General features: G+C 54.7%; 2 protein-coding genes across 4 annotated transcripts; one reads left to right on the plus strand and one right to left on the minus strand.

Annotated features, from left to right (window-relative positions):
- Window positions 1–1741: 1741 nt before the first annotated feature.
- Window positions 1742–13871, minus strand: MMAB (metabolism of cobalamin associated B). Its single transcript, XM_065890334.1, has 9 exons — window positions 13727–13871; window positions 12320–12381; window positions 10813–10906; window positions 8091–8148; window positions 6075–6147; window positions 5726–5823; window positions 5326–5390; window positions 3493–3552; window positions 1742–2065 (listed from the first exon to the last, which is right to left on the minus strand). The coding sequence occupies exons 1-9, from the start codon at window positions 13840–13842 to the stop codon at window positions 1966–1968; spliced, it is 726 nt and encodes a 241-aa protein (XP_065746406.1). The 5' UTR covers window positions 13843–13871; the 3' UTR covers window positions 1742–1965.
- A 1275-nt stretch (window positions 13872–15146) lies between these two features.
- MVK (mevalonate kinase) lies at window positions 15147–33906 on the plus strand. 3 transcript variants are annotated; one of them, XM_065889872.1, is made up of 11 exons: window positions 15147–15224; window positions 16105–16252; window positions 18916–19060; window positions 20867–21022; window positions 24132–24235; window positions 24814–24859; window positions 25276–25365; window positions 28794–28884; window positions 29260–29376; window positions 32570–32723; window positions 33755–33906. In XM_065889872.1, the coding sequence occupies exons 1-11, from the start codon at window positions 15147–15149 to the stop codon at window positions 33904–33906; spliced, it is 1281 nt and encodes a 426-aa protein (XP_065745944.1). The 3 variants fall into 3 exon arrangements, with proteins under 3 accessions (XP_065745944.1, XP_065745945.1, XP_065745946.1); XM_065889873.1 differs by lacking the exon at window positions 25276–25365; XM_065889874.1 differs by lacking the exons at window positions 20867–21022; window positions 25276–25365.
- The last annotated feature ends 35491 nt before the right edge of the window (window positions 33907–69397 follow it).

The raw sequence follows: 69397 nt of genomic DNA on the forward strand, positions 1-69397 counted from the left end.
AGTCATGTGTTTCGATCATGGAGTTTTCATTAACTTTTCCCACTGGGTTCGAGACCGAGGAGGATGTTTTGCTAAGTGTACGGGGGTGAACACATTTTTCCTTTTGCTTCCAGCTCCCACATGGCTATGTAAGGTACAGCAGAGGAGCGAAAGTTTCAAACTGACCCGTCCCCTGGGCGAGCTCTTCCCCAGCAGGCCGCCTCAGTTCTTCCCAGGTCAGTGGCACAGGACATGCCTGCACCTGCATGTTTCTCAGGGGTGTTTGTTTCTCGGGGATGTTTGCTGGTGGAAGGGAATGATGCAGGGGGCGTGGGACCTGGGAACCCAGAGTTACCATCTGGCCTGCGACAGCCCCTCCCAGCAAGGGCTGCTGGGGAGGGGATATGGCTACAGGAAAAGGCCTTGTTTCAGAGATCATCCCACGAGGACGCTGTATCTACTCAAAGAACTCCTCTTGTCCTTTGCAGATGTTTCACTACAGTGGGGAATGTGGGACTTTTTATTATGTACGTCCTGCTCCTTCCAGGAAGATGCTAAGGTGTGGGCAGGACGTAGTCACTTGATGGATTTGCTGTGAGCTCTTGGAACATAACCCTCCCCGGTCCAGCCTGAGTGCCTGCCCGACAGTGAACCACCTTTAGCCTGTTCTGTAATGTTCTCAGTTCTGTTCACACAGGCCGAGTGCCCACCATGCACCAGACCTGGCGCCAACTGCTGGCCGGGGCCAAAAGCCGGGGAGGGTTTTCACTTTCACTCACGGTCACCTGCACCTCAGCCACTTTGCTCAAGTCCAGGAACGAAAGGACCCAGAAGGGACGAGATAATGATGTTCCTCCAGCAAAATGAGCAGGTAAGGTGGTTAAGAACGAAAGCAAAGCTAGCACAAAACTCATCATTTTAATGTTTCCTAACTGCTGGCAAGGATGGCTGGAGGGACCAGACTTCCGAGCTTCAGGCTAATAAATGATGGCTGGATGGAGTTCACTGGGCGTTTCCGCCCTGACAGTTAGTGAGAGCCTGCCCTTCCCAAGTTGTTTCCTGCAATTAGTGGCGTGGAGTCTTCAGGTTCTCAGGGCTGCCTCCTCACCCTTCATAAATATCCCCCTTCCCAAGGACACACCTGGCACTGGCAGGGTCACTTCCTAGCGGGCGGGAGCAGCAGTGACAACTGAAATAAAATACAGCTGTGGCCCGGATCTCAGAGGCATAAACCAGCCAAGTGCAACATCAGAGAAGTAGGTCTGGTCTGCATCAGCCTCGCTGGAAACATAAGAGCTTATAGTCTGAAGCTGAACGCAGTTCACCTCTGACCCTGGACGCCACCTGCCCGGGCAGGACATGCCCTCATTAAAGTGGTGGTGTTCTTCTCCCCGGGATGTCCGTCCCTCGATGGAGGAAGGCTCCCCTTTAGAGAAGATTCTCCAGGCTGCACCCTCGCCACACATGCACTTCAGTCCAAGTGTTTCCGAGGCCTCGCCTGTCAGTCTGCAGCCGTCCTTCCCCCTTGATGAGTGGCTCAGAGGTGACTAAACTCCAAATCCTGTCTGCCTTACTCTTTATAAATGTGACATTTTAAAGCCCCTTTGGCACAGGTAAATCACAATTACATTTCCAAGGGCCTCTGGTACCATTCCAAATGAGCTGCCAGTGGAGGGCATCTGTCTCTCTCTCTCTCTCTCTCACCCCCACACACACACCCCCACACACACACCCTCAAGCCTTTCCCACTTTTATTCTTTTTTGGAAGGCTGAGGAGAGCCCAGGGGAGGGGGCTAGAATTCACCGGCCTCAGCTCCTGAAGGAAGTGGGGGGCCCTGAGAGGAAGCGGAGTCTGGACAAAAGACCAGCTTCTGGCCCCTCTGGGTGAGATCTTCAGGAATCAGGACACGAGGGCAAAGTCTTCCTTTCCCGTTGTCACTGTAGAGGAGTCTGCAAAGCTCCCTTTTTCCATTATTTCCAAGCGCCTCAGGCATGGACCGACAAGTCATTTTTCTTGTATATTTTTTCTGGATTCCCCTCCTTCATGGCTGTGTATCTGGCTAACGTGAAGAGATAGTCACTGAGTCTGGAGGGGCAGAAGAAGGCAAATGGAATGATCTGAAATGAGAGATCAATGCTAACAGGGTCCTCCCTATATTAGCCTTCTAGGAGGAAATATCAGTCACGTGCCCCAGGAGCATCGGGTGGGACAGCGGGTGCTCAGCCAACCTGGGCTTGATGGATGGCGCTCCAGGCCAGCTTCCTGAGAGCCCAGCGCCCGACTCTGGCGTCAGGGCTGGGGTGGTTCCTGCAAGATGAGGCCACTACCCTGTCTGACCTCACAGGGCTGGTGACTTTGGACCACTCCCTGGTTTCTGCACCTTCCAGTGAACAGGACTGGTGCCTCCCAAACTGGGGTGTGCACACAAGTCAACTGGGGATCCTGGTGACATGCAGACCAGATTCTGATTCGGGAGGACTGGCTGGGCCAGGCCCAGGATTTGGCAGGTCTAAACTGTGCCCAGGTGATTCTGGTGCTGCTGGTCTACTCTTTGAGTAGAGGGAGCCTAGAGCAGGCTTCTCAACCTCGGCACTAGTGACATTCGGGATCATTCCTTGTGGCTGGGTGATTCTTCGTGGCAGGAAGAGGGAGCTGTTGTGTGCATTGTAGGACACTGGGCAGCACCCCAGCCCCCAACCACTTGTCTCCAGACATTGCCAGACATCCTGGTTGAGAAGCACTGGCCTGGAATGTTCTAGTGGGCTAGACCCTAGTGCCCCCCTCCCTTTTTTCTTTGACCCGGCGGTGATGGGGCCTCTGGGCAGGGCTGGGTGGGGAGGGAAACAGGAGAGGCAGCAGCGAGCCTGCCCCTCAGCAGCTGGCAGTTAGCTTGCGAAGCTGCCCTGTGCTCTCCCTTGTTTCCGGGCCGCACTGACCCCACCCTCCTCTTCTCTCCCTGCCCCAACCCTACCCCGAGGCCAGCTCCATGGCAGGTCCTGCTGGAACCTTCCCTGACCCGTGCCGCTCCTGGAACCATGCCCCCCTCCTCCTGATGCCTGGCTGTCTCTCTGGGAGTGTGGTGGGGGACTGGGCAGTGGAAGAGACTCCGCTCTGGGTGATCGCCCCCGCCGCAGAGCTGTCATATGCTGGTTCCTCATCTGTGCGGTGATGCCTTCCTTGCTAAGAGAACGAACTGGCTCAGCCCACACAACCTACATGGCTGGAAGGCTCCCCAGGATCCTACTGTGACATGAACAGAACGGTCCTCACTCCCCTCCCAGGAGGAAAGGAGCTGGTCAGGACCATCAAAGCCCAGGCCATGTCCTGGGGGAGGAGTGACCACATCAAGGGGCCAGACCCTGGCTGTGAGGTCACTTTCTGGACCCCAGGCAGCTCCTGGGGTCCCTCAGCTCTCAGCCCTGGCCTGGCCCACGCTGGAGCCGCACGAGCCAGGGCTGGAGCCACGAAGTGCCTACTTTTTCAGAAAGACTCTCCAGATCCCATCTGAGTACCTGTTTAAGAACTTGGCCACGTCTGCATCCGTCTCACCGGACTGGACAAGAGGCACCACGCTAGAAGGGGAGGAAACACAGCATCACACTACGTTATAGGCTCAACACGCTTGGGGGCAGGAGCTGCGTCCTGAGTCAGCATTTCACTCCCGCTGCAGCCTCGCCAGCCTGTGCAGACACGCTAGATGGTGCTGTCTGCTGAGTGCTAGTGAGCTGGCAGCCCCTCCACGCGCGTCGCCTCTGCTACGTAACTCCTGCTGGGAGGTGCTCGCCCCAAACCGAGGCCCCAGGTTTGTGTCTCCTGCCCCAGGGGCTTTGTCACCTGGGCACGGGTTTGGTGTCCTCAGGACCGCCCCCCTCCGACCCCTGCTCGGCCATTCCCTGATGTTGGGCCTTTGGGTTGTTTCCAGTGTTTTGCTACTATGAGCACTGCTGATGTGGACAGCTTTGTACAAATGACTTTTTTCCTTTTGAAGCTGAAGCTCTTTTGTGACTCGGCATCACTTTAGGAACCACTTGGCCCCAAGGGCCTTTCATGAAAAGTGAAATCTTTATGACACGGGGCTATGGACAGAGCTCAGGTATGGAGCAGACACACCTGGGCTCAAATCCAGACTCTGCCATGGACCACCCAGGTGACCCTGGCCACGGTGTCACCTCTGAGCCCCAGCGTCCTGACTCCAGTAGAGTGGGGGCTGCCACCACCTCTCTCCCAAGGTTACCACAAGGAATCAATGAAATAATGGACACAAAGTGCCCAGCACGGTCCTGCCGGTTATATAAAGCAGGGCTTTATTCCCATTTCTCTGTAAAGCCGGCTGGCAGCCTGGCCTATGAGTGGTGTAAATGGAGATGTTGCAATTACTCTTTTTTTTTTTTTAATTTATTATTTATTTTTTTGCGGTATGCGGGCCTCTCACTGTTGTGGCCTCTCCCGTTGCAGAGCACAGGCTCGGGATGTGCAGGCTCAGTGGCCATGGCTCACGGGCCCAGCCGCTCCGCAGCATGTGGGATCTTCCCGGACCGGGGCACGAACCCGTGTCCCCTGCATCGGCAGGCGGACACTCAACCACTGCGCCACCAGGGAAGCCCCGCAATTACTCTTTTAAAGTTTCCTTGAAAAGGCAGTCAGGAGCTTCTGGCGGGGGGCGGGGGGGGGTCCCTCCTCTCCTGACTCTGAGTTGGGGGATTGGGGTGGCAGGTGGCTGGTCTGGGCCCTTCTTCACCCAGCAGCCAGCATGTCATCTCATGGCCTAAAACCCATCACTGGCTCGCAGGATAAATGCAGAGCTCTCGGGGCACATGAGGCCCTGCCCAGCCTGGCCTCAGCTCAGCCTCTAGCCTCGTCATGCCTCACGCCCCTCACTCTGGACCAGACACTCGGCATCCTTTGTGTGTGTTCCATGCAGACTGCCGCCTCTGCCCTTGCTGTCCCCTCACCCTGGGCACTCTGTCCACTGTGCCCCCAGTACCCCCCATGCCCAGTCCCAGGCTGGGTCACTCTGGTGCCAAGTACCCTCCCTCATAGCTCTTATCATGGTGTGGAGCTTTTCAATCCTTTCTGCTCAGCTGAGACCACCCCCACCATTTAGATTAACCCCAGGAACAGGGAGTCCTCACTGAATACGCACCTGAATTTCATACCGCGTGAGTGTTATTATAATTACAAATAATCACCTAGACCCGCTGGGCCTCCCCCTCCCCTTTCCTGGAGCTGCCTGCTTCTGCACAAGCTCTGATCCCGACGTGCTGTTCCGCCCCCACCCCACCACCCCCGTCAGGATCACTGTCTCTCTGCCCAGGCCGCGCTCCCTCGGCCCCGCACCCCAGTACCGTCTCTCAGCTCGGCGGCACACGGCCCGACAGAGATGCAGTGCGGAGCTGCTCTTGCCTCCGGACTGAAAGGAGAAAGCAGGTGTTGGCTGGAAGGGCAGGGGGAGGGTGCCCACTACAGGCAGGGAGCCTGGATGGATGGAGGGACACACAGGCCCCGCCCACAACAGGCAGTGTTCTGTCTCCAGGGGCCCTGCCAGGGCACACCCACTGGGTACCCCTCTCCAAAGCAGGCAGGACTGGGGAGGGAGCCGTGACGGTCTGGAGGGGACTTGGGGGCTGGGGGAAAGCTTCTGTCGCTGTTAAAAATTAAAAGTGGGGAGGCTGAATCCCTGCCTGTGTGTTTTGGTCAACACACTGGCCCGCAGCCACCCCCAGGTTGAGGCAGCCCAGTACCTACAGGCAGGATGAAAGCCGTGAGCGGGGGCAGCTGGCTGGAGTATCTGTCGATCCACTGCTCCAGCTCCAGGATGGGCCCTGCCTCGAACGTGGCATGTTCTGTGGAGCCAAGGAGAAGGACATGGCCGTGAGGCCACTGCCCCAGGATCACAAGGAGCCCACCCCGTCCCTTCTGCCTGGGTGCCCGCCAACCATTCCCCTGGCTCAGAGGGACCCTCCGTCTCAGGCTGCACAGGCCAGGTTGACAGGGGTCCCAGACAACACCCAGGACAGAATCACTCCCCCAGCCCACGGGCCCAGGCCCCCCGCGGCCCTCTGAGCACACACAGTGGGTTCAGGGAGGGAATTACTTAAGTGAGCCTCCCTGGCTGAGGAGCGCGGTGTTGCCAGTGCAGAGCCGACGTCCTGCAGGGAGCATTGGATCTGGGAAGGAATGGGAGGCGTGGGTGAAGACCCTGTCACGCAGGCCAAGCGGGGCTCTCGTGCGTCCACGTGCAGGGCTGGGCCTGCGGGGAGCTGTCAGGCCTCTAAGGAGCCGGCATTTACAAAGGCTAATCAGCAAACTCTGTGTGAACCTGCAGCGCAGCACGTCGGCCCTGTTGGGAGGGGCCCTGGCTCCCTTGGAACGCCTGGGTGACGCAGACGGGGAGTGTCAAGCACCCAGGGATAGTCGGGAGGAGTCTTCTCACCCCGACCCTCCTCTCCCATGTGCCGGGCCCTTCGAGGGCTTTTTCTTTTCTCTAAACTGACGGCCTTGGTTTTCTAACCTATAACACTTGGGCGGAGAGACCCAAATTGACAGTGCTTTTTAAACTGTACAGGACAGGGCTGTGCCCTCTGATGAGACAGCCACCGTGGCAGTGTGCCGGGAGCAGGACACGGTCGGTGAGAGTAGACGGTGCCCACCCGGGAGTGGACTGGAGCCCTGTTGAGCCGCCGAGCAAGCAGACTCTGGGTAAGTTCCCTGACCTCGTGGTGTCTCTGCGGCTTCCAATGGAAAGGGGCGTCACAGTACTACTCCGCCAGCGGCCACCTGCAGCGTTTACCCCGGGGGCTGGAGAGAGGTGGCCCCAGTCTGGGAATCCGATCCCAGCCCCGCTGATTCCTGGCTGTGCGGCCTTGGGCTGAGCCTCAGTTTTGTCCTCTGTAAAACGTGAGGGCTGGCCTCCACCTCATGGGCTTCCGCAGGGAGAGCCGGGAACAGGCTGCCTGGCCTGCCATAGGCCCGGAGCAGCTCCCAGGGGACAGGCGGGGAACCCAGCCGAGCAAGTCACAGTCTGCACCCTTGGGGCGCCCAGGCCACACTCCTGGTGATGCTTGCCTTTAGAGGCAGAAGCACAGGAGCTGCGGAAGCCTGCGAGAGGCACCAGCTGGAGGCAGGGGTGGCCAGGGAAGGCCCCGAAGGAGGTGATGTTGAAACTGTTACCCAAAGGACGTGGTCTAAAGCAAGGGAGGGGCTCATCACACCACTGACCCCCTCTTCCCTCTGCAAACCCCACTCAGAGGTGAGCACGGCAGACAGAAACGACCACTGTAGACGCCAGCAATTCCTCATTCTGAGGCTGAAGACCAGTCTCCCTCATACAGGAGGTGCCTCATTCATAGAATGTTCCAGCAGTTTAGGCCTCCCATCTTTCTGCAGCCCCTCACTACCCTGTGTCTGCTCCCAGGGGCCCCAGTGGGCTCCAGCCTGGCCTGGAGGACTGAAGCAGGCCGAGCGCTGACCCTCCAGGGAGCAGCTGACTCAGGTCAGCACGCAGACTAAAACCCCAGGTACATTCTCCATGTTCTGGGGGTGGTGACCCTGCCTCTATTTCTGAAGTCCTCTCTGTGGGGCAGAGCCCCCGCTGCCTCTTAAGGAACAGAACAGTAATTCTAAGAACCCTACCATCCCCCCCGCCGAGGGCTAACCACAGCTGGGCCTTTCAAGTCTCTCAACCTCAGGGCCACTGACATTTTGGCCCAGGTCATCCTCTGTCACGGGGCCCGTCCTGTGCGTTGTAGGACGTTTAGCCGCATCCCTGCCTCTACGCACTAGATCCCAGTAGCACCTCCACCTCCAATGTGACAACTTAAAACATCTCCAGACATTGCCCTGTGTCCCCTGAGGGGCAGAACTGCCCTGGGCTGAGACCACTGCCCTTCACATTTCCCTCTCTGAGGCCAAACCTCACCACTCGCCTGTGAGGGAGGGTCATCTCTGTGTGTCCCCATCTTACAGATGAAGAAACTGAGGCTCACAGAGGGTAAGTGGACTAGTCCCAGGTGACACAGAAAGGAACTGATGGTCAGTTGGCAAATCCAGTTATGGCCACCAGGCCTCGGGGTTGGAAAATCCCAGCTCAGGGTGAGACAATGTTACTCACTTTCTGAAGCTCTTCCACAAACGGGTGGCCCTTTTCTGCAATTAATTCCATAGCAAACCTGTGAGGAAGAAGGAAGAATTTGCCTCAAATATAACATCCCCAGGCTCTGTCTTGCTGGAAGGCAATACATTCTCAGGGGATTGGCCATTTTGCTAATTGAGCTGTCACAGGAAGGCCGTTGTTTTCTTGCTGACATTGAGAACATCGTAACCTTCCATGTGGTTGGAGGTATTTGTTTTTCGCCGCTCATCCAGCCAACAACTCCTCTTTCAGTGCCTACTCTGGCCAGGTCCAGGTGATTCAGTATGAACAGAGGTGACACAGGCCCCGTTAGGCAGGACAGGGAGATGTGAATCAGATGTCACACGACTGACAGTGAAGTTGCAAACTGAGGTCAGTGCTCTGAAGGAAAGGGTGAGAGTCCTGGGATATTTGGCCTTGATTAGGGTTCAGGGAGGGCTTCCTGGAGGAAGCGATGCTGGAGGTGGGACTCTGAAGGCTGAATAGGAGTTCGCTGGTAAGGCTGGGTGGGGCAGGAAAATCAAAGTGCCCCCGATGCAGGTCAGGACTGTGGCCCTGGCCTCCCTCAGAACACTGCACCCTCTTCTGTACCAGTCAGGGTCCTGGCCGGGCAGTGGTGTGTTTGAAGGGTTCCTGGAGAAAAGCTTCACGAAGGGACTGCTGACAGAGTGGGAAGGCTTATGGGAACTGCGGATGGATGGCAGAGATGAGCAAAAGCAAGAGCCTGAAGGGGCAAGGGAGGGTCAAAGGTGCTACCAACCCTGGAGAGAGCTGCATTCTGGGCAGAGGCCATCGCCAGGAGCTGGGCAGCTGGGAGAAAGCAGTGGAAAGCCCCACAACTGCCAGAGCCGCACAGGGCTGGGGGTGGGGTCACACATACCCCTACCCCTCTCACCCTCGTCTGATCTCCTGCTGGTGCTGCCCATTGGTTGGACCAACTCTAAAGCCAGAGGACAAGGGAATCGGGGTGAGACCATCTCCAGGCCAGCCTCCCAGGCACAGGAGAATGGCTTTGAAAGGACAAAAGAAGAACGACTGTGCATCTTCTAGCCCATCTTAAAATCAGAACTAAATAAGCACACACGTAAGCTGTCCCGCGTTGGTCTTCCCCTCTGGATGGTGAGGCGGGGGCGTATGCCTCAGGCCTGGCACATTGGAGATGCTCGGGAATATCTGCTCACTGAGGATGTTCCCACGACAGAGGCCAGCGGGAGGCCCCTCCCCATGCTCGCTCCATCCCCGCTCCCACCACTTGTGGCTGCCCCTCCAGCGTCTGTCTGCTCCGCCCCGCCCGCTGCACCGCACCCCGCAGACCGCAGGCTCCATGAAGGCAGGGCTGAGGCTCCCCACTCAGCAGAGCCTGGCACACGCAGATGCTCCACCAACATCTGAGGACGGAAGAATCCACAACTGAGCTGTGGCCAGTCCCCTGCACCACATCACCTGAGGGATGATGGCTTGCTGATTTGCTAATTCTAAACAGCCGATGCTAGAACCCGCCTTCCCGCCCCTCTGCCCACTTCATCTTCTATGCACTTCCCCCTCACCACACCCCTCTCACACACACCAAGGGGTCTGCCCTCTCTCCTCTGCTGGCAGACTAGCTACATTATCTTTCCTGAGAACCTCACTTAGGCTCATCACTGAGAAATGGCCACCATGAACAGGTAAGTTTTAATAAAATTATGATGATAATAATAGCTAGCATTATGATTGGTGCTAGGTACTGTCCTAAGGGGGAAACATGGAGTTCTCTCATTACATCCTCACAAGAACCCAATGAGATTGGATACTATTACTAGGATCACTTGACAGAATAGGAAACTGAGGCTCAGAGAGGCCAGGTGATTTGCCTGAAGTCACACAGCCAGTCAGCAGTGGGAGAGAATTTGAACCCAGGTCTGTCTGATTACCATGATCTTCACCCACAAGGCCGAGTCGGAACTTGTGAACTAGTACTTATAATAACTGCAGCTCATGCTGCCAACGGCTTGCTGAGCATGGTGGCCTGAACTTTGTTCTCAATTATTTGCGGCCCCTCCCACCCCTGCTGCTGTCACATGTGTCCACGTCCCTGGCTCTGGCCAATGAAATGTGAGCAGAGGTGGCGTGTCACTTCGTGGAAGCTTTAAGAGCCAGCATGGGCATCACCGTGATCTTTCTTCCCTCTGCCACAATTACTGGTGTTGTTCTAGACAGAGGCTGTCCCACCAGCCCGGGTCCCAGAGTGAAGGCCAGGCAGAGAAGAAACATACCCAACCCACGATGGGCTTGAAGTGAGAGGATGAAATACGCCTTTGGTGGTTTAAGCCACGAAATGTGGGGGTTGTTTGTTACACCGGCATGGCCCGGCCGATCCTGACTACTTCTCCGAGTCCACCTTCTAAACTCTAGCTGTGTATATGCTTAAAAAATAAGCCTCCCGAAAGGGATCATGTCTGATGCCCTGTGTACTGTGCTCGACTCACCTGTCACTTTGCACATGCACCTCAACGGCACACACATACGAGCAGAATGAGGGAGCAGGGATGGAGGGGCGAGGCAGCATCACGCGGTGAGGGACAGAAGCCACAGGCCAAGGAAGGTTCATCGAGGGCTGGCAGCCTCTGGGACTGGCGGACACTCTGGAGAGCTGCACATCAGTCATGCCCTCTAACAACCAACTCAAGCCCGACCTCAAGGCCAATCCCGTCCCCCTTACCCAATGGCTGAACTTAATTCATCTGTTGTTCCCACGGCTTCAAACACCTGGTCGTCTTTCGGTCTCCTTTCTCCGGTGAAGGTGCTGGAAAACCCTGTGAAAATGTTTTGCTGCCCAAATTAAAGAGTTTTTTTTCCTGATAAGCTCTTTCAAAGCATTTTTCCACTTGAAGGATAACATACACAGAAAAGTGCTCAAATCATAAGTGTACAAGTTGATGAACTGTTACTAACTGATATAGACCTCTGTGATCAGCATCTAGATCAAGAAATAAAATAGGAGCCTCACCCTAGAAGCCCCCGTGTCCCCACTTTCAGTCACTGCCCCCCTCCCCAGGGGTAACCACTGTCCTCACTTATGTCCTGATATACTTTATTTATTTATTTATTTATTCTTGGCTGTGCTGCTTGGCTTGTGGGATTTTAGTTCCCCGACCAGGGACTGAACCCAGGTCCTTGGCAGTGAGAGCGTGGAGTCCTAACCACTGGACCGCCAGGGAATTCCGTCCCTGGAGTCTTTGGCTGGAGGGCATCAACACTGTCATCCCTTTGCATCTCTTCTTTTCTTATTATGATAACATAAACATAATGTAAAATTGGCCATTTTAACCATTTTTAAGTGTACAATGGCATTAAGTACATCTATGAATGTTTTTATCTTCTTACTACATAAATATACCTCCAAAGCAATAAATACTGGTAATCTGCGTGTTTTTTTTTGGGGGGGGGGCCATGCCACGCAGCATGAGGGATCTTAGTTCCCCAACCAGGGATCAAACCCGCGCCCCCTGCAGTGGAAGCGCCAAGTTCAAACCACTGGACCGCGAGGGAAGTCCATGCGTGGTTTAAAACTTTAGAAAACGGTATCATACTGATATGTTCTTCTGCACCTTTTTTTTTCTGTACATTATGTTCTGGTATTTTTTTAAATTATCGAAGCAATATATGCTCATTACAAAATAAATAATAGAATAAAAGTATGTACAGGAAACAATGAAAGCCCGTCTATTCATTCCCCTCTCCCACAATTCAATCTCTCTCCCAGGTAACAGTCCAAGGTATAACCTTTCACAATGTTCTATGCACACCTGAACACACATATAAATACACACACACACTTTTATCGAGTGGATTCCAACTATTTGGATGTTCTGCAACTTGCTTTTATCACCTAATATATCTTGGGCATCTTTCATTTCACATCACATTTGGGTGATGCCTGTTGAGATCTGTCACATACTTTTAATGTCTGTAAAGAATTTGAAAGAACTTTAAAAAAATATTTTAAAGCTATTATTTAATTCTCATTCCAGAATTTTCCATCAATTTCTAGTGCCGCGTGGCATACAGGATCTTAGTTCCCTGACCAAGGATCGAACCCATGCCCCCTGCAGTAGAAGCGTGGAGTCTTAACCACTGGACTGCCAGGGAAGTCCTAGAATTTGGAAGAACTTTAAGATGGAATCTGCCATGTCTTTCTTTGCATTTTTCACCTGTCCCCACCCTACCTTTGTCTCCTGTTTTGGTGTAGATCTTGGGGAGCTTGGGTGTCTTTGAGGAAGGCTGTGGCCTAAGGAGAAATAAACATCAAGAGATGATGAGTGAGGATGGCATATATAATGGGGCACGTCCTTCAGTGGGTCACAGTTTGCTACCCATATCCTCAGAGGCAGCACTTACCCCCTTCTGCTTGGATCTCTTGAAATCTTTCCCCTCCGTTCCTCTTAGTTTTAAGCCCTTTGTGGGCAAGTTCTGTGTCTTGCCACACCCTTATCTGCAGAATAGCTGATGTAGTGCATTGCTCAATGCAGACGCTCTATAAATGTTGGCTGAAAGAATTTATCGATCACTTCCATAGTCTCTGCACTATGCTAAGTGAATTACAGGCATTATCTCCTTGAATTATCCCTGGAATCTTCCCAAGCACTACCTATGATGTTCATTTTTTTTTTTTTTTTGCCGTATGCGGGCCTCTCACTGTTGTGGCCTCTCCCGTTGCAGAGCACAGGCTCCGGACGCGCAGGCTCAGCGGCCATGGCTCACGGGCCCATCCTCTCCGCGGCATGTGGGATCTTCCCGGACCGGGGCACGAACCCGCGTCCCCTACATCGGCAGGCGGACTCTCAACCACTGCGCCACCAGGGAAGCCCATTCATTTTGTTTTTGAGGAATCGGTAGCTGACGGGATGAGACTCACCCTCCTAGGTCACCACGGGAAGAAGCAGTAGGGCTGGGATTCTTGCCCAAGACTATCTTATTCGACACCCCAAAATTGTTACCTCTGCTCTACCAAGCCAGGGACTCTTGGAGGGAAAAATCCCTGGGCCATTACCATACTGTAAAGCTTCAAGTATACTCCGAAATGGAGAATTGCCAAAACAGGGTTCGAAAACTGGCATTTTCAAATAGCAACACCTTTAATAAAGACTTCAACATTAAAATGTGACATTAGAAGGTTATTCAAAGGTTAAATTACTGGATCTGTGAAATAGATTAATCCATTATTATATCAGGTTCTAAGGTCCGGGAACGGGGTGCAAGTTTCAAGGCATATAATGACAGTCCTCTTAAGACCGCGCTGGTGTATCTCTGTGCCTTAAAGTATAAACTGCTTTGGAGATAGGTTAATTTCCGAATTGAGGCCCCTCCTGATTGTGGGGCCAGGCAAGATGACCCTCTTGGCTCACATGGGATATGCCCTGTCCTGATGGATGCTGGGCTTCGATTGGACTTGTCTTGTGCCAAGAAACCTCGGTCTCTGGCTTCCACGGAGCCCACGTTGCCACGGTGACGTCACGACTAAAGAGGACGTCACCTGGCGATTGCTGCGGTGACCTCCCAGCGGTTTGACGTAACCACGGCGACAACATAACTCAGGGCAGATGCCTGAGTTACCCTCCCAGCCAGGTACTCACCTGTCCCCGTCTTCCACGCCCTGGGGGCCGCGGCTCTGGAAACGGGGACACAATAGCTTGCGGGCGCCGAAGCACCCGCGCAAGCCAAGGCGAACTCCCAGACCCCACACAGCCATGCTCCAGGGCTCTGGTAGGGGACTGACCCTGCCAGGCTCCCGTCCAGATCCCGGGGTGACTCCACCTACCTCCGGCCGCACCACCCATCAGCCGCCATCTTCCATTGGTCCGTGGCTCTCTCCCCAGGGCGGGACACTCCCAGAGACTTGTTTCTCATTGGTTCACGGAAGGAGATGGGCGGGGAAACCCGTGAGGACTTAGTTAGCAACAGCTATTGGCCAACTCTCAAGCCAATTGGTAAAGGGGCTCTCGGTTCGCGTGCTCTGATTGGCTGAGCGAAGGAAGAGGCCTCTTCCCCCCGCCGCCCGCGAGCTTGGGGATGAAGTCCCGGAGCGGCTCGAGCTCGGAAGCAGAGGCCCTGTGGCTACAGGTGAGAGGTCGGGGTCCCGGGACAGGGTGGCGCGAAGTCCGAGGCCGAGACCCAGGACGACCCTGGACCGGGCTCCCGGCTTCTCTGGCTTAGTTTCCCCAACTCTGAGAATCCGTCCTGAAGAGCCGGCAACCTGGAATCTGACAGACCGGATTTGGAGTTTCGGACAAGCAATAGGTCCCCCCACTCCGAGCCTGAGTTTACCCCCGAAGAAACAGGGATCACTGTAGTATATACTTAGCGCATAGTGCGGTTCTGGTCTCACGCTATTGAGGTAAAGCCTTAAATGGATGGTAGTTTTGCATTATTTATAAAAATCTAAAACGCGCACACGTACGCCCAGCAAGTCACTTTCTAGGACTCTGTCTTGTAGAGATCCTGACTTAAATGTGCAAAAAAAAGGTATAACAGCTGTTTTCTGCAGCCTGTTTGTAATTGTGAAACGTTAGAAACAGCCTAAATGTCCAGGAAAAGGTTCCTTCTGGTTCATGATTTCATTTAAATTTCTGTCTTTAATAGTAGTAATAATAAAAGCTGGAACCAAGAACAGAGCCATTAATAAGTAACCATGAGTATTTGAGTGATTATGGTGTGCCAGACCATAAGTGTTTCCCTTGCATTATTTAATTTAACCTTCTCAAAACCCGTTGAGCTAAGTACAGTTATTGTCCCCGTGAAACTTTTGAGGTTCATAGCTATTTGAGTGAGTTAGCTAAGATGATATCACTGGGGAGTGGAAGAGCTGGATTTGAACCCAGATCTATTTGATGTGTCTAGCTGACTGCTACCCTGCACTGCTTTATTTGGGCACATAGCAAATGCTGATGGTAGCTGCCTTTTTTATTATAATGGTGAGCTTGAACTAGGCATTCTCTAAGTTCTGGGGACCTTCCATCCGCTTTCTGGCTTTCCTTTTCAGGACTCCCAGGAGCCATGTTGTCAGAAGTCCTGCTAGTGTCTGCTCCAGGGAAAGTCATCCTTCATGGAGAGCACGCCGTGGTCCATGGCAAGGTACAAGGCCCCCTGAGCCTTTGAGGATTAGGAACTGCTTCTCCCTGATGCTAACCTTAAAAGAAGCTGAAAGGAAGCCTTGAGGCATAGCTTGGGAGTACATCAGAGAGGAGGTCAGTTTGTCCCCAGCTGGGCAAAGAAAAGACAGGTCTTAGACCCTCTGAAGGGCTTCTCTGGCCCACCCAGTAAGAGAGGAAAAAGATGACCTGGAAAGCCCCGTGGGTGGAATGAGGCCACTTAGGAAGTGAGCTTCGGTGGAGAAGAGTTTTAAGGACTAAACTCTGGGGAAAACGAATAGGATTCTGCAAAGGAGCCTGAGACATGCATTGTCTCATTTACCTCTTACAACTACTCTCTGCTGTTAAACTTTTATTATCCTATTTTGCAGACGTGGAAGCTGGGACTTAGGAGGGGATCGGTAACTTGATCAAGGTCCCGTACACCTCGGTAGAGCTAGGAGTGAACCTAAGTCTGCTTGAACCCAAAAGCCATGCTTTTTCCACTCTTACAAGCTGTCGTTTTTCATATTTTTAACTTATATTTATCTTTGAAAGCATGGTGATTATGGGGAAGCCATTCCTTGGTGTTGAGAATGTGTGAACTTTTACGTGGGGAGGGCAAATATAAATAGGTATTAACTCCTAATTGATTGGTAGTGGCTGTGCCTAGGCATGTGGGAGAGGGTGCCAACGTTTGATTAGGAGAGGGTGCCAAGGTTGATTAGCAGTGTCTGCCAAGGGCATATAGGTGAGAGTAGCCTGTGTGCTAGTATTTGCCCTCTCTTCTTGGCTCATTGACAAGGGCCCCTTTTTCGTAAGACAGGAGCCATGCTTGTTGCCAACCACCCTCAGGCTAACTGCTTGTGCCCTTCATTCTGTAGGTAGCACTGGCTGTGGCCTTGAACTTGAGAACATTCCTCCGGCTTCAGCCCCACAGCAATGGGAAAGTGGACCTCAACTTACCCAACATTGGCATCCAGCGGGCCTGGGATGTGGCCAAGCTTCAGATGCTGGACACCAGCTTTCTGAGTAAGTGCAGGGAGCAGGAACCAGGTGCGGGAAGAGCCTGGGCCCCGAAAAGAGGGGGAAGGAGGACAGCTGGGCTGTCAGCCCAGGCTGTCCCCAAAGGACCAAAAGCCAGCCACTCTGGGGGTGTTTTCTCTCCTGTCCCCACAAAAATAGCTTCACTTATTTATTAATATTTTTTAAATTTAAAAGCATAAAATGATGCACTGGGTCTATGTGAGCCGTTGGGACAGGTCATCAGGGCCTACTGTTGAGTGAAAAAACACAAGATGCAAAACAACACGTATAGATTAAGTATCAGTGGGTATGTAAATGCAGAGAAGAGGCCTGGGAAGATATATATCTGCTGACAATGGTGATTAGTTATGTCTTGGAGGGTACTTCGGTCGGGGAGTGGACAAAGGGAGCCTCCCTTCTACAATGTTGTTTTAACAAAGAGAATGTTTTGGTGTTTTGTGTGATTGAAGATCGTTAAAAATAAAAGTAACTTATGTTACTGGAAAATACGGTCAATGCTGAGATGTTGCCAGGAAAAAAAATCCCCAATTATCACTGCCTCCCACTCCACCGCCCCAGGACAACGCTAAGCATTTTGGTGTTCGTCCTTCTGGGTAATTTCCTGTAGACCAGTAGTTAGATTGATTGATTGAGATAGGGAGAGAGCTTGTTTTTTACCCAAAATTGGATCAAGCCACATAAACTTTTTTTTTCTTTTCTCTCTTTTTTTCCTTCTTTTTCTTTTTGTTTCCTTCTTTTTCTGTTTTCTTTTTCTTCTTTTTTTTTTTTCCATATAAACTTCTTAGAAGCGTGTGGGATTTTTGCCTTCTTCGATATATTGGGGCTCTCTTCCCATACCAATAAATAAAGGCCTCCGTGCTCATTTTTGCTAGTGTTGGGACTGTTTTGTCCACTCCTGAGCAGACACAGTTCGTTCATCAGCGGAGTGACTGTCTGCAGCAAAGCTGCGGTGTGTTCTTTGCTCTCAGTGCCTCCTGTCTGGGCTGACGCCTCATCCTTTGGAACAGTGTCTCCCAGCCAGGGTGGGGCAAGTGAGACTCCTCCAGGGGCCTTTCTTTTTTAAAAAATAATTAATTAATTATATTTGGCTGCGTTGGGTCTTCGTTGCTGTGCGCGGGCTTTCTCTAGTTGCGGCGAGCGGGGGCTGCTCCTGATTGCGGCGCGCGGGCTTATTGCGGTGGCTTCTCTTGTTGCAGAGCACGGGCTCTAGGCACTCCGGCTTCAGTAGTTGTGGCTCGCGGGCTCTAGAGCGCAGGCTCAGTAGTTGTGGCGCACGGGCTTACTTGCTCCGCAGCATGTGGGATCCTCCCAGACCAGGGCTCGAACCCGTGTCCCCTGCGTTGGCAGGTGGATTCTTAACCACTGTGCCACCAGGGAAGCCCTAGGAGCCTTTTCCAGACGGTTCCCTGTCCCCCATGAGAATCAGTCCACAGCTAGTCACTCAGCCACTCCCAAACCCTGCAGGGAGATGAAAGAAGAGTTGAAAACCCACAATTTCAAGCAAGCCTCAGTTCTGCCTTGAGATCCCCGGGAGAGGTTTTTGTCGTTGTTGTTTTAACAGTACAGATGGCTTCCTGGCCCTGCCCCTCTCCTATTGAGAATCGGTGGTGGTGGTAGGTGACCCGGCGTGTGTATTTGGGTGATTGCAGGGACAGCCTCAATTCAGAGTCACTACTTTGGAGCAACCTGGCCCTTGCTTTCCGTGCTACCCCAGGCCACTCAGCCTGGCCGGAAACGTTCCATGAGAACTGGCTGCTACTTTTGTATGTCAGTAGCACGGATTGAGCAGCCAGGTATAGTGGCACACATCTCAGACCACCTGTCTGAGACTCCCTGTGTGAGCCTGGGAGGGTCACTTACCTCTTTGAGCCCCTGTGAGCAGAGTCATGATGCCTGGGAGGGTTGCTATTGATGATCCCACAGGGTGGGAGGTGGGTGGAGGCTGTGATATGGAGTATAGTCATTCGCAAGGGCTCGTTAGACTACTTCTCCAAGGAGACAAAGGGGATCTGAACTTTTTGGTGTCAAGTTTTCTACTAGGTTGCCAGGGTCTGCCACATTTTTCTTCCAGTGTTTTTTGTTCCCTCCTAATAGTCCTAAACATAGTGAACATTTGGGCATTTATGTGTCCTGGTTTTATGTGTGTGTCCTGTTCTCACTAATTATGCTTTGGGAGAGGGAAATAATACTGCCTTTGGTTTTGATTTTGTACCGTGGAGTTCAGTCCTAGGCCTTTGATTGTGTGTGCGTGTGTGTGTGTGTGCTTGTGTGTATTTGAAAACTACTAGCAATTAAGCCCTTAACTATATGCCAGGAGCAGTGCTAAGGATACTCTGTACCTTATTTAAACAACCCTGGGAGGATGTACTGCTGTTATCTCTGTTTACCAAGGAGGGAAACTGAGGTGCAAATAGATTAAGTCACCTACTCAAGGTCACAGTAACTGGCACAATCAGGGCCCAAACGCAAGTCTGCCTGCCTCCCAAGCCTGCAGTCCCCTGACACCCTCAGCTGTGGTGCTCGGACCCTGAGTCCATGTCCATCCAGATGCTGACTCCCGTGATTGCTCGGCCTTTTGTATTCTGGTGTCTATAAAAGCCCCGAGGCCCTCTCACCCACCCGCTTGCACTTGTTTGCCCATGTGACAGAGCAAGGTGACGTCACAGCACTCACCCCGGAGCAAATGGAGAAGCTGAAGGAGGTGGCGGGCTTCCCCGAGGACTGTGCCGACCACGAGCACCTGGCTGTGCTGTCCTTCCTTTACTTGTACCTGTCCATCTGCCAGAGTCAGAGGTGTGTGCGCGGTCGGGGCAGGGAGTCCGGGTGCAGCCTGCCCCGGAAACTGAGCCAGGGTGGAGGTAGTTTTGGCTGCTGGACGATGCACGGGCTCCTTCCCAGGCTCTGAATAACAGCAGCTGTCCTCGCCGCGTGCCAGGAGCCGTGCTAGACCCTATATGTATGGTCTGCTTTCAGTATTCATGGCAACCCCACGAGAAGGACACTCTCCTCATTTTGCACAGGGAGAAACTGGGACCCAGAGAGATAGAGACATTCAGGGCCACACAGCTACTTAGTGAGTGGTGAGAGCTGGGAAATCAACTTAGTTCCCTTCAGTGTCGGCGCCTGCCTTTTTAACCCCACACTGCCTCCTCTGGCCTCTTCGATTCAACCAAAGCCAGATTCCATTCTCAGATCCACGGTGTGTCTTCTTCAAGCCATGCCCAGAGAGGCACCCTTGTTCCACATCCCACAGGCTCCAGGGGAACTCCGTGATTAGCAGAGTGAAGCCTGTGTTACGATAAGATGTGGGTTGTCTCCTCTCTCGGGAAAGCCGGCTCCTAGAGGGGGACATTCCTGCTGAGGTGGTATCACAGGGTGACAGAGGGCACGGGCTGAGTGTCAGACGGCGTTGGTTCACACCCCAGCGCGACCATTTACTAGCTTTTGTGAGGTTCTTACCCTTCCTGAGCCTCAGTTTCCTCATCTGTAAGATGGGGGTGGTAATAGCACCTACCTCGTAGGGTTCCTGTGAAGTTAGGTGAGTTCATTTACTTAAAGTGTTTGATTCAGAGCCTGGCACGTAGCTTGATAAATGTTAGCTATTATTATTATCACCTTCCTCAGAAAAGCTATCAGAGGATTAGAAACATTATAGATGAAATGGGCCTAGCACTGTAACTGGCACACAGTGCGTGTTCACTGTGATTTGTGGGCCAGAACCGGAAGGGAAAGCCTCAAGGCGCAGCCCTTCACTTGTGCAGCAGACGCTGGCTAAGCGGCCACTGGCCCGGGCGCTGCGGACACATTCAATCGCGTCTTGACACTTTTAGTCCAGTGCCGGGGTTTTCACCTTGAGAGGGGCGTGTCCCCTTCCGGGGTGAGGGCGGGGGACACATTCCAGAATCTGATGTGGGTGGGGTGGGCACGTGCAGTTTGAAAAGGCAGATTCAGTCTTATAATGTTATATTTGGAAAACGGGAAGAGTGCTTAATGGAAATGATAGAACCTGACGTCTGACCGTTCTCGCTGGGGGGAAGTAGAGGTAAGATGCAGCGATTGGGAACTCTCTGCTGATCCAGAGCAGGCCTGTGTTACACGCGGTTGGGAAACGCTGTCCAGCAGGAGAGGCATCCCGTGAACACAGTATCAGCGCCCAGGGGGATCATTTGAGGACGGTCTTGCAGGATGGGTAGGAATTCCCCTGAGGGAGAAAGGGGTGCAGAGCTGTCCTGGGCAGAGGGACCAGCCTATGCTGAGGGCAGGGCATTGAAAGAGCCTTGCTTCTGTGGGGAGCAGGAAGGAGTTTACAGGAATGGTCGGTGGATCGCGAGGCACTTTTAGGAAGAACTCCGGTTGGACAACAACATAGTGACTTAAACGATCCTCTCCCTATTTTCAAGTTGTCTGATTCACCATGAGTTCCTGGCATCCAACAGGGGTGCCTTTGGGGTTGGGAGATCTCCCCGAGGTCAGAAAACTGGGCCAGACTATTAGGGTGAGGCCCTGCCCGTGTCCAGTCCTGGGTCTGGGCCGCCGGTTCAGCGCGGGCCCCTCGCGGCCCTCCAGGAGAGCCACGCTCTGCTGCCTGCTGTGTTTCAGGGCCCTGCCCAGCCTGGACGTTGCCGTGTGGTCGGAGCTGCCCACTGGGGCCGGCCTCGGCTCCAGTGCCGCCTACTCCGTGTGTTTGGCGGCTGCCCTCCTGACTGCGTGCAAGGAGATCCCAAACCCACTGAAGGATGGTGAGGCCGCCAGCAGGTAATCAGGCCCTTGCCTCGCTCCTTGTCCTTCCTGGGCTCCGCACCCTGCACCAAGAGGAGAGAGGTGTCCCTTGGCCACGTTACAGCTGAGGACGCTGGGGGACAGGGCAGCCACACAGCTAGTGATGGCAGAGCTAGATCTGGACCCGGCGGTCTGAATCCAGAGCCTGAGCTCTTTGCCCCCAACCCGCCACCCCTCCTTGCCTCCTTTGGGTTCAGGTGCCCGTGATTTGGTAGAAAGAGCCTGAGCCCGGATGTAGAGGGCAATGGATCAGAGGAGCCATCGGGCCGCCCCTGCCATCGACTCGCTGAGGGACCTTGGCCAGCCTGCTGCCCCCCCACCTCACCCTGGGAGCCTCACTCAGTGAGGCTGTAAATGTCGATACGGATACCCGGCGGGTGTTGCCAGCTGGTACCAAATGGTTATGAAAAGCAGTGTAACGTGCTGAGAAATAAACAGGAGCATCCGTCAGGTCAGGGCGTCTCCCCTCCCGCGGGTCCTCGACCCACAAGGTCGCAGCGTCTCCTCCGCGGCTTATTGTAAGTCACTGAGGCTTGTCCAGACAGGTGTGCCGGTGGACTGTTTCTGTTACTTGGGGAAACTTGAGAAACCGGCCCTAGCGCAGATAATGCAGTTTGCCCTGGGAGTTGGGGATGAGGCCCCAGGATCCAGCCTGGCAGCTTCTTGGTGACACCTGCCCTGGGCCCTCATGGCTCCAGGGAGCCCTCCCGCTGGGGGGCCTTATGTACCAGCCACGTGGGCCCAGCTGTGCTGTCGGGGGCTCTGCTGGCTAAGCCTGGAGGTCGCTTTGGTCCCCGTGGCCACAGCAGGTGTGTGGGTCTGTTGATGTGATTCCCGGTCCAAATTCCCCAGGGCTGCTCTGAAGGGCGTGTGCTGGAGAGAGGCTGGGGCGGGGCTGGGGGGGGAGGGGCCCGCGGAGGTGGCCGTGGGAAGCATTAGGCAGGTAATGAGCCCGTAATGATTGCACCTGCGGGGGATGCGCGGCAGCTATTCTCCGGAATGGTTTTCAGGAATCTCAGGTTTGCCGGTTAACTGGCTACTCTCTGGGGCTCCATTTCCTCATCTGAAAGTGAGGGGCAGCACCTATGATCCCTTGGGTGGGGGGAGCTTCCAGTTTTGACATGTGCTGATCCTGAGATAAGATGGTGACTCAGGAAGGAGGCTTCAAGACAGCCGCTCATTACTGTGTGCTGATCACTGCTTCTAGCCCAGAGCAGTGAAGGCCGTGTTGCCCTGGGTGTCCCACATAGACACCTGCCCACAGACCAGCCAACTGGCTCTGCCTTTCAAAGGATATGGGTGGTTTTGTGTGCGTGCGTGCATGTACACACTTGTGGGTGAGCCAGTGTCCAATGTGCATGTGGGTATGGTCTTTCTCATGCTGCTTCCTTCCACCCAGTTCTCCCACCTCCCCTGAAGACCCATCATTCCTTCTCAGAAGCTGTGAAGAGAGCAGACCCACCCGCCCTGCCCCCCAGCGTTTCCCAATCGGAAAGAAGGCTCGAGTTTGCAGAGTGGGCCAGGCCCTGGGCTATGTTCAGCTACCCCTTCCCCACTTGCTGGCTTGCTCGCTCACTTTTCGGTCCTGGAAAGGGCCAGTTCTTGTCCAGTTCCAGGAGTAACACAGGCTGCACAGCCTCGGGCTGGACTGCTCTCCCGCTATGTCTTGCCTCACTGACCCACCTTGTCCCTCAGCCCCTCCATTCAGAACAGGGTGTACCCCGTGCAGCCAGCATCGCACTTCCCAGAGGCTGTAGTTAAGTTCTGGTGGCTTCCTGACATCTGCTCTGTATTAGACTCCAAGCTGCAAGCAGTTAAGGACACGTCTGTGTGGGCTTAGTCACAGGTACATAGTAGATGCTCAATAAATATTGGACAAGTGAGTGAGTCTCGTCGGCACCAAAAAGGTCAGTAGTTAACGAGCTCAGGCAGTGAGTGGTACTGTGGTCTGAATCTCGGTGTCCTCTGCTGTAAGAAAGGGGATGGTAATTGTGCCTTCCCTTTTGAGTTATTGTGATTGTGAGGATTACAGATCGTCCATCAGAGAAAGCCTTTAGCGCAGTGCTTGGCCCTGGGTAATCAGTAGCTTTGAGCAGTGTTAACTCACTATGAATCATAGCCTCACAACCACCATGTGAGTCTCAGGTCCCTAAAATCCTCATCTGACAGATGAGGAAAGAGACTCAGAGGGGGTGATTGACTTGCCCAAGGCTCCACAGCAAAGGAGTGGGTGGACCAGGCTTGGAGTGACTCCAGGTGCCGTGATCCCAGGTGGCCTCTTTTTCCAGAGCACATACTCTCCCCTGGGCGTTTTACAAAGCACCTGTGTTTTTTCCATCCCACAAAATCCTCTGTGAGGTGGACATCTTTATCCTTATTCCCCAGATGAGGACACTGAGGGTCGGAGGTGACGCAGCTGCTCAGGGACGCCCAGTGAGTCAGCGGCGGGATGGGGTTCACCCCAGCTCCCTGCTTGATTCCCAGCTCAGCTGCACAAGCCCCAGTGGCTTCTGCCATTTCACGGGACAGGGGCTCGACAGAAAGGAAACAAGAGCTGAGAGGGAAGGTGGGGCAGTGGGGCTGAGCACTTGCCCTCGTTTGATACTCGCATGTTTTGGGTCTGTTCACTTAAACCGTCATTGAGTCCGCATCCCTTCTGGGGAGGCACTGTGGCCACGGGCTGGGGAGGGATCCAGAGATGACCCACATTCCACACCCCTGCGCTGAGCCTGTGAGGAGGGAGGAGTTACCATCCTACAGAGAAGAGTGAGGCTCAGAGAGGGCAGGCAAGGGGCCCAGGGTCACTCAGCTCGTAAGAGGCAAAAAGCAGGATCCCGTGAACTCAAAGCCTTGGCTCTTTTCGCTGTACCAGGCGAAAAGGCATGCTTTAGGGCGTGCTCTTTAGCCGGAGAGGTTCAGAATTGTTTATTTTTCTCTTCTTTCTGAGTTCGGGGCCCAAGCCCCTTTGCCTTTTTGGTCTCCAGCAAGCCCAGCCTGTGACCCCTGCCCTCTGCTTCCCTCGGTGACCCCCAGCCCCCTCTTCACCACCATGGACAGTAAAGACAAATCTCTGTGTCTCCTCCAGGTGGACTGAGGAGAGCTTGGAACTAATTAACAAGTGGGCCTTCCAGGGGGAGAGGGTGATTCATGGGAACCCCTCCGGAGTGGACAACGCTGTCAGCACCTGGGGTAGGTGCTGCCTCGGGCCTGTGTTCTTTATTTTTAGTCTTTTAGAAATTCTTATGACAAGCGTAGCTGCCCAGGCTCTGTGGGTTTGGGATGAGCAGCATCAGTGGATTCTGACGAAGATGGCATTTTCCTGGTGGGAGGGGAACGGGGGACGTCTCAGGGCCTCACATGTCCTGGATCCAAATCTTGGGAGGTGGGCCGGGGCCTGGGCAGCTACGGTTTCAGTGGGACCCCCAGCCCCAGGGGTCCAGATGGTGAAGCTGTGGAACCATTGCTGTGGGGTCTGCAGACCACACCAGCTGGGCTCCCCTCCAGTGAGAACGCCTGCTGTAGTCCCACCTCCACCCCATCACCGTGCAGCCCATCGGAGGGAAGCTGGATGCCTGGATGTAAGGGAGGGACCCCAAGTCCTGGGTGCAGAGCGCCTTCGCGCCCTCCTGGGCCTTTGCTGCCTGAAGCTGAGATGCCTAGTTATGGGGTTGAGTCTGGTTACGGTGACCCCAAACCCAGCCCCTTTCCCGAGAGGCACAGGTACGGAGCTTTTCCTACGACTCTGACCCACTCTTTCTTCTCTTTAGGAGGAGCGCTCCGATACCAGCAAGGGAAGATTTCATCCTTAAAGAGGTAATTCTGGGGGAGCCGCAGCTTCTGCGTCTGGCAGGGAAGGGGGGAGCCCCATTTCTTTGGGAAGGAGTGAGGGGCATGTGCCCCTGGGCATCCCCTCCCCTGTGTGGTCCCACAGGGCGTGGGCCGCAAGGAAGCCTGCTCTTTCCTCTCCACTTTAGCTCTTTTTTTTTTTGGCTGCGCCGCGTGGCTTGTGGGATCTTAGTTCCCTGACCAGGGAGGATTGAACCATGGCCCTCAGCAGCGAGAGTGCAGAGTCCTAACCACCGGACCGCCAGAGAATTCCCCACTTTAGCTCTTAAATTGCCGAGAGATCAGAGGGGGCGGTCATGCAAGGCTGCGCCATTCCACTTCCAGGAAGTGGCTGTTTCCCCAGACCTTCATTCAGTTACCTGTTCATCCGTCCATTTGTTCAGTAAACAAGAACTGATACCTTCCTGTGTTCCAGATGACACTGCATTAGGGCTTAGGGGTATAAAGATGAATCTCGGACATAGTCCTGGGCGGTTAGGGACAGACATACACACACAAGCCACCAGAAGACAACGTGGGAGTTGCTATAGTGATGGCACCGTGGCCGAGCACGACTCGAGCCCGCAGCAGGCTCGTGGGAGTCCGAGTGGAAGGGACATTTAGCAACTTTCAGCTTGTTTTATATTTCCTTCCGCCTTCCCGCCGGAAGCCTTGGAATTACAGACATGCGTATTAAATTCCGACACCCTCTGTTCTGTTTGCACTCTGTGTGGAAACGTCAGCGGCAGGAGTGAAGCTCATGGCCAGCAGGAGCAGGTGCCTCCTGGCTCTTCCCTGAGCCCTCCATCAAGTTGTGGGGGGGCAGTGGTTGTCCCAGGGTGCTCTGCCGCCTCGGGGCACCTTTCCACACTCTGAGGGTCCCAGGGCTCCCTGTCACCTTCTGCAGCCAGGGTGGTCTTCTTGGCAGCTGAACAGCAGGTCCCGGCCCTCTGCCTCTGCCAGCTGGGCCACTGCATTCGAGGCTCAGTGACCTGGCAGGCCATGGTGCGGACTCCTTCTGCCTGCACCTCTGGCATCTCCCCACCCCTGCTCTGTCAGCTTCTGGGAGCCAAGCCTGCCTTTCTGAGGCCCCACATCAGCGTTTCTTTAGCCTCAGCGCTGCGGACATTTGGGGCTGGAGAATTCCTTGCAGTGGGGGCGGTCCTGTGCAGCGTGGGATGTTTAGTAGCATCCCTGGGCTCTGCCCACCGGATACCCGTAGCACCTCCCCTGTCTCCCAGTGTGACAACCAAAGAGAGCTCCAGACATTGCCACCTGTCCCCTGGAGGGCAAGTGCCCCTGGGTGACAGCCACTGCTCCACACAAAGGAGGGAGCGGAACCATTTAGGAGCTTGAAACAGCTCCCTCCGGCTGCTTGTGGAAGCGATGGCGGGGGGGGGGGTCTTGTGCCCAGGTGGCGGCTGGCCCTGCCAGGTAGACCGAATCCACGTGCAGTGAGAGCAGGAGCGAAGGCGGGACGCAGAGGTCTGTGAGCCCGTGCCTGCCCTCAGCCCACGGGCTTTTGGAGGAGGCAGTCGTGGCTGTGATCCTCGGCACACAGGTGTCCTCGGGGTTCTGAAGCCGCTGGGGATGACAGTCATAGGCAGGCTGCAGACCTGGGGAGTCCTTCTCAGGGCAGGGGCAGGTCATTCACTCTGTTCCCTGTGAGCCTGTTGTATCCTAAGCCCTGAACTGGGCCCTGGGGACAGAAGATCAATGCAGATGTGGCCAGGCACATGCATGGCCTCTGGGGGGAATTAAGAGCTGAGCGCTGGAGGGTTTCCTAGGCATGCGGAGGCGTGGGGAGAGGCCCCAAGGTGTGCACAGTGACCGGTGGTGGTGGCGAGGTGGTGGCAGATTCTCTGGGGTCCACAGGCTCAAGTTTGAGCCCAGCTCTGCCATTTGCCTGCTGGGGGCCCTTAGGTGAGTCACTTCTCCTGAGGCCTCTGTCTTCTCATTTACGTAATAGGGATCCTGGGCATGGACTCAGAAATGGCATTTATCAAGTGCTTATTCACTCCTTCCTGACCAAGTTCATTCATCCGGTCTACAAATATCTCTGAAAAACTACTGGGTGCTGAGGCCTCAGCAGGGAGCCCAAAATCCCGCCTTCATGGAACTCCCACTTTGTGGGAGGACAACCCACAGACAGATGTCCCTGTAAGGGCGCGGCAGGCCATCCCCACGGCCTTAGGACACATTAAGCAGAGTGAAGGCCAGAACGTGAATGGGGGAGTTGGACAGGCTGATCAAGGGAAGCTTCTAACCAGACGGCATTTGAGCAGAGCTGCCGAGGCCGGGGCAGGTCCCTGGAGGAGGAGACGCACATGCAAAGGCCCTGAGGCAGGAGTGTTCCTGGCGTGCTTAGCAGCAGCCAGGAGGCCAGTGTGGCTGAGTGGAGTGAGCTCCAAGGGAGGGCAGAGATGAGATGAGGCTGAGGACATAGCCAGGCCCAGATCACTTACAGGGCATAGCCCCAGGTGGTGGTCACTGGATGTCATAGGACCCTGAGTTTTGTGGGGCCTGCAGGGCTAGTAGCAGGCCCGTTTGCAGAGGACTTTTTCTGAGAAAGATGAAGATGTGACACCCAAAGTTCTCCCATCCCGATGGATGGTGACAGAGCGGCTGACCTTTGCTGCTGGTTACAGGGCGCTGTGGTGAGCAGATGGCAGATTCTCTGAGAAGCCAGGAGGCCAGACTCCACATTAATCCCGCCAATGGCTTAAAGGGGAGCCCTTGCACCCCAGACCACGCCTGGTGCTTCTCAATAATAAAATAATAATAAAAGCATTGTTTGCGGAGAGGATCAAGATGTGACCTACCAGAATGCTGCCCTTTTGAGGAATGGCTTGTCTTTAAAGGGAAGAGAAAAGCCAAATAGAATGTTCATCGTTTGTAAAGTTAAAAAAAGCCAGTCTCCAAGGCTGAGAATCGATATTAATTTCATGGGCTTATGGGCGGTGAGATCAAGCAGGTTTCTGACAGCCTTTTCCAGCCCTGTTGGATTTTACAATCTTGATCTGTGAAAAGAAAAGCGAATAAACGTATCAGGGGCCTGTCTCCAGCTATCTCTGGCTAGAGCTCATCCAAATTCTCCACGCTCTGTCCCTGGCCTTGGAGCAGTGCTCTGAAAGGCAGGTTGGGATGACAAGAAACAGTGGCTTAAGTCCCCAAAGACAGCCAACCACAAGGACAATTGGGGTTGTGGCTTTAGGAGGGATTAGAAAGCCCAGAGGGCAGATGAGGACGATAGGGTCGTGCTGGAGAGCCGGCTGACCGTGGCCCCACCAGGCCCTCCGTTCTCCCATCTGGGGTGACTGACTTCCTCTAACCACACCTAGTATCATACCAGGGCCACTGGTCTGGGCACCGTCGAGGCAGGGCAAGAACTGGCTCAGAGCGCTGGGACCCTGACTCTCCCATAAGGCTGCCCTCCCCTCGCGTTCCTGTGCCCACTGGAGCATCCTTCTTCCCCATGCCCCCTCCATGACCCATCCCTGGTCCTGTGGCTTTTTCTTTTTGAATCTCCAGCACCCTCCTCTCCAGTTCCCTGGGGTGGCCCACAGGACAGAACCTCAGCCCCTTCTTGTACCCTTTGTACTTCTAACTCCATGCATGCCAGGCCCTCCATGTGCACGTTTGCTCGAGGTGGAATGAATGAATGAGTGAGTCACAAGCCAAAGGAAAATGTCCGTCCGCTCAGGGGCCAAAGCAGGGAGGCAGCTGTAGGCGGTGGTGGGCACCCCGGGGTGGGCGTCAGGAACCCATGCTCCCTGGACCTGTCTCCAGCCTGCCATTGACGTCACCTCCCCGGGCCTCTGCTTCCTGCACTGGGTCAGGGTGGGGCGGAGTACAGGCGGGCCCCCAGCCCTGACCCAGCTGCCCTGTCCTGGGCTCACTGTGGACCCTCTTCACCCCACAGGCCACCAGCTCTGAAGATCCTGCTGACCAACACCAAAGTCCCTCGCAGCACCAAGGCCCTGGTGGCCGGCGTCAGGAGCAGGCTGCTGAAGGTGCCGCTGGCTCCACTCCTGGGCGGGTTCCCGGCAGGGCCACGGCACTCACGTTTGGGTGTCCAAGCCCTCCCTCTGCCTCGTGGGTTAGTGGAGGGGGGTGGGCTGGAGGGGACCTGGGAAGGTACCATCTGTCCATACCCCTGCCGGGAGGCAGAACAGGAATTGTTAGACGTGCTGGCTTTGCAGTGAAAACCCCCGCTTGGGTCAAGCATGGCTGGACAAGGTGGGGACCAGGCCAGAAGGAGAGGAGGTCTCCTTAGAGGGTGGGTGTGGGCCCTGGGGACACCTCCTCCCCCTGCCCTGGTGCTGGAGCAGCTGTCCAGTGTCTGCCAGCCCCCAGGCCTCATGGGCCCTCGATCCCTTTCCCTGCAGTTCCCAGAGATCGTGGCCCCCCTCCTGACCTCCATAGACGCCATTTCCCTGGAGTGCGAGCGGTTGCTGGGGGAGATGGCGGCGGCCCCAGCCCCAGAGCACTACCTCGTGCTGGAGGTAAGAGCCCGCCTGCAGGATCGGGGTCCCTCACCCATGGCGCTGTCCCAGGCAGGGGCTCCCCATCTGCGCTCAGAATCTCTGGGAGCTAAAACACAGAGGCCGGGGCCTGGGCACCCATGTGTGCACCCGTGAGCAAGCGTGCCTTCTTTTGAAGCCTCTTCCCAGGTGATTCGGAATAATCAAGTGAACACACAGCACTGAGGGCGGTGCCTGGCATGTGCTAAGTACGACGGGCCAGGTTTGGGATCATGCATGTAAGGACACAGTCCTCCATAGGTCCAGGAGCAATTTCTCCCCTGGCCGCTTCTTTCCCGTCATGTTTGCTAAGTGCATCTATTCATGCAGTAACTGTTTCTCACCTGCATGCCGTGCATCAGACATGGTCTAAAATTGTTCTCTCACTGTCAATACTCCAGCCACCACCCTGTGTCTAATTCTAGTGTAGAGGTTGAGACCTCACGCTTTGGGTTTCCTCAGGCCCAGGTCTGAATCGTGGCCTCACTGGAGTGTCTTAAGAGTGCAGTGAGGCCCTGTGGGTAACACACGAGCACAATGCCCGATGAGCCACCAGCTCAGCCAGAGGGCCCAGGCTCATTCCCAGACCCGGTCCATCTGGCCCAGTGAATGGACTGCATTAAAAAGCCATCTGGCTTCCCTGCAAGAATCAGAAGATCCGGCAGCCCCAGCTGACATAGCTGTGTGGCAGCGGTCAGCTGGAGGTGCCCAGGGGACCCCCTTGAGAGTGGCCCTGGGGTCTCCATTTCTCCATAGTCCCCACCACTCCCTAAGTATTACCCACAGCCACTATACTCTTTGCCTGGTGCCTCCCTGTCCCACTGTAGGTATTTGAGTCTGCAGCCCCTGTAATGAGTGGGAACTGCTACTCTCCCAGGTCTCTTCACAAATGATTCCTCACTTAGTCCTACAACAACCTACCTGTGAAGTGGATAAGTTGCCACCCTTTTACAGATATAAAAACCAAGACCTAAAGAGAATGACTTTCTCTGAGGTTTTCCAACTAGTGAGTGGCCCTGAGCTAGGGAGTCACTGACTTACTTGTTTATTCCTTTAGTCAACAATGTTTTTTTTTTGGCCTCGTTGCACAGCTTGCAGGATCTTAGTTCCCTGACCAGGGATTGAACCTGGGCCACGACAGTGAAAGCGTCGAGTCCTAACTGCTGGACCGCCAGGGAATTCCCAACAAATTTTTAATGAGTATCTACTACAGGCCCAGTGTAGGGACTCCATCTAATTCATTTCTGGGCTTTTGCCCTCGTTCCCCCAGCCTTTGCCTGCTCATTCTCAATTCCTTTCACGTAGAAAGGAAGGGAACACAGTCCTCCCGAGTAGGAAATTAATAATGATGGAGTGCTGCCTAAAATACACCCTGTTGAGCCCCTGGAGAATGCCTCAGAACAGCACGTCGATTATACATCGTATATATTTTTGGCTTCGGCAGCCGCTGAAATGTGCAGCGCGCCTCCCGGACAGCTCTGCGCTCAAGCCAGCGAGCTGTTCTCCTGTGTCACAGCCTGTCATCTGATCCTTGACAGATTTTGGATCAGAATGTGACAGGTGTCTGGAACCTGCCTTGGCAACGTGACACCTGGTGCTCAGGCGCAGAGAGAGGCCCCCAGAAGTTTTCCCTCCCATCCAGCCCTCGGGGCCGGTGAAAGGCACCCGAGGCTGCCACCGGGCCATCACGCCTGTCTGCTCGTTTGTCAAAAGTACTGGGGTGTGTGAGGCGGGCTGCGGGGGGGAGGCAGACCCGACCCTGCCCGACGGCTCCAGGCAGGAGAACCAGGTGGGCCTCGGCAGACGGCCCTGTGATTGGCAACCCTTATGGCACACAGGCGCTCCCAAGACCCCGGGGCAGAGCTGCATGCTGTCAAGCCGCACACGGCAAGAAGTGGGTGGCAGGAGGGATGCCAAGGGTGCTCTCAGAGGCGGGGTAGATGCACGCTTCGCATCAGGCAGACCCGGCTTCCCGTGCCAGCTCAGTACCTTACTAGCTCAGTGACCTTAGGCAAATCACTCTTTCTCCTCTGAGCCTCAGTTTTCCCCTTTGAAAACTGGGGATGATAGTAATGCAACCATAAAAGTACTAACAGCAGCTGACGTTTGCCAAGCACTTACCCCATTCCACGCATCATGTGAAAGATACCTCATTCCATCCTCACAGCAGTGAGGCAGATACTCTTACAATCCCTGCTTTACAAGGGGGATAACTGAGGCTCAGAGTGAAAGACCTCTTCCCAAGACACACGACCAAGAAGTGGCAGAGCTGGGACCCAAACCCAGGCCCCTCTGCCTCCAGATCCCACATTTGTAACTTCCCTGCAGACCGGAGCTCATCCTCAGAGCCTCAGCATCTAGCAGGGTGCCAGCAGCATGTTGAAGGGATTTGCCAGACACCGATGGAGTAAATGAAATGTAAATAAGGAACGCCTGGGCAGTGAGGGTTGTTAGCTTTGTTATTTCATCAACCTGCATCTTGTTTGATCTGCAGGAGGGCAGGAATTTTATTATGCATAATCAAAGAAACCTGAACAAACATTTAGCAATTTCCCCCACTTGTGACCTTGTTAGAACTACAAACCTGTTCTTATTCTGAAAATCGGTAGCTGAGGGAGCTGTAGGATGGCATATTACTTGAGACTTCTTTTCCTGCAAATGACAGAAATCCATCTCAACTAGACTTTAGCAGAAAAGGAATTTATTGGCTTATAACTGACACGACCAGAGGGGACAGCTTCAGGCATAGCTGGATCCAGGGGCCAAAGATCTAGTGTGAAATCTCCATCTTCTCTGTAATCTCTGACCATGTGCAGGGAAGATAACTCTGGCGGCCTACCTCTGAATTCAACCAGTTTTGGCAGCTTCCAAGGAAAGAGGCAGAGTAAACCCTGGGAGGGATCTCATTGGCCCAGCTGGGGTCACAAGCCTGATCAGTCCCCATGGCCGGAGCCTTCTGTGGCCAGGCCTGGGACATGTGCTCACCACCAGCTCCATCCCAGCCCCGTGGGACATCCTGCAGGAAGGAGAGGTTCTTTTATCAGTGGAGAGGGACAGTGTGCTGGGTAGTCAGAGCCATTTGCGTTCCCAAACCAGCAGCTGTCACGTGGACAGGGCGGGCACAGGACCTCGACCTCAGGCAGGCCAAGCAGGAACAGAGACCTCTCTCCCTCAGGAGCTCATCGACATGAACCAGCACCATCTGAATGCCCTTGGTGTGGGCCATGCCTCGCTGGACCGGCTGTGCCAGGTGACCATGGCCCACGGACTGCACAGCAAGCTCACTGGCGCGGGCGGCGGGGGCTGTGGCATCACGCTTCTCAGGCCAGGTACCCAGGGGATGGGCAGGGTTCCACCTGGGCAGTTCCCTTGGGAGAAAGAAGAGGCCTCTGAACAGTCTCAGCTCTGCTATATGGCCTTGGTCAAGTGAATTAACCTCTCTGGGCCTTTGTTGCCACATTGGTAAAATAAGGATGCTAACAATCTAGTTTATGTAAGATTGTTGCCTAGATTCAAGGAGGAAAAATGCATTTAGAGAGGCTGGTGCTGGGCTTGTTCGCACCACCTCCTTACCTGCCAAGCCTCCCGCAAGCTTGAGAAGTAACCGGAACATTGTCACCACCAACCCTACCAGCCTTGCATCCCCTGCTGTCACCTCTTGATGGGGCCACGATGCGGACTGACCTTGCTACAAAAGAAAGGGGTCTCTTTCCTCTTAGTCTCTGGGGAAAGAGCAGGGCCGAGGATGAGGAACGGGCCTATAGCAGCCCCTGTGCTGGGGTGGGAGTCACTGCTCCTTTTGGTTTCCTTTCTCTCTGTCTCCCCTTCTTGGCCTCCTCCTCCTTCCTTTTCTTGTCCTGCTTTTCCCCTTTGCTCTGCTATAAGCCCTCAGTGGCCCACAGAGGCCCCCTCCGCCTCAGTGGGACTCCCAGGCCTCAGGGAGTCACCGTGTCCTAACTTCAGGATACCTTGACTGTGGGGACCTAGTTCAGGCGGCGATGACGATGGCGAGAGAACATTCTTGAGCGTGTGTGGTGTACCAGGCGCTGTGCCAGGCTCTCCACCTGCAGTAGCCCATGCCAGCCTCACCGTGACCCTTGAGGGGTAGGTCTCATTATTATCCCCTTTCCCAGATGAGGAGACTGAGGCTCAGAGAGGGGATGTCATTTGTCTGAGGCCCCACGGCTGAGCCAAGGCCAGGTCCGTGTGACTTGGGATCCACAACCCTCCCGGGGAGGGTGCCAGGCTCGGCATACCAACAGGAAGACCGGCCCCTGGGCCTGTGCCGTGAGCGGAGACAAACATTCTCCAAGGGAGTGGACGGTTGTCAGGGGTGACCTGCTGCCCTTCCTCCCCACAGATCTGGAGCAGCCGGAGGTGGAGGCCATGAAGCAGGCGCTGACCAGCTGTGGGTTTGACTGCTGGGAAACCAGCATCGGTGCCCCTGGTGTCTCCGTCCACATGGCCGCCTCCCTGGACCCCCCTGTCCGGCAAGCCCTGGATGGCCTCTGAGATGAAACCACCCCGCCACGAAGCCCCTTCCCGATTATCCTGGGCACTGGAGTTGTCCTCTGTGCCGGCCGGTGGGCACCCAGCTCCTGACACTGACCGGGAGGCCCCCAGCCCCTCTGTGCCGTGAAGGCTGCAGAAATGACCTTAGGTGTCATCTAGTTCAGTGTCCCCTCCCACTGGCCATGCCCCCCAGTCCCCGGGGTGAGTCAGGCGGCCCAGAAGCCATGTCTGTGTTCTACAACGTTCTCTGGAGCCGGCGGACAGTGGGGCCATGTGGAGTCCTCTGAGACTCAAGGGCCTCTTTCCTGTCCTCCCTGAAGCGCCCACAGACCCACAAATTCCCTGGCAGAGCTGCTTGGATCCGAGATACAGGGGTCTGGTTCCCAGAGCAGCGGGCCTTCTCCCTCCTTCCACCTCTGCTCACCTCCCCCAGGAAGCCTTCCCAGGCTGTTCTTTCCAGCTAGATTGTGGGTTCCCTCAGGCGGTGTCCGGGTGGTGGTCTTTGCCTTCTACCCTGCAGCCCGAGGGTTGGCCAAAGGCAGGGTTGATGTGCAGTTTCTTCCAGTCTGGACCCAAGGGGTTTGCAGAAAAGATGGCAAAGGGGGAATAAAAAGATCTTGAGTAAACAGTGCTTCACTCGTGTCGGGAAAGAAGAGGGAGGGCCTCTTAGTCTCCAGCTGCCCACACCTTCCTCTCCTGTCCTGTCCCTTCTCCAGCCACTTTCTCAGTGGAAAGAAAGGCTTTGGGTCACTTGGTTGTGTGTCTCGGGGGATGGGGTGGGGTTTGCCCAGATGGCCCTGGCCAGACAGGGACGGATGCCCGGACATCAAGCTCTCATCCCCTCAGCAGAGCTCCAGCCCACTTTTCCAAAAAGGGGAATTTTAAGCTTCCTTCCTTCTCAAATCGTGAGTACCCACTAATCCGCAGACTTTTTTAAGAAATGGAAACAAACCTGCTGTAGGTCATGGAATATTCCTTTCTTTCTAAAATTGACTGGGGGTGGGAAAGAGACGAGCACTGGTAGCCAGTGCCTGGCACCTGCTGGCCCTATTTGAATTTTATATTGCAAGTCAAGGCTCTATGAAATGGCAGAATCCATACAAAAGCTCTGGTAGCTAGCACGTTGCCACCGGAAGCTCTGGAAGCCCTGGGTCTGCAAGAGGCCGGACGAGAAGTTTGGGGGGGCTGGGGCAGGGAGTGCAGGATTTGGTTAAAATGGCTCTGTGCTTCTGCCCTTGACCACTAGGGGGCAGCTGGCTTCTTTCCCAGCATCTTCACGGGGAGGGTGAGTAGGAGCCAGCCTTAGAGCACAGTCTCTCTGCCCCCCACACCAGGGTTCTCTCTCCAGGTTCCGCCTGGGGTCACTGCCAGGAATCTGAGGGCGATAGGAAGAACATCTGCCCCAGCTTAACATGTGAAAATGACCCTAGCATCACTGATGGGGGGTTGCCTGCCTCTGCCCTTCAAAACAAATAATGCATAAAATGATAATACTGAGGGCTTACCATGTGTGGGGCACCGTTCTAGGCACTGTCCCTCAGTCATCGCTTTTCATCTACCCCAGTCTTGGAGAATAATTGCCAGTCTCAGTCCCATTTTACAGATCGGGAAACTGAAGCTCAGAGAGGTTGAGTAACTCATCCAAGGCCACACGGCGAATCAGCATCCAAGGCAGGATTCCAACTCAGATGGTCTGACTCCAGCCCCTGCCCTCAGCCCCTATGTGCTTCTGCCTGGACACAGGTTTGTTGTGATTCTTGCTGTTTTCCACGCTCGGGCTCCTGATTTCCTCCGGACTCTGATGTACGTGGTCAGAGTAGGGCTTGGGCCTGGGTGTTTTTTGAAAGTTCCCCATATGGTTTGAATGAGCACTCAGGGTTGCAAGATGCTTTCTCAGGGATGAGGCTGGTTGGCAGCATTTCTGCACTGCAGGAGGCAGGCCTGAGAGGAGGGTGTCCAGAGGCTGAGGCCCCAGAACCTACCTGCTCCTTGAGACGCTCCCTCTTCCTCGCTCCCTGGGGACCAGGTGTCACTCCTGGAGCAGAAGCCAACCCGTTACTCTTGCCCCACTGAAGCAGCCACCTGGCGTGCCTTGGCCTGCAGGCTCTCACCTCAGCCACTGTCACCGGCCACCATATGGGCCTAGTGGGCCCCACTCCTGGCCACCTGTCTTGATACAACATTTGTACACGATTTGCATCTGTAGCCTCGCCCTTCTCGTTGCCTAGCGTGGTGGTTCTCACTCCCAGCTGCGCCTGGAAACCACCCCTGAATGCCTCACCCCACCCCCAGCTGTTCCGATTCAACAGATCACGGCGGGACTCAATCATGGGTAGTTTGTCCAAGCTCCTAGGTGACTCGAATGTGTGGCCAGGCTGAGGACACTGAACTAGATGACACCTAAGGTCATTTCTGCAGCCTTCACGGCACTGAGAGCTCGCCTGGGCCCCCAACCGGCTCTGCCAGCCACTAGCCACGTGACCTCGGGCAAGCCAGTCCACTCTCGGGGCCGTGGGCTCCTCATCGGGAAGATAGAAGTAATAGTAATGCCCACCTTACAGAGTTTCATGAAGACTGAATGAGAAAATGCACGTAACGCCCTTGGCACGGTGCCTGGCACAGTGTAAGCACTCAGTAAACGCTCATTTTAACGGTCCTGAGCTGAGAGATGGTGTCTCTCAGAGCCCAGAAATGGTGCACAGAGCTGGTTAGACGCACACAGCCCCGTCTGTTCAAAGCCCCTAGGTGGAGAGCCCCGGGGTCGCAGTTCGAGAAACACAGCGAATGCCAACTGGCTTTCCAGCCTCCTGGCTTCCTCCCCAAAGAGGCGGTGACGTAGCCCCAAGCCCTCTCCGGCTGCCGGAGGACGGCAGTTTCTCAAGTCAGCATTTGGAGTGGCTCCCAGCCTCTGCAGCCAGTTTAACACTCACCCCCCGCCCCCCACCAGCCAGAAGTCGCAGGACATTTGCCCGCTCTGGCAGAGGTCTCGCTTTGGGAGACAGGCAGCAGACAGAGGAGCCGCTACAGTCACACCCATGTTCTTCCTGTCGGTGGGGCTCTTTTTCTCCCTGAGACCGGCTCCCATGGACGGCGGGCAGCCTGTTAAGTCAGGCGCTGGCTGCAGGTCAGCAGGCTGGTAGGGCCCGCCCTGCCATACCAGTGTGCTTGGGCCCATCCCTTTGCCTCTCGAGGTCCCCATTTTCATTCTTATTCTCCTGCGAAAGCTTTTTGTTAAAAAAAATAAAACTAGCAGGCGCCCCCTTCCCCTGCCCTTCCTGCCTTCCAGCTCATTTTGGACCGGCTCCTTGGCTGTGTCTTAGCACTTCCTGTGTGCCAGTCTCAATCATCAGCTTACATGAGGAAGGCGAGGCCCAGAGAGGTTAAGCAACGTGCCTACAGTATGCTTTCATCTCCAGTGCCCAGGCCATAGTCACGTTTCCTCCCAGTTGTTCCCCAAATGTCCAAAATCCTGTCCAGGGCCACACATCTGGCTGTTATATCCAGATGTGCCTCAGTTTCGTCACATGAAAAATGCCAGGCAGTGTGCTAAACCCCGCAGGCATTGTCACATTTAATTCCCACAGGGACTCTGCGGTGTCTGTAGGACAGGACCGCGGTGCCTTTTCTGAAACCCTGGGACCAGATGTGATTTGGAATTCAGAATTTTGCAGCTTTAGGGATAGACACCCTATGTTCCAGCCTTTGTGGCATCTGGGGCGGCGCCACTCCAGACTGCAGCGACGGGTGTGAAGGGTAAAGGTCACACATAGTGTGTCAGCCCGTGTTGCGTCTGCCGACAAGTGAGTTTTGGTGCCAAGCTTCTGGGTTTCAAAGTGTCTTGGACCGTGGGCCTGAATGGCCTTCCCATTTTGCAGAGGAGCAGACAGATGCTCCCTGAGAGAGTTCAGTGACTCACCCAAGGCCACAGATCTAAGCGGGTGAAGCCCAGGCTTGAACCCCATCTGTCAGACTGGACACGACATCCCTCACTGCAGGGTCTGACCAGGGCCCATCTTTGGCCACCGGGGTGAGAGGGCTGGGGTGTCAGTACAGACTGAGGGTGAGGAGTGCTGGGCTCCAGCTGGTAAGTCAAACTGGAGTCCTCTACCGTATTTGTTTCTTTCCCACGGTAAAGCTTGTAATGTGACAAATGCGACCGCAGGAAATGGCCCAGTCCACCTGCTGGGCCCTCTTGAGGGGTCTGCTTCTTCCTGAAGACTGGGGGCAGAAGTGAGGGGCCATAGCCTGAGGGGGAGGGAAGGGGCCTCCCTCTCCTCCTGGGCCGCCCCTCCTCCCTCCAAGGCAGCGGGAAGGGGTGGGGAGGCCGAACGCATCCATTCTCACCACACTCATGGGCTAACGGGGAGGCCACCTAACTGCACACGTAGGGGAAGAGACGGGGGAGTTGGGCCTCTTTTGCAGGCTGCTCTGCCAAAACCCCCCACCCCCACACAGAAGATGAGCTGGGTCTGTTCTCACACACTGTTTTAAATCTGATAAGGAAAACATCCATTTCAATACATTTACATAATGTATTGGCTGAGGCTGAGGTGTCCCCCATGAATGCTGATGGGGGCACACCGAGCCTTTCCTGGGATGCACCTGGCCTCCCCCCGGGCATCCTCCCTGCCCGGAGAGAAAGGGGTTGCCCTCCTCCCCACGACTGCCAAGGGCTGTAGGCAGATCCTGGCCCCTGAGCTCATGGACAGTATTCATTCAGCAGATATTAAATCGGCACCTATGCATGCCAGGGACTGGGCTGAGCCCTGGGGAAGCTAGGTGACTGATGGAGCTGCTCCTACCCTTGTAGGCCTGACGGCCTGTGGCTCTGGATGCTCTCATGATCATTCTCTCCACCTGTACCCACAGCAAGCCTGTGAGGAAAGTGTGATGAGCCCCATTTTACAGATGAAGAAACTGAGGCCCAGAGGGAGTCCCTGCTCCAAGCCACAAAGTCAACAGGTGCAGGAGCTAAGCCCTGAGATGGGTCTCTAGAGGCCAGTACAGTGCTCTTCCTAAGATGCTCTGGCTGTGAAGAGGAAGCCAAAAGGCAGCTTGCTGTGTGACCTTAGGCAAGTCTCTTGCCCTCTCTGGACCTTGGTTGCCCCACCCATAGAAACCACGGGGCCCATTCACCGTGCCAGGAGCTTGCCCTTGTGCCCTCGTTTCATCTTCCCAGTGATTCCTATTTTGTGGTCTCTGAGGTCAGACAGGTCTGGCCTTGTTCTGTGGCCTGATCACCTCCAGCTGTGGGGCTTGGGGTGGCCACATCACCTCCCTGAGCATCAGGTTCCTCGTCTGTAAAGTGGGAATACTAGGTAACAATGCACATCAAACACTTAGCCTGGAGCCTGGTATGTGGAGTGAGTGTCCAATAAGCAGGAGCTCTTGTTATTACCAGAGATGGGGAAACTGAGGCTCAGAGAGGTGACGGGACAGCTTGGAGGTGGCCGAGCGGGGATTGGAATGCAGCAGTGTCTGATGGCAAAGCCCGGGGCTTCCTCCGTTTTCCTTGCCGGTCGAGGCTGGGTTTTGCCGATGCGACGTCCTGCCCTAGGAGAGAGAAGATTGGATGCTAGTACCTCCCCTGACACCCTTAGGGAGCTTCGACCAGAGCCTGCTTCTAGGAGGGGTGATGTGATAGCACACAGATGCAGGAGTCTTCGTGGCTTTGATGGGGAGCGGGGAGGGGAGGTATGGTGGGACCAGAGTCACGACCCCCATCTCCCCACCAGCCTCGTGTGGTTGAGGAGAGCACTACCCACGAATTGGGAGATTTCTAAAATGCTGTGTGACTTACACTTGAGGCCTTCCCTCTCTGGGCCTTGGTTGATTGTTCCTGAGGATATTATTTTTAGCTCCATGAAAAGTACCCTGGGGTGTTCCACCTGCTTAGCCCTGCTCTGAGGAACCCTACCCACCCAGGAGTCTCACATTCACAAGCCTCCAGGGGCCAGCCAGGTGACACAGAAAAGCCAGGCCTGGGGGAGGGTGCAGCACCTCCACCCCCAGCTCCGGACAGGTGTTTCCTTGCGGGGTGGTAGGTCCTCTATCGCCCAACATTTCTATTTAGTTTTTAAGGAGAATTCAGACATCTGGGTTTTGGGGGTAAAATAACCTGGTTTTTAAATGCTGTCAACCAGTTTTTAAAAACCCCGAATGGTCAAATTAAGCTCTTCTGCAGATGGAAAACCGCCAGGGCTTGAGACCTCTTTCAGAGCCCATCTCCCTGGGGCTCTGGAGAGTGAGCCGGGGAGCAGGGGCACCACCTGTGGGAGGGCACCCCGCCCCCAGCGGAATCTGATTACCCCCGGCGCCCCAGCCAATGGCAGGCGGCGGGAGGCAGGGGCGGGCCGGGGCGCCAGAGGTTGGGTTGAGAGCGCTTCCCCGTCAGGCACAGATGGTATTTTTTTTTTTATCAGTGTCAGCATTGGCTTCTTTCTGCTCTGATGAATAGATTCTAAAGAGGCAGTGACATTATTCGAGATAACAGAGGGAACAGAGAAAGGGTCAGCGACGGAGAGAAAATGGCAGAGCCAGCAGATAAAGGGGAGGCCGGAGGGGGCGGAGTGCCGCGGCTGGGGCGCCCCCCGCCCCGCATTACTGCGATGTCCACCCCCCCCAAGCCTGGCTTCCTGCTGCGGGGGCTGCGGTGCCTGCCCGGCCCAGGGCAGGGGAGGCCCAGGAGCTGAGCGCGCGCGCCTGCTCCCTCCCGGCGTCCCGGCCGCCCATTCCGCCTTTTCAATTCGATTCAATTAGGCCTCCCCGCTCGGAAGCTTGTCTCCTCTGATATCCAGTTTAACTGACAGGGGATTAGAGCTGTTTGTATTACACACACACTCTCTCGGGCTGCTAAACCACAGGCAGGGCCCGGGGACCGGGTTATTTATGGAACGTGCAGCACTGTTTCTCTCGACCTGCTTCCTTCTGGGGGGAGCTAGGGGGCCTGTTGTCTGCTACAGCCCCACGCCTCCCTCACCCCCACTCCAGGCCTGGGCAGTAGAGCAAAAGAGCTCAAGGAGAACTGAATCTCAATCCCAGCTCTGACACTTGCTGGCTGTATGGCTGCGGGCAAGCCTCAGTTTCTTCATCTGGCAAATGGAGACAGCCAACTCCATCGCCTCCATTAAGGCAGGTGTAGGGACAACCTGCAGGAACAGGTGTAGGGCATTTAACACGGTGCCTGTGCATTCACTTGGCATATCACTCAACAAATATGATTGAGGGACAGCCCTGTGCCAGGCGCTGGTCTGCGTCACTGAGGAAGTAAGGCCCCCTGTGCCTGCCTTCAGGAAGCTTACATTCCAGTGCAAGAGTTGGAAAATAAACATGGACTCCCTCCCGGTGCTACATGGGGAGGACCAGGCAGGTGAGAGTGAGGATGGCGGTGATGGTGATGGAAGCAAGTACCACTGCACACCCCCACCCCACCCCACCCCCACCTGCCTCTTTGTTTTATTTCCAAAGTGCCGTCATTTGCTCTTACATCACCTGTCTCCCCAGTCAATTGCCAGGTCTCTGAGGGCAGGCGCCAAGGCTGTCTTCTCACTGCTGCCCCCTCCCCAGGTTAGCACAGTGCCTGGCGCATGATAAGAGTGAAGAGTGAATGAGTGAATGAATGGATGGATGGATGGATGGATGAGAAGGTAGGGAGACAGAAAGTGGCCACTCTTACCTGCGACGTGGCTACCCTGCTCAGCTCAGGAAACCTGGCCATCCCCAAGCCCACCTCTCCAGACCACCTCTCTAAAGGGGTTTTGCTGGGTTTAGGAATGGGTGGGGGTCAGGGTCTTGGTCAGAGGGCAGGGGGCTCTTCCCTTCTTAACCTATTTTCACTCAGAGGGAAAGAAGGGCCTCCACAGACCCTCCCTCTCCCAGCAACCAGGGGCTGGGGAACAAATAATATTTCTAAAGTCTGGGGGTGGGGAGGAGGAGGAAGTGTCCTCATTGTTGGGGGGAGGGGTGATGCAGCCAGCACCCATCTGCACCCTTTCCTCACTCCACTTACCAGACCTTGAGGGGGCCCTGGCCCTAGGGGAGTGCAGGTCTGGACGCTCATAACATTCGGTGCAAGAGAATAACAGCCACCAGTAAATGCACACATTCCCCGTGTCAGTCTTGACCCGAAGGTTCTCAGTGGTGGGAGTTGTCTCCATTCTCCAGAAGAGGAAACTGAGGCTCAGAGTGGTGGGAGGGCAAGCCCAACATCACCCAGCCAGGAAGGAGTGGCACTGGGATGGAACCCAGGACTCTGAGGTTCAATACCTGCTCGTTCATCTAATGTCTGCTGTGTGCCAGGCACCTTCATGTCTCCAGACATCCTGAGAAGTGGGTATTCTGTCCCTCATTTTGCAGAAGGGAAAACCGAAGCTCAGCAGAGAGGTGAAAGGGCTGGCCCTCAGTCTCACAGCCTGTTAGAGGCAGGCAGAGCCAAGTGGAAGCACAGGTCTGCCTGACTCCAAATCCACTCTGCAGTCTCTACCCTGCAGTTTGCTCCTCAGCTCAAGTGTCCAGGTTGTTTCAGATTTGTATTAGGCCCTGGGTAGTGAAGGGTCAGATCAATCAACCAGCAGTTGTTGGGTCCCTCAAAAGCCCCTGAAGTATGACACTGTCCCTACAGGTAAGGAAGATGTCATCCAGTTGGGAGGGTGGCATATTAATATGTAAAGAGTTATAAGAACTAAATGACAAACAGAAACTTTGGGCACTCTCACAGGGCATGTGTATGATCCACAATTCGGAGGAATTGGTCAGGGAATGTGGCCTTGAAAGATTTTTTAGAGACAGAAGTCCACATGATACGCATTACAATTACAATGAATTGATCATCAGTATAATGACAAAAACCATTAATAATCACTATAATTAGACCCCATTGCTGTTCCCATTTCACAGTTGAGGATGCTGAAGCTCAGAAAGAGAAAGTGACATCCCCAAGGCCGGCCAGCCGGTAAGTGAGACTCAAGCCCAGGTCCTGACCCCAAAGCCAGTTTCTCTCCCCCTACCCTGGGCAATCTGAGTGTCACAAGCAGGAAAGTAACTGGCCCAGGTGTAGGTGGCTGAGCTAACATTTGTTCCCAGAGCCAGCTTCTTGGCCAAGGCCTGAGTTTGGCTGGGGCCAAGGGATCAAGTAGACATACTACCTGACCTCGAACAGTGTGCTGGGTGCTAGGGTCTCAGGGGTGAATGAGACCCGTCCCTGCCCTCCAGGGCTCACAGGCAGAGCCAGCTAAGCAAAATGACAATGAGAGTAAAGAGCGGCAGGTTCCGAGTTACCATGGAGCCCAGGGAGGCGTGGTAGGTATCCCAGCTAGAGTGTGGGAAGGGAATCAGGGAAGGCTACCTGGAGGAAGAGGTGCCTTTGCAGAATTTTGGCTGAGCTGGGAAGTGAGCGAGGGCATTCTAGGCAGCAAAGGCACTGAGGGGAGCAGTGCTGGAGTAGGTGCAGAGAAGGCACACATGGTTCGGTGTTCAGATGGCACCTATTGTGTGAAGCAGGGTCTGGGCCAACACGAAGCAAGGGCCCTGGGGAGCCATGGTGGGTGTTAGACACGGGAGGGCAGGTCACAGTTGTGCTTTGGTGAGTCCTCTGGCTGTGGTGTTACAGAGGCAGGGGGATAAGGGGAGGTGAGAGATGGCAGTGGCTGGAAGGGAGTGGCGGCAACGGGAACAGACGGACTGGAGGTGACAGATGGAAGGATTACCCAGGTGCCCAGAGGGGCCTTTCAGTTTTGGAGTCCCACTACACTCCCCCATTTAGGGAGCAGGTCTCCCCTTTTCGGATAGTCTCCTGCCTGGGGTGGGGCCTCTTCGCTACTTCTTTAGTTGGCATGCAAGCCCCTCGTATTAGCGTCCAAGGGCTGCTGGAACACAGTACCACACACTGAGAGGCTGAAAACAACAGAACTTTCTTGTCTCACAGTTCTGGGGGCCAGATGTCTGAAATCAAGATGTCAGCAGGGCCCCGCTCCCTCTGAGACCCTAGGTGGAATCCTTCCCCGCCTCTTCCCTAACTTCTGGTGGTGGCCGGCAATCCTTGGCATTCCTGGGCTCACAGCTGCCTCCCTCCCATCTCTGCTTCTGTCGTCACGTGGCCATCTCCTCTCTGTGTCTCTGTCTTCACATGACATTTCCTCTTCTTATAAGGGCACTAGTCACATTGGATTCGGGCCCACCCTCGTGACCCCGTCTTAACTTGATGACACCTGCGAAGATCCCATTTGCAAATAAGGTCACGTTCACAGGTAGCACAGGTTAGGCCCTCACCATCTCTTTTGCGGGGGATGCAACTGAAATCATAACACTCTTCAGAGCAGGGGTTTTCCTGGTTCGTTTCTGCATCTGCGGTCCCTGGCACAGAGCCTGGTGGATGTCAGAGCTCAGAGGGAGTCGTGGGATGAACAAATGAGCGGACTGAGTCCGGGCGTCCAGCCTCTCCTCCGTGGCTGACCCTAGCTCCTCTTGCGACTGCAGCCACCCCAGCCCGAATGGCATCCAGGCCAGGCAGGTCTCGGGGGCGGCCTCTCCCGCGGGTTGTTCTCCAAAAGAAGTGCTGTCGATGTCAGCAGATGCCTATCACTTTCCTTCCCCAGCAGAGTCTCAGCTGTCAGAGGAAGTGAAATAGTCATTGCCTATCCTTGCGTTTGAGATTTTATTGACAGTTTCATTGTCACCCAAAAAACCCTCCTTTTCTCCAGTGGCATTTTCATCAGGAGAGCCTGGGGGCAAGAGGGGAGGCAGGGCTGGTTCCTGAAAACTGGTTTTGGCAGGCAGTGAGCACTGGTTCCTCCCGCCTGGGGTCAGTCGGGGTAGAAGCCGCCTGCCACCAGCCTTGTCTCCAGCCCTGCTCAGCACCCCCCTCCAGGGGACAAGAGGGAATGAGAGGTAGGAGAAGAAGGCACCCCGAGGGGCCCTGGAAATAGCCACGGTGGCCAGATGGGGCAGCCCAGACCCCACAGGGGGTCCTCACACCTTTCTCCAGCCCTCCACGGTGGGCATTCGGTGGCATCAGGGGGCTGGGTGAGAGCACGGGCTGTGCGATCAGGCCCACCGGGGTGCAGTTCTCAGCTCGGTGATGCACCTCAGGGCAAGTCCTTAACCCTGTGGAGCCTCAACGGCCCCATCTGTCCAATGGGGTAGTAACTTGTAGCTTCAGTGGCCGAGGCTCCATCTGAGCCAAGCACCCATTATCCTATTCAGTTCTCCCCAGAACCCAGAGAGCTGGTGCCGTCAGGATCCTCACTTTAATGATGTGGAACCGAGGCTCAGAATGTGGGGCGGCCTGGCCAAGACCTCCATGGCTAGAAAGTGACAGAGGCTGTGTCTGAACCCAGGTTGTGATACGCCAAGTCTGGCTGTGAACCACCTCATGGTGTCAGTGGGAGGGTGCAGGCATGGAAGTATCACGGCGCCTGCGTGTGGGAAAAGCCATCTGCTATTATTGTCATTATTGTTTTTGTGGGGTGGAACCGGGCCCCTCGACAGCCACTCTGCCCCGAGGACTCTCTGGATGTCACTGGGAGGTGTTGGCCACACAGCCAGGTGAGCTCAGGGGCTGAAGGCCCTATCAGCGGGTCCTATCCTGCTCCATGCTGCAGCCCCTTCTGCACTCCCCTTCCCTGGCCCCCAGCAGGGCTCCAGGCAGAGTTGTCAGTTACCAAGTGGGCAAGGGCAAGGTCAGCTGACCACAGCATCAGCCTGAGACCTTGCAAAGCTGCTTCACTATGTACAAGCCATCCAATGGGAAATGAGGGCTGGACAGCTGCCCCTGCTCAGGGCCGCCGAGCGAGGGAGGTGGATACTGTAGTTAAAACAGATCGTGGAGTCCACGAGTTTGAGTTCTGGTGTGGCCACCTGCTGGCCGGCGAAAGTTGCCAAATATCACCGAGTCTAAGTTTCATCTTCTGTATGATGAGATAATAAAAGGTCCCCCTCGTAAGGTCCAGGGGCTAAATAACACTGCACAGAAAACACTTAGCACAGGGTCTGGCACAAAAAGAAGACAGAATTTTAGCACCTAAAAGCTTCTTAGAGGATCTCGGGCTGCCAACCCCTCCACGGTGCACAGGAGGAAACAGAGGCCCAGAGAGGGGAAGAGTTTCCTCTTAGCCAGTCCCCAGAGCGGGGCTCGCACCTTGGCCTCTGGACCCCCAGTCCAGTGCTCCGCCACCTCCCCACCCAGCTTGTCAGCCGAGTCCCTCCGGCCCTTGCCCATCCTTCTCCCCGTGTCTCCGGCCCCCGTGGCTTCGAGAGCCCGAGCTGCAGGCCCCGCAGCGAGGCCTGCCATTCTCCCTCTCTCCGGCACACTGAAGGTTTTGAAAGTTAAAGTATTACCGTCGGCTTTGTTGTTGCCTAACTACGACAGACAAATTGAAAACCAGTTGTCAAAATGTCAGCGCACAACAAATCAACATGCAGAACGAGTGGCGGCCCTCTGCGGTGTATAATTAAACAAAAAATCCCTTTTAGAAATTTCAGCGAGCGTTGGTTCCACTTTATATTTGTCTGTGTGATTAATAAAGGCAGCTAATTTTCAGACTTTAAAAACAGCTAGAAAATAGCTCCTAATTACACATTAGGTTCCTAGCGGCCCCCGCTGAGCTGCCCTGGCATTGGTGGGCCAAAGAATTTGACAGAAGCCTAATTGCATTCTGAGCATCATCTAATTTTAGTTAAATGTAATGTAATCAGCAGCAGATGTCTGAAATAAAATATGAATTATGAATATGATGAAATTTCATTCTTGAATAAAAAAGTAATTTGCTACTTAGTTCATTAAAGTCTTAGAGTTTTATTAGGAGCAGGTATATACAGCCTGGCGAGGTGATATATTAAATGATATCTGGGGGAACGAGAGAAACCCCGAAGGGATGGGAAACTTTATCCAGAGTGTCCAGTTATGATTAATTACTGTGGGGCCTGGGGAAGCCCCTGGGGACCCCGATGAATCTCTCAGGCTCCTTGAGGTGGAGCCTGAATTTTAGGGCAAGGGGCTTGGAGTGGGAAGCCATGGGTGCCTCTGAGGCCTGTGCCACCCCTGGCATCCCACCCCTATCTCCCTCCCACCCACAGCTGGCGTCCCCTGGCTTCTGAGATGAGTATGTGGAGGGCTCGCTCCTGGTGACACTGCTGCATGGCGGGCCCCGCGCTGGGCTTGGTGACACCATGTGAGACGGCCGTGGGCATCCCAGGCAGGGATTCAGTCTCTGCCTCTCACTGTCTGTGTGACCTCAGTTCAGGGCCTCAGTTTCCTCTTCCATAAAATGGGCATAAAAAAAACACCTATCAGACACTCAGAACAGTAGCCGGCATGTGGCAAAGCCCCTGCTTCATGTTTACTATTGTTGGAGTTGTTATTACTATTCATAGAGGTCACAGTAAATCAGTATTAAAATGCCTTCTTTGGTTTCGTCTCTCGGAGCAGCCCGTGATGCAGATTGTAAACTCTATCTTGTTTTTCAGCTGAAGCTCAGAGAAGTCAGACAACTTGCCTGTTGCACAGCTAGTAGTTGCCAAAGTCAGGATTTGAACCTGGGAACATCCCTGCTTCCAGTGGTTCCCACGGCATCCCAGGAGAGCTGTCCTGGTGGGAGGCCTGGGCTGAGGATTCTGTAACGGGACTGGGCAGGGTGCAGGAGGGAGCAGGGTTCATCTGCCCCAGATTCAAGGCGTAGAGAAGAGGGTAAAGGCGGGAGGCTGGGCAGAGGGTCTAGGCTGGTATCCTGGGCTCTGCCAGGCGCTGCTCTGGGCAGGTGGGGGGACAGAGGCCACCTCTCCGCCCTCACTTCACACCAACCAATAATTTCCTGCAATTATCTGGAAAAGATTCATTAGCAAAGTGCACCATATTGAGTGGAGGCTGCCCTGGCAATCGATAAACTTGGGACAGGCTCCCGGGTGCTTGGAGAAAAGGACCAGAACTTGAAAGCGGGGGAGGAAGGCCAGCTCTGGCAGGTCTGAGCCTTGTTTTCCAGCCCTGGGGAGGGCTGGTCGGCTCCCTGGGTGGGGCTCAGCTCTGCGTGACCTCCTGGTGGCTTTGAGCAAGTCCCTTTGCCTCTCCGAGCCTCAGTTTCCCCACCTGTAAGGTGGGGGTCCGGGCTGCCCCCAGTCAGGGATCTTCCTTCTTCTCTTATAAGTTCTGGGAGGTGTAGGGGAAAAGGGGGTACAGGGGGCCAGTAGGGAAGCAGCTGTGGAGGGAGCCCCTCTTCTCGTGGCCTCAGCTTCCCTTTGCTGACTTGGGAGCCTGCTGGGGACTGAGGAAGCAGAAAGGGTTCACCGAGACTGCCTTTTAAGGACAAAATTGAACATCTGGTCTTTCTGAGGAATCATCGGTGTACAGCCCCAGGAGCCCACCACTGTCCCAGCTTCTGGTCAGCCTAAGAGCTGAGCACACGCAGCCTGGCGGGGAAGGTGACAGAGCTAGAGGTCAGGCGAAGGATGGCTCAGGTCCCGACTCCCCCACCTCCCCACTGGGCGCCCCAGCCAGTCTCCAGGCCTCCTGGGGCCCCAGTGCTCCCCTCTGGAAATCGCACACCCCATTGAGCAGTTGGGAGTTTCCAATGGGCCAGGGGTTGCCGGTGGCCCAGCCTGGTGCTGGCACAGAGCAGCTGTGGGGAGGATGGAAGCTGCTGTCCATGCAGATCCCCACCCTGACCCCACCCGCATCCGGCAGCGTCCAGCCGTACCCAGTGTCCCACTTGGATGGTACAAGTGAAGAGAGTTCCGTGGAGGGATTCTGTACACAGAGATGCAAGCCAGCCGGGGACACTGAGGCCCTCGCACTCAGAGGGACACGGCCGCTGCCAGGAATGCCACACCGAGGCAGGCATACCCCAAACTCACCCTCTCCCTCGACCCCCAGCCTCCGATCAGGTGATCCTTCCTGGAAGCCAGAGGGTGGGAAGCCTGTGGAGGTCAGCTTCCCAGGGCACAGAGCCGGGCCAGGAAAGTTGGGAACAGACACGTGGTAAAAGGGAAGAACCCACCACCGCCCCTCTTCCCAGGACTTTGGATAAGTATTGGGGGGAGGGCAGGCTTTGGGTGGGAGTGGGGACGAGGGGGTCCTAAGCAGACGTGGTGTTCACCCCATGTTGCTGATGCTGAGTCCCATGTGACCTCTGCCCGTGGCTCCTCCCCTCCCCCCCGGGGCCTCACCCCACCCATCAGAGTCTCACTTGGCATCAGTGCTCCCAAAACAGTGCTCCCTGGGGAGTCAGAGAGGATTCCAGACAGGCTGGGTTCTCCAGTTCCCAACTTGCTTGTGCCCTAGGCTTAGGGGCTCCACCTCCCTGAGATTAATCGAGGCCACATCAGGCCACTCGCACAGTGCCTGACACATAGTAGGTGGTCCACAAAGCATCCCCTTCCCCGCCTCGCCACCCTCTTCCCAATCAGCCCCTGGGGGCATTAGCCATTCATCTGATAGTGATTGGGCTCCTGCCACGTGGCAGGCCTGCGCGGGCCCCCGACCCAAGCTGCAGGGAAGCTGGAGTCATTTGTCCTGCAGTGAAAACTGACAGGGCTTCTCCTACGAGCTGGACTCTGGGGACACGGCCGTGAGAGGACAGTGCTGGACTCTGCTCCTGTGAGGTCCACGGGGTCTTATGGAGGCAGACTTGGAGTGGGAGTTTCCCAAGTTTGAGGTGCTGTAGCAGGGGGTGACCCAGAGGGCTGTGGGGTGAGGCCCCTGATGTCAGTCGGCAACACGCTTCCAGGAAAGAGCCCCTTCCTCTGTCCTGTCCTTAGATGCAGGGGGTGCTCGTGTGCAGAGCCCTCCTAGGTGGGTCCAAACAGCCCTAAGTCCTGTGCCTGGAGGGGACCAGGAAGGCTGGACGGCTCCGGTGTCCCACCTCCACTCACCTCCCGGGTCCCCCCTCACCACCTCACCTCCCACCAGGCCCTGAGGCCACCTGCCTGGCTGCCACCCCCTGGCCACTCCCCAGCCCAGGTCAGCCGCCTGTCCCTGCTCTATTCATCAAGGGCATGACAGCTAAAATTCATTTGAAGATGAAGAAAGTGCCCGCTAATCCGTTCTGGAAGACATTGATAGACTAGCAGCTCAGGGAGAATCGCACAGCAGTAATGAAATTAGGCTAAAACTGCTGGCGGATTGCAGATAATTGCCCTTGTCTGTCACTAGGAATAACATCTCCCAAATCCAACACAAGGATTGTTCAACTTGCAGGAATTTCTTTTCTTTTTTTCTTTTCTTTTCTTTCTTTCTTTTTTTTTGAGAGCGAAAGCCAGTCAGGGCTTGGAATCTTTGTCTGGGCAACAGCCTCAGGAGGGTTGGGGAGCAGAAATCGCTGTGGTGACTGCCTTCCCTGCCCCTAGAGGCCCCCAGGAGCCCAAGCTGCAGCCAGAGAGACGAGGGGGCTGAGCCACGGTCCCGGGACCGTTCTTCCACGGCCCTTTGTGGGTCCCACCCTCAGCCTTGGTTTCTCCTTGATGCCCACCAGCGTGGCCCAGCTGGCAAGGTTCTGGGTAGAAATCAGGGAGGAGGGAAATCTTAGGGAACTGCACCTACAGCAGTGATGGCTCTGGGTTCTGGGGGGACAGAATCTGGTTGGAAGAGGGCCATAGGACCTTGTATGGAAGTTACCTTTGCATTATGTTGAGATAAAATCAATCCTTCATGTAAGAGGATGGACTGTGGGAGATGGGGACAGCTAAGGTCTCCTGAAGCCACTCTCTGGTGCTACCATGGGGGTCTAGATTCCTGGAAAGGAAAGTTCTGAGAAGGGACAGTTTATGGACTCACAGATTTCCCCTGGCTGTTGGCGTGACCAGCACACAGCTGGCACTCAATTCACACTGATGTCATAGAGCGTTCAGTGTCAGCCACAATCCCTGTGAATGTCAGCATAATGTCTTTTCACGTGTTAGCATTAGAGACTGTTTGATGTCGATATCGCTGGATGATGTCACAGAACATTTGAATGTCAACGCCATGCTACGTTCAAATGTCGATGGTCCAGAAAGCTTGAATCTCCCTCTCACAGGAGGTCAGAGTGTCAGTCAACGTCAATGACCATTAGTACATGAGTATCATTGACTCAGAGAATTTGGGAGCTGTAAGCAGTCTTAGAGATTGATTTAAACTCTTCATTTGACAGATGCAGAAACCGTGGCCCAGAGAGGTTAAGTGATTCGCCAAAGGTCACACAGCGAGAAGGACCGCCCCCCCCCCCATGTAAGTTTCATCAAGGTCACAGTTTCTCTGGGTCAGCCGTCAGAAAACGTGTAACTCCTCCCTCTCCTCCAAGCCCCACCTGTCCCAGTCCCCACAGGGTGCTGGTCCCTGGTGCTCAATTCTTGGGGATATGCCCATGTTCTGGGATTCATAGCAGGATCTCCCAGGATCCTCTGGTCTGCTACCCACGGTTAGCCAGTGTCACTAATCAGCCCCAGCCATTGGCCGAGTCACACTTTCCATCTCCTCATTCCTTTGGATCAACGTGGTTCTGTTGAGGACTTATTATGTCTGATGAGGGTGCTGAGAGTGAGGTGAGGCTGGAAGAGAGATGCTGAGTGGACAGGAGGTTCAGAGGAGGGAGACATGATCCTCGCTGAGGGCTTGTGTTCAGGAAGAACTTGACTTTGAACAGAATCTCGAAAGAGCCAACAGGTTTCCATTAGTAGCTTCACTTAGGGTTGGGATCGAGGGAGGAGCTGCACGTGGGGATGGAGGACACTTGCCCCCAGAATGCAGAGGCGGCCTGATGATAGGGGCAGGGACGGTGGTATCCGATGATGGACAGCAACTCGTTAAGGACCGTTTGCCCATCAGACTTTATCCTCGTCTTCCAACACCTCTAGCGGCACCAGGGATCATCACCCTGGATCAGTGGTTCTCAAAGTGTGCTCCGCAGACCTCCTGGGACACCTTTCAGGGAGCCTGTGAGATCAAGACCATTTTCATAATAATCCTAAGTCCCTACTTGCCCTTTTTCACTGTGTTGATGGTGTAAAAGTAATGGGTGGATAAAACCTGCTGGCCTCATAGCATGAATCACGGCATTGGCACCAACATGGAATAGAGGTGTTTGCAGTTTTTACCCTGAACACTCCCTTGGTTAAAAATTTGACAGCTAGTTTCACTTAAGAATGTTCTTGATGAAAAATTAAAATTTTAATTTTTAAAAATCTCAACTTTTGAGTACACATCTTTTAAATACTCCATGTGACAAAATAGGAAGCACACCCAGAAAGGCCCAGAAAAGTGCCATGTGACTGTTTGAGTTGTGAGCTGTACTAGCCACTTTTTTCATGGAGCATCATTTTCACTCTAAATAATGACACACAGACAAACTATAGCCTTGCCGGCTTGGCGATTTGGTAGGTATTTTCTCGAAAATGCACAAAGTTGCCTGTCAGCTGACAGTATTTGTTGCCAATGATAAAATTTGACTTTCAAGCAAAAATTTGAATTTTGGAGAACTTGTACCTGCCGCTCTGGGTTTGACAGCTTCCTACGGAAAGGCTTAGCAAAGAGCTGGGTGGTAATAGTGAATGTGACTTTTTTTTTTTGGATATTGTATCATGAAATATGTCAACATTTGGAAGAGCTACATAACTCAGTAAACCAGTACGTTCCCAATGACTAATGCAGAGTGTTACAAAATGAGTAAAAGAGCCATTCAAAGTGCAAAATAGACCAATGGGTTTTAATTTAACAGAATCTGAGAGTTAATGGATGTGGTTTCAGGTGCCATAGTGCAGCTAACCTTTAGCAAACTGCCACAGAAGAACTTTTGGTTTAATATCAAAGTAGAATGTCCATTATCATCTGAGAAGGCTATTAGAATATTCTTCCCTTTTCTAGCACACATCTGTGCCAGGTCAGATATTCTTCCTATGCTTCAACCAAAACAAAACATAGCAACAGATTGAAATGCAGAGGCAAATGTGGGAATCCAGCTGTCTCGGTAGGCCATATGTTAAAGAGGTTTGTAAAACTGTGAAACAATGAATGAACCGCTCCATTTTACAGATGCAGAAACTGAGGCTCAGAAGGCGACAGAGGTAAGCCTTGGACCAAATCCCTTTCCCCATCTGGGCCTCCATCTCATCTGGTTGCCGACCTCCAGGAATCCCCTGGCCAAGCGTCTTCTCACGGCTCCTGCCCAGGCATCCGGGAGGCAGAGTGGCGCAAAGCCAGGCCTCGCCTCCCTGGCCCCTGCCAGCCCACTTCTTACCCTGCTGCCCAGGGTGGGCGGGGTCCAGGCCAGGGCAGCTGGCAGCTGGCCCCACGTCCCTCCGGCTGGTGAGGAGGTGACCAGGGCCATTTGCGGTAATGGATTGCGGGCGGGTGGTGGCTGGGTGAAGGAGTACATTGGCCGCGGCCCTTAATGCCTCACAAGCCAGCTCTGGCATGGGTAATTTACTGCTGCCGACAATAACATATTTCACTTCCCGTCGCCCCGATGAAGATTAGTTGTGTTTGAAAGTGGCTGAGTACACAGTCAATTCCGCTTAAACGTTTACAGTCAACTGAGCACAGATAATGCCCCCTCCAACATGTGTCTGTGCCTCCTGTGGCTAGAGGAGGGGCCCAGAGTGGGGGCAGGGGGTCGCAGCCCAGGGAAGGGGCTGCAGCTGCACGGAGGGAGGGATTCGGGAGCTGGGGGGTGGGCAGAGGTCTACAGCTTCCTTCGGCCCCACTTTTCAGATTGTCTTTTAAAATCATCCGTGCAACAAATGCTTCCCTGGGACTGGCCAAGGACATCTGTGTAGATGGGTATGGGGAGGATTCAAAGCCATGATTACATTTCATCCCGTCAACATCCCTGGGAGACAGGTCTTATCTCCAGTTTCCAAAAGAACGGAAACTAAGGCTCAGAGAGGCTCATTAGCTTTCTGGATGTCACACAACTGGTACCAGATGGGGCCATGATTTGAACCCAAGCCGGATGGAGTTTCTGAGTCTTGAGCTGTTCCTAGTGACGTGGATTCTACCAGCTTAAGCCCTGGGCTGGGCAGGGTTGTCTGCCCAGGGCTCCCGGGTAAACTGTAGACTTGCATCCTCTATGCACCCATGTTTGGGTCGACTACCAGGTTCCAAGGCTCAGACTTAGAATCCCTGGGTCATACAGAGGGTCCCGTGGGTGCCATGAGTCTGATGGGATTGGAGGCTGGACAGAGTCCCAGGCACAGAACTTCACTTGTTGGGGAGGGAAGTTTCCCCTGATAAGCAGGCTTCTTGCCGTCTTTGGGAGCAGAGTGGTTTGAGGATTGGGTGCAGCTCCCGCCAGGCCTGCCGGTGACACTCTCAAGGCTCTGGATCGGGTACAAATCCTGAGCCTTCTCTTCCCATCATGGGCCATGTCCAGAACTGGAGAGGCCTCACTCCCACACAGGGGGACACCAGCTTGCTAGGGTCACACCACCCCCTTCAAACATCCACCCCTTGACCTTGGGCTTGGGGGTGTTCACATCTGTCACAGGTTTGTCCTGGGAGGATGGACCTCGGAAGAGGACTTCCAGGCCTTGGAAGTGGGCTCAGGGCTCTTAGAGAAGGGGATTCCAGGATGCCGTCTTCCTGAGTATGGTCAGCAGAGGCACAGGCTCCTGGTGGGCACGTCTCCTGGGCCCGTAGATACTTCATCCTGTGGGAAGGGGCGTGGTCAGCCCTGTAAGACACAGGTGGCGCCCATCCAAGGTGGTGCAGCCGCCCGGCCAGACTTGCTCACAAGGCGGGGGGAGAGGGGGTGAGTGGGTGGCCTGGGCTTCTCCCCTCCTCACCGCTCCCCGCCTTGAGCCAGCCCCGAAATTCCTCCGAGGGGCATTCACGTCCAGGGACGCTGCAGGCACTGCACCCAAGGCCTGCAGGGAAGAACCAGAGGCTTGCCTGTCTGGCCTGAGGCTGGGCCTTCCACAGCCAGGACCACACTGTAAGCAGCAGCCTTTATTGAGCACCTGCGGTATGCCAGCTCTCCTCCAGGCCCCTCCAGCATTATTCCACTCAAGCTGCATGGTATCCTGGCTGGTGGCTGTTCCCTCTCCCTTTCTCAGAGGAGAATGAGACTCAGAGCGGGGAGGAGGGCACACAGAAGGAGGGATGGAGCCAGGATTCAACCCTGGGGCTGTGCTCCTATGGGGGGGCCTGGCCTCTGTGCTCGGGACACGTGGTGTGAGAGAGAATGTGCTTGTGCGCGTGGGTGGCCACTCATGTCCCTGTGTGACAGATGGGGAGTGTCCCATGCTGAGTGTGATACCGTGTCTGGTAAGTCATGCCCGTGGATGCCATGGGCACTGCGTCTCCCAGGGTGACGCTGTCCCAGTTACGCTATGTTTTTCCATGTCTTTAGGACATGGCCATGTGACCCTAAGTTGTTTGTGTGATATCGGTGTCGGTGTCTATCCGTGCCTGATGACACCATCTGGGTGACCTGTGTCTGTGTGACCCCCATCTATCCGTGTCTCATGACATTGTTGGGTGACCTTGTTGTGTACGGGTGGTGCTGTCCCCACTGAGGAGCTGTAACTGGGTAATTTGCAGGGTCGAGAGGCCGTGCTGGACACTGGGTGCTGGCAGAGCTTGGTGGCTGCTGGACCCATCTCTGCAGTCCCGGTCACCCTGTCCACCTACCTGGCCATGCAGGCACCCTGAGGCCTGGGCCCCCGAGTGGAGGAAGTGGCCACAGAGGCTGCGGTCCTCGGCCACACCGACCAGAGTGCCTGCCACTGGGCAGGGCTGACCCCATGTCATCTTGTCATCCCTCCACCCCAGGGGGCACCTCTCACCATCAACTCTCTGTCCTCAGCAGCAGCAGTGGCAGAGCCCTCCGTCCGGGGCTGCACCCCATCCCAGCCATGTCCAAGTCTGGCCCCTCTGCGGGGCCCCCAGGACCCTCCCCCACATCCACTTATCAAGCTCCAACGAGCCAAGCCTATTCCAGGCACTGGGGGTTCAATCAATTCCCTGCCCTCACCAAGCACAATGAATAGATGTGCTCAGGCCAGGAGCGCCCCCATTAGACCACCCTTGGATGCTGAGCCCCTGCCTAGCTCCTGCCCCCATGGTGCCCCCAGCACAGCTGAAGCCTCCTGAATTGGGGGATAAGGAACTCGGGATGGGAATTGTGAGCCTGCCTGACGTCCGCTTGCTGTGTGACCTTAGATATATTGCTTAACTTCTCTGGTCTGAGACAGGAGATGACCTAAGAAAGAGCTTGACAGTTTGGAAGGGCAGCAGAAACAGCAGGCTGCCCTGCATGGCACAGAGCTCTGCGGTGTTCAGAGGGCTGCTGCCCCCACCACCAATGATGACAGAAATGGCAACTTCTGTCTCTTAGCACAGGCCTGGGGCCAAGCTCTTTGTGTGTTGTAGCTCCTCGGAGACAGGCCCTCTTTTATTTTCACTCTGCAGATGTGGAAACAGGTTCAGAGAGGGCAAATGACTTGCTCAAGGCAACCACAGCAAGAAGCGAACAGGCTTAAACTAAACCTGTATTCAGGACAACTCCGGCGTCCCCTACCATTGTCTCCAGTATGCATGGGGCGTGGCAGAAATGACTATCCCTTTTACAGCTGGGGAAACTGAGGCTTAGAGAGGGGATGTGATGTTTTGGGGTCTCTGGACTCCCAAGCCACTGCTCTCTCCCACCCCTCCCTAATCTCTCTACCCTCCTGAGTGCAAATCACCATGGTGGGGTTGGGGAGGGCTGGGAGGCAAAGAGAGAAAGGCTGTCAGAGACAAAGAGCCGCTGTGGCCGCACAATGGTGACAATCCAAGCCAGATGACAGGCACTGGGCTTCAGGAGCAGCTTGGAGCCCACCTGCAGCTTCCTCCAGACAATGAGAAGCCTATGCTCCTGGGGGGTGGGGCACAATAGGCACCCTGTGTTCAGGGGCCTGCCTCTCCCTGCACCACTCTGGGGACGAGAGATGCCCCAGGCAGCCACTGCCTGGCCTAGGAACAAGGGGCGAGGGGCTGGTGAGCTCACACATGGTGGTGGTGGGAGGGGGAAGGGGCAGCCCACCCACATGGGGGGATTTGGAAGGTCTCTCTTTCCCGACCCAAACACCCCACCATAAGTGGCCTCTTACCTTGCCTGAAAATGTAGAAGTAGCTCTCCAATTCCCTCTGGGCAAGCAACTTAAATTTATCTCCGAACTTCTGGTTCTCCATCTGTAAGATGAAGACGATAGATTTTGCTTGGCAGAGGTGCTGTTGGGATTAGATGAGGGAGACACATTGAATGACATGTAGTAATGGCTTGAGATGTGTTAGTTCCTTTTCATGATGGGTGAAAGGATGGCTGGGTGGGTGGGTGGGGTGATGCGTGGATGGATGTATGGATGGAGGGGAGATTAGATGAGTGGAAGGACTGGTGGATGGAAGGGTGGGTGGGTGGATGGATGGATGGATGAACGGCTGAAGGAGACAACAGATGAGTGGAAATATGGGTGGATGGATGTATGGATGGAGGGGAGATTAGATGAGTGGAAGGATGGGTGGGTGGATGGATGGATGGATGGACGGCTGAAGGAGACAACAGATGAGTGGAAGTATGGATGGGTGGATGGATGAATATCACATTAGGGTCTAGGTAGCAGGTGGATGGAGGAATGGCAGATGGAAGGAGGGATGATGGCTGGGGAAGTCTGAGAAGGCTTCCAGGAGGAAGTAAGCTGCAGATAAACAGAGAGAAGGGTATTGTGTGTCCCTCAAGGGCAGGCAGTGTGCATCTCCAAGCTTTGAATCCCCATCTTCTGGCCTGAACCTCCACGCAGAACAGGTGCTCAGAGATCCCCTCTCCCTGGATCTCAGGTCTGTGCCGATCAAGGTCCTAGTGTGTCCCATCTCTCACCAGGCCCTTCCAGTGGGCGGGATGAGGACTGCAGTCCCTCTCCATCCTTGGCAGAGGTGGAAATGCAGGAGACTTGGAGTCAGGTGGCCCTGGACCCGAGTTCCAGCTCTACCTCTTACTTGCTGTGTGACTTTAGGCCCGTCCCTTCCCCTCTCTGAGACTCAGCTTCCTCTGCTCGTACACTAGGCACCCTCATCCCGACCTTACTGGTATTGTGGGTAGCAAGAAAGATGATGGAGATAGAAGCTCTCGGCACACAGTCGGTGCTGAGACTTAGGGCAGAGGAGAAGCGGACGGCAATGAGGATTCAGAACCCCTGCCAGGCCTGAGCTGTCCCCTCCTGAATCCTAATAGTCCCCTGTCTCCTGTCCCCTGAAACTAGAAGCAGCCAACGGGACATTTCATAATTTAAAGAGAACAAGCAAGAGACTCTCGAACCACAGCCACCTCTTAATGGAATTACCAAAAAGGGCTTCTTAATTAAAAACAAGAAGCTGGGGACAGGTTCATATCCATGATTCAGGGCCCGGTGCTGCGGCCGCCCATGGTTTCATTTCCCTTTATTTGTGTCTCACTCTCGGCATGATCTATATTAAAATCCTGCGTGAAAAATGGGCCCGGCTTTTCAGGTGGAGCTGTAAATATTTACCCTGCCTAATACGGGTCCCCCTGTCGTGGGAAGCTTGGGAGCTTTTCAATGCAGCTTAAGACATCCCGGCGATGTCTCATTAAAATTTAGTCTTGCCTTTTCCGTCTGCTCTGATTAGCGCTCAGGGCATGGGAGAGGCAGCTGCGGCGGGGGTGGGGTGGGGACATAGAAGTTGAGTGGGGAGCGGGTTAGGGGATCCTAGCTGTACGGAGCTGACGCCCTCCCTTTTGGAGTCACAGGCACCCCAGCCCGAAAAAGCGGACAAGGCAGGGGACATGGCCGGGAGCTGATTCTGCCTCTGGGAAGGGGCTGCTCAGGGCCGACCTGTGGGCTGCTCCAACTCTACCCTCCCAGCCCCTTCCTCACAGAGCCAGGGGTCCTTCCTCGTCCCTCCCAGCCCCTTGTCCCTCCCTTTCTTTTTCTGAATACACCATGCTCTCTTGAGCCTCTAGGCCTTCACATCTCCCTTTCACCCTGCCTGGCTACTTTTCCACCCCTGAGCTCCTTCCCATCTCTGCCTACATGCCCGTTCCTTGGGAGATGGTACGGGTCCCAGGCTGTGTTAGGAGCCCTCCTCTCTGTGCTTGCCGGGATTGTAGCAATGTCACACTGGGCTGTCATTTCTGCCTACTTGTCAGCCCCACTCCATCTGTCTGTCGACTTCCTGGAGGTAGGGAGTGTTTCTTGCTCCCCACCAAGTCCCCAGCTCCAGGACTGAGCCTGGAAGGGGGAATAAATGTTGAACGGCTCAGGGACGGGCCCAGAGCGTCTCGTATGGCGATTCCCTGTGTCACCCCCTGGGCTGTGCCATGAGGCCCTGCCCAGGTTTGGTGGGGTGTCTGAAGGCCTGGGGGTACCCCAGCTGGGCTCTCCCCTCAGCTCAGGTGCAGGGCCTGAATCGCAGAGACACTGGGCAGGGGTCTACTCGCCGGGGTTTGGGAAACAGCTTCAGTGAGTTCTAATTCACACATTCGAAGGGTATCATTCAATGGTTTGCAGTATCTGCACAGAGTACAGAGATTGCAACCAGCACCACGGTTCTACAGCGTTTCACCATTTCCCCCAGAAGGGAACTCCCTGCTCCTTAGTACGTGCGCACGCGCCCTGGCAACCACTAGTCGTTCTGTCGCGTGGACTTGCCTTTTCTGGGCATTTCATATAAATGGAATCATACAACACGTGGTCTTTTGCGACTGGCTGCCTTCACTTGGCATCCTGTTTTCAGGGTTCGTCCACACTGTAGCATGTGTCAGCGTCTCATCCCTTTTTAAGGCTGGTACTACCCCACGGTCTCAATGGGCCACATTTTGTGGATCCCTTCCGCAGCTGCTGGACATCTGAGTCGTTTCTGCCTTTTGTCTTTTACGAATAATGCAGCTTTGCACATTTGTGCACAAGTTCTTGGTGTGGACGCATGTTTTCATTTCTTGGGGGTGGAAACTCAGGAGAGGGAGTTCCCTGGTGGTCCAGCGGTCAGGAGTCGGCACTTTCCCTGCCGTGGCCCCGGATTCAGTCCCTGGTCGGGGAACTGAGATTCTGCAAGCTGCGTGGTGTGGCCAAAAGAAAAAAGAACCTGAGGAGGAGAATATGCTTGGGTTTCGTGATGGCATTTTGGCAGCTCTGAAGCTTTTTGGCAGCCTTCTAGGTGGCGAGAGAGGGACTGTGCTGAGACGTGGTGGGAGGGGTGGGAGCTCCAGCAAGAGGGGAGCACAGCAGTCCCCGTCTACCTGCTGGGAACTCGAGTCGCTCTGTCTCTGAGCCTTGGGCTCACCATCTGCCCAACGGGGACAACCAAGGCGCCTCCCAGAGTTGGTGGGGGCCACGGGAAACGACAAGGCTGCAGGAGGAAGGCTCACAGGAAACATTCTCCTTTTCTGGGTGTGGGAAGGGCCCTGGAGATGCCGTGCCGACTGTCCAGTACTGCCACCCCTGCCAGCAGGGGATGGGGTGGAAGAGCCAGGCTTGATGGTACTGACTATATCGCCCTGAGAGGGAGGTGTCATTACGGCCCCCATTTTGCAGATGAGAACACGGAGGCCTCAGGAAGCAAAGTCACTTGCCGGGTCACTGTTGCAGTCCCCACATCTGCCGGATGAAGTCTTTCCCTCAACCCGCTCCCAGCCTGATCCTGCCTCCTCCTGGCTGCCGTGAGAAGCAACAAGAAGCCAGGTTCCTTTTGTGGGTGCGAGTCCCCAGAGGGCTGGGACGATCTGTCTTGTTCCCTGCTGTGGTCCCAGTGCCCAGAATAGTCCTTGGCACAAAGCGGGCGCTAGGCAATTTTGCCAGGATGCATGATTTGGAGACTCTGTTTCCCCATCTGTGAAATGGGCATAACATCCAGCCCCTGCGTTTGTGAAAGCACAGGGCACAGAGCCTGAGCTTTTCAGATGGCGTTCCCGCCTCTCCCTCCTCCCTCACCTGGGGGCGGGTCCCCTGAGAGGAGAATGGGATGACAGTCGGAGCCCATGGCTGGTCCTGCCCTAGAGCTTGTGGGGGCACCTGGCGCCTCTCCTGCTGCCCTCTCCCTCTTCCCAGGCTGGTCCCCATCAGTCAGCTCCCGCACACTTCTCTGGGGTCCCGACCCCAAGTTCTGCCCGTCCTGGGGTGCCGAATGAGTATGTCTTCTGCGCAGAGATGCCCTCGCTCCTTTTCCAGCTAATGGAGCCAATTAGTGATGTTGGAGGCCTCTCCCCTGTGATTCCACTACAGCAGCCAGATTTTTAAAGTCCAGATTATCAGATGCCCAGCCCTGCCCCTTGCCCACCCAGTAGTGGTAGCAGAGGGAGGGGTGTCCCCAAGGTGGAGGTGGTCAGAGGCCTGGCTTTGAGGGGGGCCCTAGCTTCCCTCCCCCCATTTGCAGGCACCGTTCTGCCAGGGAATCGGCCCCTGGCCCCTGTGGGCTGTGGGCTGGTGGGAAGGGGAGTGGGACCAAGGCTTCCCCGCTTCCCAATGGCCGGCCTTTCCCTGAACCAGCTCACAAAGGTGGCACCATTGATTGCAGAGCTGAAATTCCCCTGGGGTTGCAAGACCCAGAGCCTGTGCTTTGTCAACCTCAGCGACAGGTCGGTGCTGCTATTCCGTTATTATTATTGTCAGCATTCTCCACAGATACACTTGGCAACTTGCTGTCCTGGTGGAAAAAACTGTGGGGTGGGATTGAGGGGCCTGGGTCCTGGCCCCTATCTGCTATGGCCCAAGTGATCTTGGGAAATCCCACCCCTCTGAGCCAGGAGCCACCCTCCGTACAGTGGCAGTGTCTTGCGGTGGCCGAAGCCCAGGCTGAACGCCAGGTTGCCTGCTCTGCTCTGCATAAGCAGGTGAGCTGGGAGAGGTGACTTAAACACTCAGGACCTCCATTTCCTCACCTGTAAAATGGGAGCATAATAGTCCTCACTCAGCTGGGTTGTGGTGAGGATATCTGTTGGGGTTACGTGTGCAACGCCCGACTCAGCAGATTGCTATGCAGTGGACCGAATCAGGGGGTTACAGGATCAAGACCACAGGGAGACACCTGACCCCTTGCCTGTGGCAACCACGCAGGTAGATGTTTGAGGGGGCCTGTCCGCCCACATCACCCAGGGGCTGTGGTTGGAGGAGAGCCATCGTTTGTGTCATTTTCCAATCTGCCACAGGGAATCAAAGGCTCTGAGGGGCCTGTTAGCACCCATTCTCTGCGGCTCACTCAGACAATTTCCACAGTGTTCCACGACAATGAGCCATAATTAAGGTGTCAGCATATCATTTAGCCCTTCCAGCACAAAGCCCAGAGACAGGCCGGGCAGTCTTCAGCCCCTTTAATGAGAGATGCTTAGAAGGAGTGGGAGGGTGGGAGGGTGGGAGGTGCACATGCGCGAGTGGGGGGCGGTGCACGTCCCCCAGAAGCCTTCGCTGACCCAGGGGGACCGACCAGATGGGTGTCTGAGCAGTGGAGTTGGGAGGAAGATGAGATAGACCTGGAGGTGAGGAGGGGCACAGAGGACCAAGGACAGGCTGGCTGGGTGCATCAGCTGCGCTCTCAGCCCCGAGTCCCTGCCAAAGCCCTCTTGAGGCTGTGTGGCCAGTGGCCTGTGGAACCTCACTCTCCTTTCTAGACAGTGAGCTCCTTGAAGACAGGCACCACGGGCACCACCTCTGTCTCTGTGCCTCCAGTTCCTTGACCAAGAGCAGCTTAAAGGTTGTAAGAAAGAATGGAGTAAGGGAGGGTAAGACAGGAAAACAGACAAGGTAAGAGGAACCAAAGGCAAAGGTTTGATAGTACGAGGGATGGGGTATGAAAACGATAGACGCCTGAGAGAACGTTGCAGAGGAGTGTGTGTGTGTGTGTGTGTATGTGTGTACGTGTGTGCACACACATGTGTGGTGGGTTGAATTGTGTCCCCCACCAAAAAAAGATATGTGAAGTCCTAACCCCAACACCTGTGAATGTGACCTTTTTGGAAATGGAGTCTTTGCAGATATAATCAAGTTAAGGTGAGACCAGGGAATTCCCTGGTGTCCAGTGGTTAGGACTTGGCGCTTTCACTGCTGGGGCCCCGGATTCAGTCCTTGGTCGGGGAATTAAGATCCTGCAGGCTGCGCAGCATGGCCAAAAAAAAAAAAAAAAAGTTAAGGTGAGGTCATTAGGGTGGGCCGTAAACCAATGTGACTGGTGTCCTTTTAAGAAGAGGAGAAAAGACACAGACACACAAGGGAAATGCCTTGTGACGACAGAGGCAGAGATTAGAGTGATGCAGCTGCAAGTCAAGGATTTCGGGCCACCACCAGGAGGTAGGAAGAGACAAGGGAGGATTCCGCCCAGCGTCTTAGTGGGAGAATGGCTCTGCTGACATCTTGCTTTTGGACATTTGGCTTCTAGAGCTGTGAGAATACATTTCTGTCATTTTAAGACATCCAGCTTGTGAGGCTCTGTTATAGCAGCCCTAGAAAATTAAAGTAGTGTGTATACACATGTGTGTGTGTGTGTAAGAAAGTGAGGAAATACGCGAGGAGAGAGAGAGATGAAGATGCAAAAACACCGTGCGTTAGTGCCCGTGAAAACGAAGTCTTCAACACAGCCTGGCCTAGTGCACTTTCTGTGTTGAAAGACTCTCTTAACAACAGCACCACTATCCCCATAATTACGTCCACCCCCGTCATCACCACCATCACCATTATGACCACCACCGTCATCACCATCAACCACCATCACCATTACGACCACCACCGTCATCACCATCAACCACCATCACGACCACTATCACCATCACCACTACCACCATTATCACAGCCGCCGTCATCACCATCATGACCATCATCACCATCATACCACCAACATCTCCCGTCATCCCCACTATCACTATCATGACGACCGCTATCACCATCACCATGACCACTACCATCACCATCACCATCATGACCACCACCACCAAGTGTGGGAGGAGAAGCAAAGAGGGAGAAGGCAGAGCCCTGGGGAACACCTACATTCAGAGGCAGGCAGGAAAGGAGGCAGCTGCACAGGCAGACAGCCAAGCAGTCACACCTGGGGAGGCAGGAGGAGGACGAGAAAGAAGGAATCTCAGACTCGCAGGGAGGAGGGAGTTAGAACAGTGTCTGGTTTCCCAGAGAGGCCTGTGAGGTGGGGCTGGTGCACATCCCAGGGTAGAGGAGAGCATTCTCAGGGGATGGGGGCCCAGAGCAGATGGCAGTGGGTTGAGGAGTGAATGGAAGGTGGGAGTGGATGAAGACACCAGGCTGGGAGTTGGAAAGATTCTCCTGGTGCCTGGGTGGAGAATGGATGGAGGGGACAAGCCTGAGATTCCCAAGGAGACTGGGGAGGGGCTGGGCTGGTCCTCCAGGTGGGGGACAGGGGCAGCCCCACCTGGGACAGAGGCCTGTGGGAGGGGCCTCGGGAGCCTGGAAAGAAGCAGCCTTGGCTGGGCTGCCTCACTGGGCAACTCATCCTCATCCCTTCTGTCTTAGTGTCCTAGGGCGACTGTAACCAAGTACCATAAAGTGAGTGGCTTAAAACAGCAGAAGTGTATTCTCTCGGAGTATTGGAGACCAGAAGTCTGAAATCAAGGTGTCAACAGTGTTGGTTGCTTCTTGGGGCTCTGCGGTCAAAACCATTCCATGCCTTTGTCCTAATTTCTGGTGGTTGCCAGTAACCCCTGGTGTCCCTTGGAGTCTAGATGCATCACTCCAGTCTCTACCTCTATCATGACATGGCGTTCTCCTCTCTCTGTCTGTGTGCCAACTTAGAACACCAATTACTGGATTTAGGGCCCACCCCAATTCAGTATGAGCGCATCTTAACTTGATGACACTTGCAAAGGCCCTATTTCCAAATATAGTCACATTCACAGGTACTAGGGGTTTTGGATTTTGAGGGTGGGGACACCATTCTACCCACTACAGCCACTGGCACACTGGCAGCTCTTTTTCTTTTCTTTCGGCCGTGCCACGCGGCGTGTAGGATCCTAGTGCCTCGACCAGGGATCGAACCTGCATCCCCTGCAGTGGAAGCGTGGAGTCTTAACCACTGGACCGCCAGGGAAGTCCCCCTCTTTTTTAGCAGCTCATTACTAGAGACATTTAATAAGCACCTCATCGGCACTGGGGCCAGCCCAGGCATGGGGCTCCTAGTCTCACGAAACTTACAGTCTATGACCAAAACATGTGGCAGAAGCTTTGGGGGACAGGGCTGGGGCTCAGCAGGGGGTGTGAGTGCCCAGGGGCCACGTGTTGGAATGCTGCCCTCAGAGTTGGACTAGGAATGGAGGCAGGCTGGGGGGAAGGGGCTGCAGCCTCGGCCCCCAGCCCTTCCCTACCTTCCCTGGCATTTGGATAAACCCACAGAGGAGCTTGTGACATCTGGAGCCCATGCAAACGGAGCATAAATTAGCTCTAACAATCACATCTGCGGCCGCCATGCTGCAGTCTGTTTCCTGCCGAACGCTGGGTGGGCTTGGCGTGGGCAGGAGGGCAGAAGCTGGTCCCATATGTGCCTGAAACCCTCACTGATAGCATCGCCGTGTTTAGAAGCTTCTGCTGAAATGTGTTCATGTTCGGGACACATGGGACCCAGGATTCTCTTCATAGATGGTGGAATTGGGGTGTTAAGAGATGTGGACATAGACGGGAGAAAATTTGAAGGGTGGAGAAGGAGGGATGGGGCACCTCCGGGGGTGAAGGAAGGTAAGGGCAAGACCAAGTGGCTAAGAGGCCATGGGCGGGTGCACAAGCAAGAGCCGGTGTGGCCTCACACCCTTCTCCATGCTCCCTCCCTCCCACCCCACTCTGGGGGTCCCAGAGCCAGCCAGGGGTGGGGGTGGGGAGCAAGGGGCCACGGTGGATCAGACCTTTACATAAATTAAGTCATTGTCCTTCATCTAACCTTGACCATGTCCTTGTGAGGGTGGTTTGTATCATGCGCATTTCACAGATGAAAAAACTGAGGGGCTGAGATCGTACCATTAAGAGGCATCTAGACCAGGACCCGAACCAGGTGCTTCGACTCTTCCTCATCTTCACTGTGTCACCTGCACCTGATCAAGAAAGGGTGTTGCACATGTGTGTGCATGAGTGTGAATACGTGTGTGCAGAGTGTCAGCATGTGAGTGTGTGTGTGAAAGTGAGGGGAGGCAGCCACAACCCAAGATCAAAGTGTAGGAACCAGAACCTCCTTTCCCCCTCCTGCTCCAATCAGCAGGGCCACCATGGATAGTCATCCTCCAGTCTTAAGCACCTACTGTATACAGGGACCAGCGCTTTGACGCGCACAGCCGCTTACCCACCTACTAATTCATTCAATTTCACAAGCCATTTCATGAGCACCTGCTACAATCCAGTCTCTGCACCAGGCACTGGGGACACGAGATGAGTGGGGCAGTCCCTGACCCTAAGGTGCTCGCTCTCCACTGCAGAGGGGGGCAGCTGTGGAACAGCTGAACTTGGTAGCAAACTAAGAGATTACTTGGACGCCAACTTGGTTGGCGTCCTAAGAGATTAAAGAGATAGGTTTCCAGAGGGTGGCGTTTGGAAATTTGCTTCTCAAGTACAGGGACCATGTCTGTCTGGTTCATGCTGAATCCCAGCTCCCAGCGCAGTGCCAGGCACACCACAATTGCTTGCGCCTGTACGTGTTTGTTGAATGACTATTGATTGAAAGATGGGCAGGTTCTCAGCACGCAGAGTTGGGGTAGCTGGTCATCCTGGCTGAGGACGCTGTGGTGCAGAGGTGGGGAAGCACTGAGATGTCTGGAGGAACAGCTTTTTGGGGAGGCTCGACTAGGAAAAGCATGTCCCCGAGAATGAAATAGACCTGAGGGAATCCTGGCCCCAGCGCTTATGCACTGGCTGGGTGAGTCTAGACAGGTTTCTTAACCTCTCGGATCCTCTGTATTATCATCTCCAAAGCAGAGCCTCCTATATTTGCACAGTTATTATTATTTGGGGGGAAATGTTGTCCTTTTTATTGTGGAAGCCTTTAAACACATAATGAAGGGGAAAGAATAGAATAATGAACTCCCACACCCCATCCTCCAACCTCAACACTTACCAACATTTTGCCATCCTGGTTTGAAGATACTTAGATGGTGATTAAACCCAGTAGATGAGTGACAACAATAGCAGTGGCTCTGGCGGGGTTAGGACACGCGGGCAATGACAATTCCACCATCACTGCTGCCTGGCAGCAGGGGGTAGGGGGTTGAAGGGAGTGGGACTGGAGGCCACAGCTACTACAAGGTGCACCCGGATTTCAGAGACGTTCAAAGGTGAAGAAACGCGCGTCCTAGCATTGATGAAAAGCAGCAGTGAGGCCAGGCTGCATTTTACTTGTGAGACATAGAGTTCGTACCTAAGGTGGGGAAGAGGTCAAGATTTTCCTCACTCGATGTTTTGTGAGTTTCCCTGTTAGTTTGTTTGTTTGTTTCAGAGAAGAGCCCCTTGCAAGTTTATTAGGATCAGAAGTGATCGTGGGGTGTAGGGAGGTGGCTGCTTGCGGTGTGATTGGGTGTGGAGGGTAGGACCGGGAGAGGCGACCCTTGGGCTGAAACCTAATTAACACGGAAGAACATTCCAGGCAGAGGGACAGACTGGAGCTGACCTTTAGGTTTAGAAACCTGCATGAAGTTAAGTGAGCTGTTGCCTGCACAGTGATGGGGGGTGGGGAGCAGGAAACGAGGCTGGGGCAGCAGTAAGATCACTCTCGGCCTTGGGGGCCAAACTGTGACATTTTCTATCTTTATTTGCTCCATGTCTGCCTGTCCCCTCTGGAGTGTCAGCAACTTGGGGGCAGGGACTTTCTCACTGTATTAGGGTTCTCCAGAGAAACAGAATCAATAGGCGATGTGTGTGTGTGTGTGTGCGTGTGTGTGTGTGTGTGTGTGTGTGTGTGTGTGTGTGGTATTGGCTCATGCAGTTATGGAGGCTGACAAGTCCTAAGACCTACAGTCAGCAAACTGGAGACCCGGGAGAGCTGATGGGGTAAGTTCCAGTCCGAGTCTGAGTTGGAAGGTAGGAGAAGATGGATGTCCCAGCTCAAAGACAGTCGGGCAGAGAGAGAGACAAATCTTTTTCACTCAGTTTTTTGTTCTATTCGGGCCCGCAGTGGATTGGTTGAGGTCCACCCACACTGGGGAGGGCAGTTTGCTGTCCTCAGATCACAATTCAAATGTTAAGCTCATCCGGAAACACCTTCACAGATACACCCAGAATAATATTTGACCAAATGTCTGGGTACCCTTGGTCCCAGTCAAGTTGACACATAAAAATAACCCTCATACTCCCAGTATCCAAGACAGCGTGACACAGAGTAGGAGCTCAATCCACATTTATTGAATGAATGAATGAATGATGGGGTTGGAGAGACTTGACTTTGACATGGGATCCCCCCTGTATGGCTGAAGCCACTCTTGCTTCAAATCCACACAAAACCCACCTCCTTCTCTGGGGCATCTTCTCTGCATCTCCCCCTCCTGGGTGTACCTGATCTCTCTGACCTTGGGCCTCCCAGAGCCCTGGGTCACGTTGTCTCTGTTGGGACCCTCCAGGTTGTCCCCAGAGATGCCATCCCAGGGGAGGACTCCTCCCCCCGTGGTAGATGTCCTCGGGGGCAGCATCTGGATTCCATTCACCTCCACATCCTGAACGTGCAAATGGCAGATGCCCCCTCCCTGCCCCACTCAACATAAAGGATTCATGGAGTAGATGCTTTTTTTTTGCGGTACGCGGGCCTCTCACCGCCGTGGCCTCTCCCGTTGCGGAGCACAGGCTCCAGATGCTCAGGCTCAGCGGCCATGGCTCACGGGCCCAGCCGCTCCGCGGCATGTGGGATCTTCCCGGACCAGGGCACGAACCCGCGTCACCTGCATCGGCAGGCGGACTCTCAACCACTGCGCCACCAGGGAAGCCCCTGAGTAGATGCTTCGAAGGATCTTCTAACCCTCAAAAGGGCTCCCCATTCCTCATAGGGTGCCTGGAATCCCCTGGAGCATCAGTCTGAACATACGTGTGGTGTCCTCAGAAGACCCCCAGGGAAGATGTAGAGGGTCCACGTTGCCAGCCCCTGGGAATCGTGAGTATGTGGACAGAGCACAGGCAAGGTGTGTCCCCTTGAGCCCTGGGAGGTAGCCACGGTGGGTATTGCCTCTGTGCCCACGTTACAGATTGGGAAACTGAGGCTTATTTGTCGAGGGGAGTCGCGGCACTGAGAGCCTGAGTGACCTGCCTAAGATTTCTCTGCTGCTTCTCAGAGGAGCCCAGACTCAAATCCAGGGGTTTCTGACTTTAAACTCCATTTGCTTCATCCCAGACCATTTTGTAGACCACGTCTGGGCCCTGGCCCATCTGTATTAGATTCACTGAGGGAACTGGTTTGCAAAGGCAGGATCCCAGGCCTCACTCTGGAGATTCTGTTTCAATGGATCTGAGTTGAGACCCAGGACTCTGCCTTTTTAGTCAGCTCCCAAGCCAATTCTGATGCTTTCTGAAATGTGAGACCCACGGGCTACACTCTGCTGCTTGTAAGGGGGTAAGACGTGCATCTCAG

Source organism: Phocoena phocoena, chromosome 13 (assembly GCF_963924675.1).
Source record: "Phocoena phocoena chromosome 13, mPhoPho1.1, whole genome shotgun sequence".
Lineage (NCBI taxonomy): Eukaryota > Metazoa > Chordata > Mammalia > Artiodactyla > Phocoenidae > Phocoena > Phocoena phocoena.

Bases quoted from the DNA above. Each gene is read 5' to 3' on its own strand.
- MVK (XM_065889872.1), top strand. From the start codon at position 15,147: ATGTTGTCAGAAGTCCTGCTAGTGTCTGCTCCAGGGAAAGTCATCCTT. The intron at 28,885-29,259 runs GTGCCGCTGGCT...CTTTCCCTGCAG, and splicing joins TCAGGAGCAGGCTGCTGAAG to TTCCCAGAGATCGTGGCCCC. The intron at 29,377-32,569 runs GTAAGAGCCCGC...TCTCTCCCTCAG, and splicing joins AGCACTACCTCGTGCTGGAG to GAGCTCATCGACATGAACCA.
- MMAB (XM_065890334.1), bottom strand. From the start codon at position 13,842: ATGGCTGTGTGGGGTCTGGGAGTTCGCCTTGGCTTGCGCGGGTGCTTC. The intron at 6,148-8,090 runs GTGAGTAACATT...ATTCCTTCCCAG, and splicing joins TTGTGGAAGAGCTTCAGAAA to ATCCAATGCTCCCTGCAGGA. The intron at 3,553-5,325 runs GTACTGGGGTGC...CTCCCCTTCTAG, and splicing joins TGCCGCCGAGCTGAGAGACG to CGTGGTGCCTCTTGTCCAGT.